The 72,089-nt window shown below is 36.3% G+C and overlaps 1 protein-coding gene and 1 long non-coding RNA gene across 3 annotated transcripts; one reads left to right on the top strand and one right to left on the bottom strand.

Moving 5' to 3' along the window:
- Positions 1-22,183: 22,183 nt before the first annotated feature.
- On the top strand, positions 22,184-53,220 carry LOC149197882 (UDP-glycosyltransferase 86A2-like). Of its 2 annotated transcripts, XM_089406013.1 has the most exons (3): positions 22,184-22,496; positions 22,653-23,209; positions 52,117-53,220. In XM_089406013.1, the coding sequence occupies exons 2-3, from the start codon at positions 22,681-22,683 to the stop codon at positions 53,073-53,075; spliced, it is 1,488 nt and encodes a 495-aa protein (XP_089262139.1). In that variant the 5' UTR covers positions 22,184-22,496; positions 22,653-22,680; the 3' UTR covers positions 53,076-53,220. The 2 variants fall into 2 exon arrangements, with proteins under 2 accessions (XP_089262139.1, XP_089262140.1); XM_089406014.1 differs by lacking the exons at positions 22,184-22,496; positions 22,653-23,209 and adding an exon at positions 26,353-26,809.
- On the bottom strand, positions 25,177-26,060 carry LOC149197883 (uncharacterized). The gene is made up of 3 exons (XR_016254792.1): positions 25,923-26,060; positions 25,740-25,819; positions 25,177-25,668 (listed from the first exon to the last, which is right to left on the bottom strand). It is a non-coding gene; the product is annotated as an uncharacterized LOC149197883 (long non-coding RNA).
- Positions 53,221-72,089: the final 18,869 nt, after the last annotated feature.

Below are 72,089 nucleotides of genomic sequence, written 5' to 3' on the forward strand. Positions count from 1 at the left end.
GAAACTCTGATTGAAAGCTCCTAGGAATAGAATTAGGAAGGAAGATATTGTGATACATGTAACCCTGATGAAAGAAATCAACATCCAAAAGACCAAGAAGACTTGGCTAGGAAATCTCCCAAAAAGATATGAAGACTCTGACGGAAAAAGATGAAGACCCTTGACAATGATATCTTTGGGAGATGTGTCAACATGTATGCATGATGATGATACCTACAAAAAGATGTCATGATGAAGATCCATCTCATAAGGTATGATTTGGTTTAAATATTATGTTTTGATTTCTTGAATAATATCTGGATAATTTCATGCAGAGCTACTTACAAATACAACTAGCATTCATGTGGTGGATAGAAGAAGGGTGATAAGGAAGAAGTAGCTATATGACGAAAGTTCCATGTATGAAGAAGGCCGCTTTCCATGAAGAAAGGAATGGCATGACGAACTAAGGAGGAATGTGATCGATGGTTGTTGCCCTACAAGGAATAAGCTCAACTGAATTTCATGACATCAAGGAGAGAAGTTGATCAAGTAACTGAAGGGCCCATGAAGAAGAAGTTGTTGATGTATATAAGAGTCCCTAGCTAAGAGGGAGCTTTAACAAGTTCCTGATTAAAAGGGAGCTCTAACAATTTCCTGATTAAAAGGGATCTTAGACAAGTTCCTGATCAAAGGAACTTGGGAATATCTTCCCCAGTTGAGAGGGAGAGATAGACACAACATTCTTGTCTTCACTTTGGAAGAAAGAATGGAGGATTGGGTAATCATCTGGCATCTGATGCTCTTTGAGGTCTTTTAGGATGTCTAGGGCATTCAAGACAAGAGTAGGCAAGAGGACCGATATTCTTTGAAGGATGGGAACCCAAGATAAGAATAGTCCTAGAAGGTCATACTCAATGAACACCTGGGTGGGTATGTACCTTAAGAGACAATGATGAAGGTGTCTATAATAATTGGTCTCGCCAACATTATACTTTGATCTAATGAAGAGATAGATTTGTCAGTCAAGGCCTTGTTATGGAAACAATGTTGGTTACTATGATGTTATACAGATGGGTTACCAATCTAATTATTCTTATGAGACATTCTTCAAATTGAGATCCTTCTCATAGAAGCCAGTCTTCCCCCTATAGAATATGACTACTTAAATAAGTACCTAATGTACAAACAGAAGACAACTAACATGAAAGACAATACAAATTCCTAAGGTTGGTTAATTCAACTCAAAGTCACCTATTTCTTATGGGGGAATGACATAAAGATGTTAATTATTGGATAAACCATTCGAGAATAGATGAGGGGATCACTTTACATCATATTGATCATACCATTAAAAATATTATCACATCTAAATTTAAGGATATATTGTGGTGTACTATAAAGATATAATTAACCCCAATATAGAAGCTCAAAAGTATTTGTCTTGTTATAGATATCTTAAAGAAGAAAATCAATATTGCTAAAATAAAAATTAGCTCTCGTGAACTCCATACTCAAATAGGGAAACAAAGAGTGTCCAAAGCAAAGACATGGGTCTTCAATTTAAACTCTCTTCTTTATCTTAGTTTCCAAAGAAGGGAAGTGACAACTACCCAGCCACTCATTGCTATTATGTTTGGTTTATAATTGTTATTAAGATAAGTAGATTCATTTATAGTTATAATAAAAAAACAATATTTTTTTTGTAAAATAAATTTGATGATATGCCAACACCAATTCTTTTGTGCAACAAAAATAATATTATGATATATGTGTGTGTTAAATTATCCATCTACACTTCAAAGTTGAAAAATAAAACAAAGTTTGATAAAACATTGTATCATCAAAATATGTTGTTTTGATTTCAAGTAATAATTGCTCCTAAAGGCTCTCCCCAGTATGGAAGAGATGTTGTAATGTCATGTCATGTCCTATTAAATATTTGTCTTGTTAAACATTTAACATTTTGACTATTGTAATGTCTTGTCTAAACATTTTGACTATTTTTTGTAATCATTGCTCCTAAAGGCTCTTCCCAGTATCGAAGAGATGTTGTAATGTCCTGACATGCCCTGTTAAATATTTGTCTTGTTAAATATTTAACATTTTGATTGTTGTTAAATATTTGTCTTGTTAAATATTTAACATTTTGATTGTTGTAATGTATTGTCTAAACATTTTGACTATTTTTTGAATTCACTTTTGTGATCCATAATGAATTAAGGAAAGTCTTTCGATAGAAATCACATAACAATTTTTTTTTTGGCCAACGCCTTTTGAACCAACCAATGTGGTTCATCATCAGGACCAAATGAAGAGACAGACTATAGAAATGACTTAAATAGAGAGCAATGTAGAGACCAAAATTTCAAATAATGGCCATTTTTGAAAGTCGCCTATATTAAACGGCTAGTTTTTGAAAAATAATATTTGAATTAATTTATTAAAATCAAATATTATTAAAAATTCTATTAATGGGAAATAATCGAAATATATAACTAACAAGAATCAAAAAGTCAAAGTCAATAATATTTAAGTTATGATAATAATTTATTAAAAACAAATATTATTAAGTAACGAATATTATAAACTGCTAGTTTTTGAAAAATAATATTCAAATTAATGTATTAACATCAAATATTATTAAAATTATTTATTAATGGGATGTAATCGAAAAATATAACAAGAATAAATAAATCAATCAATCAAAATCAATAAAATTTAAATTATGATATTATTATAGAGTTGAGACTTCTGTGATCCATAATATGTTTGAGAGAATAATTTCAGCGAAATCACATAAAAAATCAATTGTCAACGCGTTTCAAACCAACTAGTGTGGTTCATCGTCAAGATCAAACCTAAGCGATGCATTAAATAGGTAATGCAGGTTATTCCAACAACTATATTTGACCGGGCAACGGATAAAAAGACTTCTAACGGCTATATTTGACCAAGGCCCAGGGGGAGGGGTCAAGGTTGTTAAAAAATCTTTTAAATAAATTATTAAAATAAATTTATATTATTAATAATATTAATAATTTGAATAATATTAAAAAGTATCAATATTATGGAATAATCCTGTTAAGAATAATATACAGATATTATAATTCCTAATATCAGGGTAAATCCCATATTTTTTAAGTGACCATTGTTTTATATAGATGTTAATAAACATTATTGCTATTAATTACTTCAAGTTAATATTACTAGTCTAGGGTAAATAATCCAATATTACTAACTTATAATGTGAATAATTCCACTAATATTATTAATATTAACTATTTTATTTATTTATTTATTTATTTTATTATTATTATTATTATTCATAGTGATATAGTTATAATGCTTATTATAATGGTAAATTTATTTCTAAAAACAAAAGGGACCTAATGTTATATTAATAAGACAATACTAATATAATGGTCTAGGTTGAAATTTTTTTTTTTTTTTTTTTTCGATTTTAATGATATTTTATTAAAGATTAATTAAAAATAATAAAAACCTGATCAAGGGAAGATAACGAAGGCAAAAGGAAAGCTTAAGAAACCAAAAGGCCAAGGAAAGGAAAAACGATGGACGGGATGAAAGGCTAGGAAGAAAAGGCTGGGATCCAGCAACTACTAATCTTCCAGCCATCATCCCTATTGAGATTATTAGGCATTTTCTCGATTTCAAGGGCTTCCCTAAATTTTCGATGGTGAAACTGCACAACTTTGGCAATAACACTAGCTTCTTCGATACAAACATGATGTCTAGTCTTCTCGGCATGCTAATAGAATTTTCCCATTAATAGAATTTTTTAATAATATTTGATTTTAATAAATTAATTTAAACATTATTTTTCAAAAACTAATTGTTTAATATAGTCGTTACTTAATAATGTTTGTTTTAATAAATTAATATCATAATTTAAATTATTGACTTTGTTTTTATTTATTTATTTATTTATTCTTGTTATATTTTTTTGATTATTTCCCATTAATAAATATTTTTAATAATATTTGATGTTAATAAATTAATTTCAATATTATTTTTCAAAAACTAGTTGTTTAATATAGTTGTTACTTAATAATATTTATTTTTAATAAATTAATATCATAATTTAAATATTATTGACTTTGACTTTTTTATTCTTATTAGTTATATTTTTCGATTATTTCTGATTAATAGAATTTTTAGTAATATTTGATTTTAAAATTAATTTAAATATTATTTTTCAAAAACTAGCCATTTAATATAGTCGTTACTTAATATCCTGATCAGGGTGCGAGCCGACGGGTAAGCACTCAACCAAGGGAGTAATGGTTTGTACAGCAACGTACAATACCACCGCCCCCCACACGCTCGAGGCGATGGGTGCGGTGGCCCTTTGCATGATGGCATGCAGTGTATATGGGAAAGGTGGTAGAGGGAGTAAAGAGAGCATTGGTTTTAGTAACAGGGAAGGATGGAAGGTTGGTGTTGATCAAAAAGTTTGCGGGCATGGAGATTGGTGCAACAGGCAAGGTCTGTGGCGCCACCAACTACAACAAGCCTACCGACTATGCGCGAAGGGTAATGGGTATGTACTCAGATATATCTCTGCCCTCGTAATGTTGACCTTCTCTGGGTTTAGTATGGAGGAGAGGGGAGGAATTATCGGGAGACTTGCAAAATTGAGAAGCGTTGGGGGCATAGCATGGTGGCATATGCTTGGTTATGTGTCTGTCTCTCGCACCCATTTGGCATACTATCTATTTTGCTTTGCTTTGAAGTTCTTCTTTCCCGTATGGGAATTCTGTTGGCACTAGATAGAGGGCCTAGTTTTGCAGTTTGTAGGAGTCTTGCTGGTGAAGCTAGGGAGATGAGCCTTGGGGGTAGAGTTGGTTGGCCCATCTGCATGCTGGGTGGTAGCCTCTGCTATAGGTCCACACGTAGCCATAGAGAGGTAGGTTGCAACCCCAACATGAGGGATAAGGTTGAGAATTACGGGCGGGAAGTCTAGCAAGGGAATGACATTGGCTATGGTAGGCAGATTGGTGATGGCGACGTCATGGGGCTCAGGGATGGGTGGATGATTCGTTCGGGTCCTCCTCTCGCATCCTGCGTAGAGGGTAAAGTGTATGCTAGCCAAGGTTGGCGGAGAGCTAATAGGTGGCGGTGTTTAGCAACCTGGAACTGAGGGGAAGAAACACACCGAATTGAGGGTGAGAGGAAGTGTCTTAGGTGAAGTGTATATGCTAGTGCTGGTTGTGGGTTGGCCCTCTCCGGGGAAATGACCTGCGACCCCGAAAGTTCGGGCACTAAAACTGGCAGGGGAGCGTCTGAGGAAGGCAGGTTGGTGTGCGGTAATCCCACCACCTGTGTGAAAGCTCCCTGTCGTATTTTTTTTAATTGTAACTAGATTAGGGTTTGTTGTAATGAACAAGGTTGGGTCAGAAAAAACCATGGCTCTTCCTGCAAAAAACAATGGTCATGGAAGGACAGCCCAAGCGACCAGGAAGGACACGGAATCGAGCATGTCTGAGGGATGCAGAGGCAGAAAATCTATTGGAAGGCTTATAAGTGAAGCAAAAGTTGCCTACCGTGAAGGCACTAATGAGGAAATTCATAAACTGTTAGAGGACTGGGAAGAAGAAGTGAAATAGGAGAGTGAGACAGACACGAAAATGGAGGATTGGAGAACCCTTGTCCCAGACCCTGGAAACACGAGGGGTAGAATCACTCAATTCAAGAAAACCCTCTACCTATACTGGTTGATGAAAAGTCTGTTGGGTAAGGCTATGGAACAGATTTATGTGGGCATGCTTGTCACTGTCCAAGGCATGCCGAATTACAAACAGGAATTCCAGAAGGTGCAGTTCCAACTGCACAAACAGGATGTTAGACTTGGCCGAATTGAGAGGCACCTGCCTTATATCTTGGTCTATTCTGAGATGCTGAGGATAAATGCCATAGATCCATCGCCTATGGAATCTGCCTCTGTTCAGCACCATGAATAGTTAATCTACTTTTATGGTTTTGTTTATATATGTGAATAGACTTTACATTTCTTTATGCAAACATATATGTATGTAGATCTCTAGAGTCTGGACAAGAATTTGAGACTTATATAGCTTGAATAGAAAGACTGATTTTTTTTTTTTTTTTTTTTTGGATGGCATACAATGCGGATAGGTGGTCAACAGACTTGGTTTCCCACCGGGCAAGTTGAGGCCACCTATCCAATCTGTGTGGTGTAAATTTGCTTTATAATTAATGAAAAATGAGGATCTACCAAGCTTAACAAAAAAAATATAGTCGTTACTTAATAATATTTGGTAATGTAATAATTTAAATATTATTTTTCAAAAATAGTCGTTATTTGAAATTTTGGTCTCTACATTGCTCTCTATTTAAGTAGTTGCCATGGTCCGCCTCTTCATTTGGTCCTGATGATGAGCCACACTGGTTTGTTCGAAATGCGTCTGCGAAAAAAAAAATTGTTATGTGATTTCTACCAAAGACTTTTCGTAATTCATTTTGACTATGTCAAATTAAATAAAATTAAAATTAAAACCAAAATGAAAAAGAAATAAAACAATTTGACTATACGGTGATCAGATTCCTTGTTAAGGCATTCCTAGATGTTAAGTCACAAGTTCAATTCCTTGTCGTATAACTATGATGTAGCCTCACCAATGCCAAATTTAAAAATTACATACATAAAAAGAAATAAAAAATAATAATTATAATTATTAATAAAACATTTTTATTATCCAAGGGTTCAAATTACAAAAATAAAAAATAAAAAATAAATTAAACAAATTAAAAAATAAATTAAATTAAAAATTTAAATCAATATTTATATTTATAATTAATAATTAAATCACATAGATCCATCTTAGCTCCTTAAATTAATATTTGTAATTATAATCAAAATTTTAAATTAATAGATATATTTATAATTAATAATTAAACCAGCATAGATTCATGTTAACTCCAGATCTACTAAAAGCCTACAAGGATCAAATCTCTTGAGGTACAACCTCATTTAGAATAAAAAAGATTTGATCCCCTTTTGACACTTAGTAGATCTGAGTTAACATGAATCTAAGTTGGTTTATTCAATTTTTTAAACATCAAAACATGGTACTATAAAATAATATAACATAATTCATTACCTAAATTTAGTAAAACAATTAAATTTGAAAATAAACATCTATTATTATAATAATATAATTTATTATAAATTTAATAAGTAAAAAAATTTCAAAATAAACATCTATTATAATAAAATATAATTTACTTTTATTCAAAATAATTTATTATATGTTAATTATAGTGATTAAAGAGATGTTAGAATATTCTTTGGACATTAAATTAAAAATAACTTAATTTTCTATAAAATGAAAGTCTCACTGATAGCTAGCCTTCAAAATAAACATCTAATGATGATGATGATGATGATGGTTAACGTCCATTGAGACCAAACATTGGTCTATCGGACCTAAAGAAACAAATTATTTATTTTGATTTAAGATTTTATTCCTATGCTCAAAAAGCTTGTAGAGAAGTCTCCCGAGCTCACTATAATTTTGACAATATAAAAGGCTAGGAAGGTCAGTGTTGTAACAAAGATTGTGAAACTGAGATCTAATGTGGTTGTACACGGAGCACTCTAAAAGGAAGTGGTTTTCATCCTCGATGTTCCTATTCTCACATATATGGCAGATCCTTTCCATCCATGGCATTTTAGGAACTGCCCAACGACCTATTTCACTATGGAGCTCATGAGAATTCGTTCTAATCTTTGCTATATTAATTTTCTTCTTTGAGCTAGTTAAAATAGAGAAATACTTTTGATCTTCTAGGATGGGGTTGATGACCTTCTTATAATAACTTAGTTTTCTTTTAGCTGCTAAATCTTTCTCACACCACATTTTTTCTTTGAACTTAGAAGTAACAATATCTTTAATGTTATTTATGTTTTGCAATGCATCATTCTCGTTGATCTCCCAATAGTTTAACCAGGCCCTTGTGTCTTTATGCCACCCCCGATTGAGCCTTAGGTGGTTTTGGCTGGAATTTAAAGCTAGCTTAGGAAGTCTATGATCATCTATGTTATTGAGTTTGTGCTTGTACAGCAGAAACCTAATCATAGCTAGGCTCTCAATAGGGGAAAGACATGCTTCTATTATTATAATAATATAATTTATTTTAAATTAAAATAATTTATCGTATGCTAATTAAAGTGATTAAAAAAAGTTAGAATATTATTGAACATTAAATTAAATTAAAAATAATTTAATTTAATGTAAATGAAAACCTTACTAGCGCTAATCTTGAATCACACCATCATTATAATTTCAAAATAAATATTTATTATTATAATAATATAATTTAATTTTAATTTTCAAAATAAATATTTATTCTTATAATAATATAATTTATTTTTAATTAAAATAATTTATTGTTTGTTAATTAAATTGATTAAAAAAAGGTTAGAATATTATTGAATAATAAATTAAAATTAATTTAATTTAATATAAAATCTTAATCTTACCAAGAGCTAGTCTTGAATCACACTAGTATCATTATAATTTCAAAATAAACCTCTATTATTATAATAATAAATTTTATTTTAATTAAAATAATTTATCGTATGCTAATTAAATTGATTAAAGAGATGTTAGAATTTTTATTGGACATTAAACTAAAAATAATTTAATTTAATGTAAAATGAAATCCTAATCCTGAATCACATGATCATTATAATTTCAAAATAAATATTTATTATTATCATAATTTAATTTCTTTTTAATTAAAATAATTATTGTAAAATGAAGGATCACACGATCATTTTTATATTGTAATCATTTTTAGGTAAAAATATTTAATTTTCAATTAGTTTTGAAATTTTAAAACAGATTTTATAAGAAGAAATAAAGAAATTATTTTAACGTCCACGAGGCTAAAGATATCCTATGGGACAGATTGCTTCTTCATCTACTTGATGTATTTGACCCTTTTTCTGTGAAGCTTCACAATAAATGCTTCCAGCTTCTGCTTGATGTATTTGGCCATTTTTCTGTGAAGCTTCACAATAAATGCTTCCATCTTCTCAACAAACCCCTCGCTAAATAGATTATCCCAACAGCTAGCTTCCAACATATCTGCATAACTTTCCCTATTGTCTTTGAAGGCCTTACATTCTAAAATGAAATGTTTTTCAGTTTCCACTTTTCCAAAAGAACAAAAAAAGCATACCCTTTCCTCCCACGCTTCCTTTGGCCTTTTCCAGCACCCTCTTTCACAACGGAGTTGATGAGAATTAGTCATTAACTGAGCAATAAGAATTTTGGCTCTCCAAGAGATATTGGCCTCTATGTATGCTTTTGGCCTCTATAGTGGGATTAAACACTTCAATATAGTAATTTTTCTTTCTTCCTGGCTCCTTATCCCAAGTACGTTTGTGGAACTTTTACATAACAATAGCTTTTATCTCTTTGCTATTTATGGGACACGCGTTCAAGCAAATACCCCATTTACTAAACCATTTGTTATTTTGTTGCATCCAAGTTTTTTTGCTCTTGCACAATCTATCATTAAAGACAACCTTAGGCCATCTACCCTCTTCCATTTGCTCAATATTTTTTAAATACATTATGACTCGCACCATAACAATTGCTTCAATAGGAGCAGTCCCTGTTTCACTTAACAAGATATCATAAGGAACTGCATTTTTAATCTTAAATTTGTTTGTAATCAAACGCTTCTGAATTTTCTCAATTTGTCTCCACTGCATGTCGAAGGTACTGCGAGCCCACAGCTCACAACCATAGAGAATCATTGGAATCACTAGAAGCCCAAAAAGAGTTTGAGTGGTCTTCCAGTCCCATAACTCTGCCTCTTTGCGCCTATTTTGAAAAGCATAAAATGCTTTCCAACCCCCCAAAGTTCTTTACTCTCTACAAACATTCCAGCTTAGATTTTTGTTGAAGTCAATTCTGAGGTACTTGTAATCCGCAACTTCTTCCAGAATGTCGCCTTCAAAGTAGAACTTATGCTGGTTATGTTTTCTTTTCTTAGAGAAGACCACTACTTTTTTTTTGTTGATATTGACTTGCATCCCCACACTTCTACAAAAATGCTCAAGGGATAGTAAGTGCTCTTGCAAACCAAGAGCCGATTTAGCAATCAGAATAAGGTCATCTGCATACAAAAGAAGCCTTATAACAAACTCGCACAAATAGATACCATCACCCCCTTGCGAATTTAACCACTCCTCAAGCTTGTCAATATATAAACCAAAAAGGGTAGGAGACAGTGGGAAACCTTGCTTGACCCCGATATCGCTTCTAAAACTTTCAGAAATGCTTGCTGAAGTTTTAATTTTGACTTTCACCTCTTAATACAACCTATGCACAGCAGTTCTCAAATGCTTAGGAACCCCAAGTTACTCCATTCTCGCCAAAGTTTATCCCTAGGAACCGAGTCAAACGCTTTTCTGAAATCAACAAAGCAACAAAAGACTTATTTAAATAGAATTTGTGAAAATAAAATTTCTTTAAATAATAATAATAATAATATTTTGCAAATTAAAAATAAATTTTGAATTTTTTTAAATTTAAATTTCTATTTTTTCATTAGTTTATATAGACAAAAAGACTAATTTTATGGGGTTATAAATAGAATTTTTGAAAAATAAAATTTATGTAAAAAAAAAAAACTATATCCACTAAGTGTCATAACATTGCACACATCATATCTCAATATTTATGAAAATTCAGTACACACATCAAGATATTTAATTAATATCTCCATAATTAAATATACACATAAGAATGACATGTCGGGATAGAATTGGTTGTTGTTTTTATTTTTATAGAATTCAATGGTTTTCAATAAGAGGTTGATGATTGTTAGAGTGTTCCACCAAGGCAAGAGTTATTTAATGCCCAAAAGTTTGTATATGCCTATGGTTGGATAATCTACTTGCTTAAATTCAACAATAGACATATACAACCCCTACCCATTAACTACCCCAACAATAGGCTAGATATTTTCTATTGTTCCATCATTATCAACTTTATTAGCAAATTGGAAGTTCAACAATAAACATATACAACCCCTATGCATTAACTACACAACAATATGCTAGATATTTTTAATAGTTTCACCAATATCAACTTTATTGACAAATTAAACATGTTACGCAAGTTATATATCAAATAAACTTCTAGTTTTGATTGTTAAGTATTTAACATTTTGATTGTTGTAATGTACTGTCTAAGCATTTTGACTATTTTTTGAATTCGCTTTTCTGATCCATAATGAATTAGGGAAAGTCTTTCGGTAGAAATCACATAACAATTTTTTTTTTTGGCCGATGCCTTTCGAACCAACTAGTGTGGGTCATCATCAGGACCAAATGAAGAGACAGACCATGGAAATGACTTAAATAGAGAGAAATGTAGAGACCAAAATTTCAAATAACGGCTATTTTTGAAAATAATATTTAAATTATGATATTAAAAAATATTATTAAGTGTTGCCTATATTAAACAGCGAGTTTTTAAAAAATAATACGTAAATTAATTTAAAATCAAATATTATTAAAAATTCTATTAATGGGAAATAATCGAAATATATAACTAACAAGAATCAAAAAGTGAAAGCCAATAATATTTAAATTATGATATTAATTTATTAAAAACAAATATTATTAAGTAACGACTATATTAAACAACTAGTTTTTGAAAAATAATGTCTAAATTAATATATTAAAATCAAATATTATAACTTGCCCTGCGTACAACCACATTAGATCTCAGTTTCACAATCTTTGTTACAATACTGACCTTCCTAGCCTTTTACAATGTCAGAATTATAGTGAGCTCGGGAGGCTTCTCTCCAAGCTTTTTGAGCATAGGAATAAAATCTTAAATCAAAATAAATAATTTGTTTATTTAGGTCCGATAAATCATTGTTTGGTCTCAGCGGACGTTAACCATCATCATCATTAAATATTATTGAATTTGTCTTTATTTATTTATTTATTTATGCTTGTTATATTTTTCAATTATTTCCCATTAATAAATAATTTTAATAATATTTGATGTTAATAAATTAATTTCAATATTATTTTTCAAAAACTAGTGGTTTAATATAGTCGTTACTTAATAATATTTATTTTTAATAAATTAATATCATATTTTAAATATTATTGACTTTGACTTTTTTATTCTTGTTAGTTATATTTTTCGATTATTTCTGATTAATAGAATTTTTAGTAATATTTGATTTTAATAAATTAATTTAAGTATTATTTCTCAAAAACTAGTCGTTTAATATAGTCGTTACTTAATACCCTAATCAGGGTGCGAGCCGACAGTTAAGCACTCAACCAAGGGAGTAATGGTTTGTACAGCAACGTACAGTACCACCGCCTCCCACACGCTCGAGGTGATGGGTGTGGTGGCCCTTTGCATGATGACATGTAGTTTATATGGGAAAGGTGGGAGAGGGAGTAAAGAGAGCATGGGTTTAGTAACAGGGAAGGAGGGAAGGTTGGCGTTGATCAAAAAGTTTGTGGGCGTGGAGATTGGTGCAACAGGCGGGGTCTGTGGTGCCACCAACTACAACAAGCCTACCGACTGTACGTGAAGGGTAATGGGTATGTACTAAGATATATCTCTACCCTCGTAATGTTGACCTTCTCTAGTTTTAGTATGGAGGAGAGGGAAGGAATTATGGGAAGACTCGCAAAATTGAGAAGCGTTGGGAGTGTAGCATGGTGGCATATGCTTGGTTATGTGTCTATCTCTCGCACCCGTTTGGCATACTATCTATTTTGCTTTGCTTTGAAGTTCTTCTTTCCCGTATGGGAGTTCTGTTGGCACTGGATAGAGGACCTAGTTTTGCAATTTGTAGGAGTCTTGCTGGTAAAGCTAGGGAGATGAGCCTTAAGGGTGGAGTTGGTCGGCCCATCTGCATGCTGGGTGGTAGCCTCTGCTATAGGTCCATGTGTAGCCATAGAGAGGTAAGTTGCAACCCCGACATGAGGGAGAAGGTTGAGAATTATGGGCAGGAAGTCTGGCAAGGGAATGAAATTGGCTATGGTAGGCAGATTGGTGACGGCGACGTCATGGGGCTCAGGGATGGGTGGATGATTCGGTCGGGTCCTCCTCTCACGTCCTGGGTAGAGGGTAAAGTGTATGCTAGCCAAGGTTGGTGGAGAGCTGATAGGTGGCGATGTTTAGCAACCTGGAACTGAGGGGAAGAAACACACCGAATTGAGGGTGAGAGGAGGTGTCTTAGGTGAAGTGTATATGCTAGTGCTGGTTGTGGGTTGGCCCCCTCCGAGGAACTAACCTGCGACCCCGAAAGGTTGGGCACTAAAACTGGTAGGGGAGGGTCTGAGGAAGGCAGGTGCGCAGTGATCCTACCACCTGTGAGAAAGCTCCCTGTCATATTTTTTTGAATTGTAACTAAATTAGGGTTTGTTGCAATGAACAAGGTTGGGTCAGAAAAAACCATGGCTCGTCCTGCAAAAACCCGTGGTCGTGGAAGGAGAGCCCAAGCGACCAGGAAGGACACAGAATCGAGCACGTCTGAGGGACGCAGAGGTAGAAAATTTGTTGAAAGGCTTATAAGTGAAGCGAAAGTTGCCTACCGTGAAGGCACTAATGAGGAAATTCGTAAACTGTTAGAGGATTGGGAAGAAGAAGTGAAATAGGAGAGTGAGACAGACACGGAAATGGAGGATTGGAGAACCCTTGTCCCGGACCCTGGAAACACGAGGGGTAGAATCACTCAATTCAAGCAAACCCTCTACCTATACTGGTTGATGAAAAGTCTGTTGGGTAAGGCTATGGAACAGATTTTGGTGGGCATGGTTGTCACTGTCCAAGGCATGCCGAATTACAAATAGGAATTCTAGAAGGTGCAGTTCCAACTGCACAAACAGGATGTTAGACTTGGCCGAATTGAGAGGCACCTGCCTTGTATCTTGGTCTATTTGAGATGCCGAGGATGAATGCCAAAGATCCATTGCCTATGAAATCTGCTTCTGTTGAGCAGCATGAATAGCTAATCTACTTTTATGGTTTTGTTTATATATGCGAATAGCCTTTACATTTCCTTATGCAAATATATATGTATGTAGATCTCTAGAGTCTAGACAAGAATCTGAGACTTATATAGCTTGGATAGAAAGACTGATTTTTTTTTTGTTTCTGGATGGCATACAATGCGGATAGGTGGCCAACAGACTTGGTTTCCCACCAGGCAAGTTGAGGCCATCTATCCAATCTATGTGATGTAAATTTGCTTTATAATTAATGAAAAATGAGGATCTACCAAGCTTAACAAAAAAAATATAGTCGTTACTTAATCATATTTGTTAATATAATAATTTAAATATTATTTTTCAAAAATAGTCATTATTTGAAATTTTGGTCTCTACATTGCTCTCTATTTAAGCAGCTACCATGGTCCGCCTCTTCATTTGGTCCTGATGATGAGCCACACTGGTTGGTTCGAAATGTATCTGCCAAAAAATAATTGTTATGTGATTTCTACCAAAGACTTTTCGTAATTCATTTTGACTATATCAAATTAAATAAAATTAAAATTAAAACCAAAATGAAAAAGAAATAAAACAATTTGACTATACGGTGATCAGATTCCTTGTTAAGGCATTCCTAAATGTTAAGTCACAAGTTCAATTCTTTGTTGTATAACTATGATGTAGCCTCACCAATGCCAAATTTACAAATTACATACATAAAAAGAAATAAAAATTAATTATAATTATAATAAAACATTTTTATTATCCAAAGGGTTCAAATTACAAAAAAAAAAAAAAAATTAAACAAATTAAAAATTTAAATCAATATTTATATTTATAATTAATAATTAAATCACTTAGATCCATCTTAGCTCCTCAAATTAATATTTGTAATTATAATTAAAATTTTAAACTAATAAATATATTTATAATTAATAATTAAACTAACATAAATTCATCTTAACTTTGGATCTACTAAAAGCCTAGAAGGATCAAATCTCTTCAGGTACAACCTCTTTAGAATAAAAAGAGATTTGATCCCCTTTTGACACTTAATAGATATGAGTTAACATGAATCTAAGTTGGTTTATTCAATTTTTTAAACATTAAAACATGGTACTATAAAATAATATAACATAATTCATTACATAAATTTAGTAAAAAAATTAAATTTGAAAATAAACATCTATTATTATAATAATATAATTTATTTTAAATTTAATAAGTAAAGAAATTTCAAAATAAACCTCTATTATAATAAAATATAATTTATTTTTAATCAAAATAATTTATTGTATGTTAATTAAAGTGATTAAAGAGATGTTAGAATATTATTGGACATTAAATTAGAAATAACTTGATTCACTGTAAAGTGAAAGTCTTACTGGGAGCTAGCCTTCAAAATAAACATCTATTATTTTATTTTTATTTTTTCTGAGTAAAACTAATTCTATTAATAAAGAGGAAAAATATTTACAATGTGACCGAAGTCGTTACACTGTTGTGATAAGCAGAGTTTCCAGGACAAAACAGATTAACAAAACCAGAGCATAACCCACGCAGGGGATCTTCATAGTGGACAAAAACTTCACAGAAAACATAAGAAATCCACAGTAGCGTTAACATGGTAAACTTGCCCAATGATAGCTATGGATTAACCCACAAAACTATCGCCAGCAAGAGCATACTAATCATCCTGTGGTTCTTCCACCACCCGACACCATCTGAATTCTGGCTCACCCATAGTTGGAGCAACTACCTGATCAGAGGGACCAGGATCAACAGGCAGCATCTCTACATCCTGAGTGCTGCAACCCGGATCGTTCTGAACATGCAGCGGCGCCATACCAATAACAAGCTGAATCGAAGGAGTAGGACCAGAGACTGCCACAGAGCCCCCCGGATGAGAGTCTAAGTCCTCCATCTGAGTGGTCTCATAGAAAACCACGTTATGCGAGCCGTTATCCGAGGCCAATGCAGGGAACTGTTGAAGGAGAAGATTGTAGAGCCGGTCGAGGATGGAGGTCCACGGTAGCGACTGGAAGCACAACGTCACCCTCTCCCGCTTCGAGTGCCTGGGTAACGACCAGTGAACAATTCGCTAGAGGGGGCGGGCAAATCCGAAGACGAGCCTGTTGGAGCACATCGGGGTTGACCTCTACGGCATCCCATACGCTGACGAAGTCGAGCCATCTTTGAGGGATCAGTATAACAGATGTGGACAGGCTGAGCAATTGGCCTGGGACAAAGACAGTGGCGTGCGGAGCTATAAAGACACAGAGACCCGGGAGAGATCCTACGAAGTCCTATTGCCAGCGAGAGCCAATTGAGCATAGGGTGGAAAATTCCAGAGAGAGAATGAGCAATCGATGAATTGTTAGGACCAATCTTCCACCCCCCTGTAACAGAGACCAGGCTTAAGACCAGACGCTCAAACAAAGGGACATAGGCTGAGAGGAAACTACGCAGAGACCACCCGTGAAAACCAAAGGTAAGAACAGAGACCCGGAGATGATAAGCATACACGAAAACCGCCCGACTATGATCCAGGACCCTCTAGAGGAGAGGGAGGAATAGCAAGAGCTGCCTATGGGGCCAAGAAACTTCAGAGAGAGCCGAAAATTGAGCCGAAGCGAGGGGATGAGCCCAAAGAGACAACTCGCAAGACATCACCGCAAACTCAAAGCCGCGCCTCTCCTTATACTTGCCTGAACTATCTCGAAAAGCCGCTTCCATGACTATTGCATTGATGATCACCGTCATCTCTTGCAGGTTGTAGCGTGCGAGGGGAGGAGCCGTTGCAGAGGACAGGGTGAATGAGCCCGGGCCACCTGAAGGGGGGCTGCTATAATCTGCCTTGCGCGCATGCCGATCTCTTACCCGATTGCCAATATTTAACGCGGCGTACTGGGTGGGCAGGTGTCGAGCTGCCTCGCTCCACTCCAGTCTTTTCATATTGATTGCCGCCTCAGTCACCCGCATCCGGGGAAACATCTATTATTATAATAACATAATTTATAGTTGAATTGAGGCTTCTGTGATCCATAATAGTTGAAAGAATAACTTAGGTGTAAATCACATGTAGACAGACATTTGTCAAATAATTTATTATTTGTTAATTAAATTAATTAAATAAATGTTAAAATATTATTGCATAATAAATTAAAAAATAATTTAATTTAATGTAAAATCTTAATCTTACCCAGAGCTAGTCTTGAATCACACTAGTATCATTATAATTTCAAAATAAACCTCTATTATTATAATAATAAATTTTAATTTAATTAAAATAATTTATTATTAAATTGATTAAAGAGATGTTAGAATTTTATTGCACATTAAATTAAAAATAATTTAATTTAATGTAAAATGAAAGTCTTATTAAGAGCTATTCCTAGTCCTGAATCACATGATCATTATAATTTCAAAATAAATATTTATTATTATAATAATTTAACTTTTTTTAATTAAAATAATTATTGTAAAATGAAGGAGCTAGTGTTGAATCACATGATCATTATTATATTGTAATCATTTTTAGGTAAAAATATTTAATTTTCAATTAGTTTTGAAATTTTAAAACAGATTTTATAAGAAGAAGAAAGAAATTATTATGTCCACAAGGCTAAAGATAGCCTATGGGACATATTGCTTCTTCATTTGCTTGATGTATTTGGCCCTTTTTCTGTGAAGCTTCACAATAAATGCTTCTAGCTTCTCGACAAACCCCTCGCTAAATAGATTATCCTAAGAGCTAGCTGCTAGCATATCTGCATAACTTTCCTTGTTGTCTTTGAAGGCCTCACATTCCAAAATGAAATGTTTTTCTGTTTCCACTTTTTTGGAAGAACAAAAAATGCATACCCTTTCCTCCCACACTTCCTTTGGCCTTTTCCAGTGCCCTCTTTCACAACGAAGTTGATGAGAATTAGTCCTTAACTGAGCAAGAATTTTGGCTCTCCAAGAAATATTGGCCTCTATGTATGCTTTTGGTTGATGATTATGAGTGGGATTAAACACTTCAATATTGTAATTTTTCTTTCTTCCTAGCTCCTTATCCCAAGTACGTTTGTGGAACTTTTCCATAATAAAAGCTTTTATCTCTTTGTTGTTTATGGGACACGTGTTCAAGCAAATACCCCATTTACTAAACCATTTGTTATTTTGCTATATCCAAGTTTTTTTGCTCATGCACAATCTATCATTAAAGACAACCTTAGGTCATTTACCCTCTTCCATTTGCTCAATTTTTTTTAAATACCTTATGACTCGCACCATAGCAATTGCTTCAATAGGAGCAATCCCTGTTTCACTTAACAAGATATCATAAGGAACTGCACTTTTAATCTTAAATTTGTTTGTAATCAAACGCTTCTGAATTTTCTCAATTTGTCTCCACTACATGTCGGAGGTACTGCTAACCCACAGTTCACAACCATAGAGAATTAACGGAATCACTAGATGCCTAAAAAGAGTTTGAGTGGTCTTCCAGTCCCATAAATTTGCCTCTCTGCACCTATTTTGAAAAGCATAAAATGCTTTCCAACCCCCCAAAGTTCTTTTCTTTCTACAACCATTCCAGCTTAGATTTTTGTTGAAGTCAATTCTGAGGTATTTGTAATCCGCAACTTCTTCCAGAATGTTGTCTTCAAAGTAGAACTTATGCTGGTTATGTTTTCTTTTCTTAGAGAAGACCACTACTTTTGTTTTGTTGATATTGACTTGCATCCCCACGCTTCTACAAAAATGCTCAAGGGATAGTAAGTGCTCTTGCAAACCAAGAGCCGATTTAGCAATCAGAATAAGGTCATCTGCATACAAAAGAAGCCTTATAACAAACTTGCACAAATAGATACCATCACCCCCTTGAAAATTTAATCACTCCTCAAGCTTGTCGATATATAAACCAAAAGGGTAGGAGACAGTGGGCAACCTTGCTTGACCCCGATATCACTTCTAAAACTTTCAGAAATGCCTGCTGAAGTTCTAATTTTAACTTTCACCTCTTCATACAGCATATGCACAGTGGTTCTCAAATGCTTAGGAACCCCAAGTTCCTCCATTCCCTGCCAAAGTTTATCCCTAGGAACCGAGTCAAACGCTTTTCTGAAATCAACAAAGCAACAAAAGACTTCTTTAAATAAAATTTATGAAAAATAAAATTTCTTTAAATAATAATAATAATGATAATAATATTTTGCAAATTAAAAATAAATTTTGAAATTTTTTAAATTTAAATTTTTATTTTTTCATTAGTTCATATAGACAAAAAGACTAATTTTGTGGGGTTATAAATAGAATTTGTGAAAAATAAAATTTATGTAAAAAAAAAAAACCCTATATCCACTAAGTGTTAGACTAATTTTATTGGGTTATAAATAGAATTTGTGAAAAATAAAATTTATGTTAAAAAAAAAAAAACTATATCCACTAAGTGTCATAACATTGCAGGCATCATATCTCAATATTTATGAAAATTCAGTACGCACATCAAGATATTTAATTAATACCTTCATAATTAAATATACACACAAGAATGACATGTGGGGATAGAATTGGTTGTTGTTTTTATTTTTATAGAATTCAATGGTTTTCAATAAGAGGTTGATGATTGTTAGAGTGTTCCACCAAGGCAAGAGTTATTTAATGCCCAAAAGTTTGTATATGCCTATGGTTGGATAATCTACTTGCTTAAATTCAACAATAGACATATACAACCCCTACCTATTAACTACCCAACAATAAGCTAGATATTTTCTATTGTTCCATCATTATCAACTTTATTAACAAATTGAAAATTCAACAATAAACATATACAACCCCTACACAACAATATGCTAAATATTTTTAATAATTTCCCTAATATCAACTTTATTGACGAAATTAAACATGTTACGCAAGTTATATATCAAATAAACTTCTAGTTTTCATTCTTATAAAAGCACATCGTATCAGAAAGTGTAAATAGAGAAACAGACTAGAATTATAATTAAACAATGAACCTAAAAATTTCTCCATTCATGATTCGCTATTAGAATTTTAAAAAATCTAAAAAAAGGATAACCTTACAACAATGCAAAGGCTCATAAAATTGGTCTCGCTTTTATTATGTAATATCAAGTTTCTAAGTCACCATTCATCAGTGGCTATTAAACTTTAAAAAATTTCTAAAGAAACGAAACGCTGACAACAATGCAACGTTAAAGGTTTGTAAATCCTTTCGAGTCGTAGAAATTACATTTTGGTATTGTTTTCAATTTATTTAACAGTTAAATATAATAATATAGTAGGTTTTTTTAGATTTTACATATTAAATTGTAAAAATAAAGAGTAAAAATTAATTTTATATAAATTAGAAGAAAACTTAATAATATTATTATATTTTTGATAAATTTTTTACACCATAATATTTGAAAAGTTTAACCAGATCTATTTTAAAGAGATTTATCTAATTTCTTCATTTGCAAATTTTAGTCACTACAGTTATTTTATATGGATGTGAGGTTTGGGGTTGTAGTGTTTTTAGAGAATTCTGGAGAAAGATTGAGCAAATCCAGAAGCGTTTTATAACATATAACCTCAAAATTAAAAGCAGCACGCCCTATCCTATTCTTCTTATAGAAGTGGGTCTTTCCCCTATCGAGAGCTTGAGCAAATCCAGAAGCGTTTTATAACATATAACCTCAAAATTAAAAGGAGCACGCCCTATCCTATTCTTCTTATAGAAGTGGGTCTTTCCCCTATGGAGAGCCTAGCCATAGCTAGGCTTCTGTTGTACAAACACAAACTGCATAACATACGAGAAAACAGAAAATTAATATAGCCAAGATTAGAACGAACTCTCATGAGCTCCATAGTGAAACGGGTCCTTGGGCAGTTCCTAAAACACCATGGATGGAAAGGTTTTGCCATCTCTGTGAGAATACGAACATTGAGGATGAAAATCACTTCCTCTTAGAGTGACCCGCCTACAACCACATTAGATCTCAGTTTCAAATCTTTGTTGCAATACACCTTCCTAGTCTTTTACGTTGTTGCAATACACCTTCCTAACTTTTTACGTTGTCAAAATTACAGTGAGCTCGGGAGGCTTCTCTCCAAGCTTTTTGAGCATTGGAATAAAATCTTAAATCAAACTAAATAATTCGTTTCTTTAGGTCGGCTAGACCAAAGTTTGGTCTCAATGGACATTAACCATCATCATCATCATCATCATTTAAATATTTTGTATAGTTAATTATTTTTTTATTTTTACATTTTTTTAAATTTATATTTGGACACACATGAGCAAAATTTCAATTTTGATGATGGACGAAGAAAGTTACACATCACCACGAGCTATAGAATAAGCCTCTAGGTTCAATAATCTAAATAGATGTTCCCTCCCTCAAAAAAGTCTCTTGAACAGGACAAAATCAAATTTAATTTTAGTAGAAATGGGAAAGTCATGATAGATAAGTGTCCATTTCCATTGAATTATTTCTCATTTTGCTCTCATTGTTACCTAATCTAAGTATAAACTCACCTAATAATTAATAAATAATGATAATATTTAATAATTTGTTTATTTTTTAATTTATCAAAACAAAAAAATATAATTTGAAAAAATTATATCAAAATATTTAATTTTTTTATCATTTATATTGTAATTAATTATATACACATTAATTACTAATTGCTAGGTGACAATCTCCCTATTACAAAATTTCATAGTTTTAATATTCACTTGTATTAAATAAGTTATAAATTTTAGAATAGAGACTTATGTGATTCATGATTAAAACAAAATTCTTCAGAATAAATCACATTAATTGCTACTAATTTTTATCATTTAGTTGTTATGGTTAAACAAACTATAAATTTTACTTAATTATGTTTGTGTATATACAACTCATTATTATTTTATTTTAATTTAGGTATCAATTATTTTTTTATAAAAATAAATTACTATTACACTGGTTTATAACAGTATACCAACCTTAAAAATATATTGGATAATAGTCTTATCCATATATATAATAATACAAAATAAAAGCAAAATTAAGAAGAAAAAATTGCACTAACCACTGCAAGCTAAAGACAGATTTTATTATATAAAATGGCAATTGCAGATTACTCTTTTAAAAAAATTGGGTAAAGACAGATTTTATTATATAAAATGGCAATTGCAGATTACTCTTTAAAAAAAATTAATTCCGCGTTGTCGCAAGCGAAGAAGAAATGCAATATCAATGCACGCGGAGAAGAAAATTGGCAAAAATCCAGACTATGCAGTCAAGCGTACATAGCTTTCAGTCTGGCCATCCCCAGGCTATGTCCACTCAAATCTAATCTTCAGAATTATTCCGCCTGTCATTGCAGGAGGAGAAGCAAAAGGGAATAGTATTGCAGAGCAAAATCCAAATAGAAGTCAGGCGTCCATAGCTTTCAGTTTTGTATCTGTAAGGCCATTCTTTGTAGACCATTCAAAAAGTACGCCCAGGTAAGGGCGTCATAGATGTTTTGGAGTATTTTTGGGTTAGATTTCGGCCAAAAATATACTTGGTTAGATTTTGAAATTTTTTTATTCAAATTGGGTTTGTATTTTATATATAAATTTTGTATTTAAAAAACTCTGAAATATTTGAACAAAATACAGAGTTCACAACTCAAGTAACAGAGATTAGATGGCGGCTCCCAATCCCCCACCCTTCCACGCACTAGTGATTCCATACCCAACACAGGGTCACATAACTCCCATGATGCAGTTCGCCAAGAAGCTTGCTTCCAGAGGCCTTACGGTCACCTTCGTCACAACGCATTACAGGCACCATCAGATCATGAAAGCTCGTTCTGAGACGGATCAAGTCGATCCTATTCAACAGGATGCCCAAAATCTGGGTCTGGATATTCGTTCTGCTCAAATCTCAGATGGGTTGCCTCTCGACTGCGATCGGTCCGCCATGTTCTACGATTTTATGCGCTCTGTGGATAATATGGGAGCAGAGTTGGAACAGCTTATTCACCATTTAAACGGAACAGGGGCTCCAGTATCGTGTGTCATAGCTGATACCATACTTTTCTGGTCACTAGAAGTAACTAAGAGATTCGGGATTCCCTGGATTTCGTTCTGGACGCAACCCACAGTTGTTTATTCAATCTATTATCACGCACATCTGCTGGAGGCTGACCCTCACTCTTTTTACACAGGAGCAGGTAACCTTTCTTTGCTTGAAGCATATTTATTTATTTATTTTAATATAAATATAAATATAAGATTGTAAGGTGCAACTGGATAGTTTTAGTTCTGTTTCTGAGTTTCTATTTAAGCTGTTATTTATATGGGGTATTTTTTTCCAATTGAAGATCTGAGTTGCTATTTAAGCTATTTATATGGGTATTTTTTTCAATTGAAGAAAGCTGTTATTTATATTTATATGGGGTATTTTTTTCAATTGAAAAAATCATGTCTGGATAGTTTTTAGGTATATATAGTCTTATCTAAGATTGGATACGAGACACCAGACGTGTGGAGACCAAACTCCCCTAATTGTTAGAACACAATAACGAACCTTTATAATATAGAGATTACTGATGTCGATATCTAAAATTTGCTATTAATATAATATAAAATGCCCATACTCGACATCCTTATATTATGTTGATGGCAGATTTTAGACCTGTAATGGGCATGAGAGTGGATGTTTAAATCTGCAATGGATATAATATTTGTTTATAATTACATGTAATAGTAAAATTAAAATTACAATGTGGTGACCATTAATATTTATCTATTTTAAATTTATTTTGTTTTATTTTTATAATGTATTCATATTTTTAAATTGAACTCGTTGATTTCAAAATGTCTCTCTCTTTTTTTATCAAAATATTTTGGACAATCTATGAAAATAGTTAGTTTTTTATATAAAAAATTATTTACAGTTTTTTATGATTAATAAATTGAAATGATTGGTGATTATAGATATTATTAAGGTAGATCAATCTTGTAACACCCCTGGCTTTTTGGAGGATTTAATGTGGTTATTTAATTCAGTTTTATGATTTACTTATGTTATTATTAAGGCTGAAATTTCAGATAACAAACTGTTACCTAATTGTGAGTGATTAGGAGTTGACACATGATTAATTAAAACAAACTGTATACTACAATTACAAGATACAAGAAACAGTGAACAAGAAACAATTCTACCCCTGCTTTGGGAAGAGGAAATATAGGGGGAAAAGATGAAGGAAGGGGACTATCTTAGAGCTGGGAAAAAGTGACCAGTGGTAAGTTGCTCATTAACAGTCAAATTAAATGCATGACTTGAGGTTGGAAAGTAAAGTCCTGAAGCCCAAGGCACTAACTGTAATTGGAAATTATTCCAGTAGAGAAAGTTCTCCGGAGAAGCCTGGACTTAATCGCCAGACTGGTGACTGAGAGGAGAGACTTTCCAAATATTTCTTGAAGTTCCACTGATAATTTAAAGAAGATAAGCAATGTAGCCTCTTTTGTTTAAGAATAAATGATAATAGAATAACGGAATAAATGTTTACCTACAACATCATGATAGTTCATTATATAGCTTGAACAATATGCTTAACTCGTATTAGAATGTGCACAAGTAGAGAATACATTATTAATTATGTAAATAATTCAATACTCAGAACAGGAATTCGAAAGGAGTTCTTAGTGTAGAAAAAAATATAAATATTCCATGAAACTATAAAGCTAGTAATCTAAAGAGGCCAAAAAGGATCAATCGGTTCCTACAGTCTTGTTTTATATTGTATAAATGAAAGCAAACAGAGTCGCAAATCATTCCTGAAACTGTCGATGGGATGCGGCAACAGAGTAATTCTATCTCTGTCCTACAGGGTCGTTTAAACCCTCGGCATGTAAGAAAACTAGATTTCCACCGCTTAAGGGTATTACAAATAGCAACAGATGTATTATACATAATCACGCAGATATGAACATATTTGCAAATCGGTAATTATAGAACCGTATCACCAAAAAAATATCAGTAACTGTATTAATGATTCGAAACGGTAAAAACATTTCGGAAATCAACAAAATTATATAGGAAAAGACAGTATCATAATCGAGTCTTTATACTGAAACACTTTACTATAACAGAGCGCAGGACCTATGGAAATCATTAGGTAAAGACCGAAACCAGAACAAAAGAATAAACCCTCGATTGCTTATGAAACCCTCATGTGCATATAAACCCTTGTTTGCATAACAAAACCCTCGACTGCTGTAAGCAATAGCGGTCCCATGCCATTTTTACCATAATTTACTAAAACTAAAGACGGAACAATCCTTCGAACTAATGAAAAACAACCGACTTGATAGTCAACAAATACACAGTCCTTCCAGACAAATTTAAACGCCAGACTCTGGCCCTAAACCCCAACCTTAACAAGCAGATTGAACAAGCTACAGTTAACGAATCCAACCTAAGCAAAGCAGTGCATAATGTTAGTTCTCAGGATCTGAAGGGGCGCCAAACCAATCCCGCATGAACCCAGGTAGGAGCAGCAAGTTACCGACGTAAAACCCTGATATCAGAGCTACATATCACTAAGTATGAAAGACATTGCGAAACAGAGTAATCACTGGCACAATATTCCCTGACCTCTGAAGGTTCCCGTCGGGTGTAGTCCGCCTGTTTAACAGAAGATGAATGATATTATCGATTTGATAACTGGAAGATGCCCGGTGGAGTAAAAATCTCACCTCCCGGAGCTCGCCCTCATTTATCCTCCACCGTTGATGAACTTAGAAGTATGGCGATGCCCCTAGATGGGGAGGTTTGCCTGTCAGACCACCACCAAACCAGAGGGAGTAAAATTCGCAGAGGAAACCGGGTTTTAGACTCCGAAAAAAAAAAACTGTATAGAAACGACTGTGTACCATTACCTCGCCGAGAAGGACTTCCAGCAAAACCCATGTCCCTTGAGCAGCAACTTGCAAAACGGAGAAAGGATCGGGCAACTAAACCTGCTACAGAGCGACCGCACCAACACATCCCATCGAACGCAAATGCCTCCCCATCCAGTCGCCTCCCCATCCAGTCGAAGGCGGGAGAAGTATAGTTGGACCCAACCCAAATCCGCACCACTACTGGATTACTCCCTGGTAGTTCAACGGAGGTGAGAAGATACAGATGTCAAGCTGAGGTCTAAGCGCGGAACGAGGAGGTGACAGCAGATAGCCACATATTTGAATAAAATACAGAGTTCATAACTCAAACTTGTAATAACAAGTAACAGAGATTACATGGCTCCCAATCCCCCCACCCTTCCACGCACTAGTGATTCCATACCCAACACAGGGTCACATAACTCCCATGATGCAGTTCGCCAAGAAGCTTGCTTCCAGAGGCCTTACGGTCACCTTCGTCACAACGCATTACAGGCACCATCAGATCATGAAAGCTCGTTCTGAGACGGATCAAGTCGATCCTATTCAACAGGATGCCCAAAATCTGGGTCTGGATATTCGTTCTGCTCAAATCTCCGATGGGTTGCCTCTCAACTGCGATCGGTCCGCCATGTTCTACGATTTTATGCGCTCTGTGGATAATATGGGAGCAGAGTTGGAACAGCATATTCACTATTTAAACGAAACAGGGGCTCGCGTATCGTGTGTCATAGCTGATACCATACTTTTCTGGTCACTAGAAGTAACTAAGAGATTCGGGATTCCCTGGATTTCGTTCTGGACACAAACCACAGTTGTTTATTCAATCTCTTATCACGTACATCTGCTGGAGGCTGACCCTCACTCATTTAACACAGGAGCAGGTAACCTTTCTTTGCTCGAAGCATATTTATTTATTTATTTTAATATAAATATAAATATAAGATTGTAAGGTGTAACTAGATAGTTTTAGTTCTGCTGCTGAGTTACTATTCAAGTAAATACGGGAATAAATCATGGCTGGATAGATTTTAGGTATATATAGTCTTGTTCAGGATTAGAAACCAAACTTTCATGTCTGGATAGTTTTTAGGTATATATAATTTTGTCTAAAGTTGGATATGAGACTTGTAGAAACCAAACCTCCCTCTTAACTGTTAGAACACAACAAAGAAACTCTATACTAGAAATAACTGATCTCCATATCTAAAATCTGTGATTAATATAATATAATGATGCTCATACTCGACATCCTTATATTATGTTGATGGCAAATTTTAGACATGTAATGGGCATGAGAGTGAATGTTTAAATCTGCAATGGATATAATATTTGTTTATAATTTACATGGAATAGTAAAATTAAAATTAAAATGTGGTGACAATTAATTTTATCTATTTCAAATTTATAGGTATTTTTGTTTTATTTTTATAATGTATTCATATTTTTAAATTTAACTGGTTGATTTCAAAATGTGTTTGTTTTTTTAATCAAAATATTCTGCACAATCTATGAGAATAGTTAATTTTTTATATAAAAATTTATTTACAATTTTTTATGATTAAAAAAAAATGAAATGATTGGTGATTATAGATATTACTAAGGTAGATCCATCTTGTAACACCCCTCGCTCTTTGAAGGATTTAGTGTGGTTATTTAATTCAGTTTTATGATTTACTGCATTTATTTTCTGTTATGTTATTACTTTCTGCTATGTTATTACTAAGGCTAGAAAGCCAGATAACAAATTGTTACCTAATTGTGAGTGATTAGGAGTTGACACATGATTAATTAAAACAAATTGTTTACTACAATTACAAGAAACAGTAATACCCCTGCCCTAGGAAGGGGAAATATAGGGGGAAAAGATGAAGGAAGGGGACTATCCTAGAGCTGGGAAAAAGTGACCAGTGGGAAGTTGCTCATTAACAGTCAAATTAAGTGCAGGACTTGAGGCTGGACAGTAAAGTCCTGAGGCCCAAGGCACTGACTGTAATTGGAAATTATTCCAGTAGAGAAAGTGCTCGGGGGAGAGCCTGGACGTAATCGCCAGGCTCGTGGCTGGGAGGAGAGACTTTCCAGATATTTGTTGAAGTTCCACTGATAATTTAAAGCAGATAAGTAATGTAGCCTCTTTTGTTTAAGCATGGATGATAATAGAATAACAGAATAAATGTTTACCTACAACATCATGATAGTTCATTATATAGCATGAATAATATGCTTAACTCGTAATAGAATGTGCACAAGCAGAGAATACATTTATTAATCATGTAAATCAATTCAATACTCAAAACAGGAAATTGAAAGGAGTTCTCAGTGCAGAAATAAGTATAAATATTCCATGAAACTGTAAAGCTAGTAATCGATAGAGGCCAAAAGGGATCAATCAGTTCCTACAATCATGTTCTATATTGTATAAACGAAAGCAAACAAAGTCGCAAATCATTCTTGAAACCAGCAATGGGATGTGGCAACAGAGTAATTCTATCTTTGTCCTAGAGGGTCATTTAAACCCTCGGCATGTAAGAAAACTAGATTTCCACCGCTTAAGGGTATTACAAATAGCAACAGATGTATTATACATAATCACGCATATATCAACATATTTGCAAATCAATAATTATAGAACCGTATCATCAAAAAAGATTAGTAATTGTATTAATGATTCGAAACGGTAAAAACCTTTCAGAAATCAACAAAATTATATATGAATATACAGTATCATAATCGAGTCTTTATACTGAAACACTTTACTATAACAAAGCGCAGGACCTATGGCAATCATCTAGTAAAGACCGAAACTAGAACAAAAGAATAAACCCTCGATTGCTTATGAAACCCTCATGTGCATATAAACCCTCGTTTGCATAACAAAACCCTCGACTCTTGTAAGCAATAGTGGTCCCATGGCTTTTTTACCATAATTTACTAACACTAAAGACGGAACAGTCCTTCGAACTGATGAAAAACAACTGACTTGATAGTCAACAAATACATAGTCCTTCCAGAAAAATTTAAAGGCCAGACTCCGGCCCTAAACCCCTGCCATACGATTTATCGTAGGCATCAACCTTAACAAGCAAGTTGAACAAGCTACAGTGAACGAATCCAACCTGTGCAAAGCAGTGCATAGTGTTAGTTCTCAGGATTTGAGGGGGCGCCAAACCAATCCCGCATGAACCCAGGTAGGAGCAGCAAGTTACCTGCGTAAAACCCAAAACCCTGATATCAGAGATACATATCGCTAAGTATAAAAGACATTGCGAAACAGAGTAATCACTGGCATAATATTACCTGAGCTCTGAAGGTTCTTGTCGGGTGTAGTCTGCTTGTTTAACAGGAGACGAATGATGTTATCGATATTGTTATCACCCCAAGAAACTCTCCTAGGTTGTATCTCGGAGATGCTCGGGAACATTACAATCTCAACAAAAATGTTGGAAATAAGTGGATGAATGGAAGGAATGATGCATATTTAAGCCAGATAACCACTTATACTATGCTTAACCCCAGAAATGGGTGAACACCCCCAGACTATAAGGCTTTAGACCACCAATTACTCACAGTTTGAGGATTAAGTGAACATGGAGAACACTTACCACACCAGCAGATGCACAAGACCATGTGATGGCCGGCTGCAACCAGTAAAGAGGTCTGCAAATCTATTTCCTAATGCACAGACAGGATGACAGGTCTCTGGCACTAAGTAAACAGAAACCTGCATAGCACATTCAATGATACATACTAGATTCTAACACAAAGTTGGGATGACAGCCCCTCTAATGCTAAACATCAAGAGCACATGAAAAATACATAACAGGCACAGCCTAGAACATAGTAGAAATGGAAAGTGAGCAATTAACAGCAAAAGAAGCTTGTATTAGCTGAAAATGAAGACCAGACGTTGCAGGTATCACAGTAGTTACAGTCTCCAAAAGTTGAACCTTACATCAAAACTACAACCATCCACCCTCATTACATCTAGTTTCTAGGTATATATAGAGGTTGAATACAAAAATATTTTGTTGTTCCAGGCGTGGAGGGGTCATAATGGACCACCAACCACCTTAACTCTCTGATAGAGTCTCTGCTACAATCTGCTTGTTTTAATAAATGGATTTTATCTTTCTGCTGCTCGGTCGTCCTTCCTGAACAAGTGGAGTGTAATATGAAACAAGCTCCATAACTGATAAATGCTTGTAACTGCTCGAGACTGTTCCTTCCTTCTTCGGCCATACTGTTCCTTGAATGCAGTGGTTGAAGAGTGATTGTGCCAGGTACAGGTAGCTGGCCACCTTCGTCCTTTGGATCCACGGGACAGGCTGTGGGCGTGGACAGAATGGCGGAGGGACAGAGTGAACGGAGGAACAAGGCGGACCGTCGAATCGCACAAATCAACGTTGGAGACAGCACGACAGGGGCTATCGGGACGGTGAGGCGAAGGACGATCGCGGGCCGTTGGATCTCGGGCGAGGAGATCCAACGGTCGTCGAGTGGCTAACATGCGCAGGCGATAACGCGCGGGGGAAGGTACGATGGGCGGTAAGCGGTATTCCCCACACCGCTTACGGGGGAGGGCGGAATTCGTACAACGGGCGCGCAATACCATTGAACACGCAACACGTGGTAGATGCGACAGGCGGGAAACCGCTTTCCCCGCGCATTAACGCGCAGGCAGTTCGCGGGGCAAGGAGGAGCGACTGCCGTTGGATTGCGGCGACAAACGATCGAACGACGGGGAAATAAACTGGGTTTAACAAGCGGGGAAAGCAGCGGAGACCGTCGGATCATGATGCGATGATCGAATGGTGCGGGTTTAATCGCACAGGTTTCCGGTTGTTATGACAGGGAAATGGTGAATTTGAGGATTAGGCGAAGGCGCGCGGTTACATGGGTTTGAAGCTTAGCGCCTAGGGGCTAAAAGATCTTGGATTTTCACAGAGTTATAGAGTAAGAATGGAGGAAAAGACATGCAGCGGGGGGCTAAGAGAGTATGAAGAAGCTGAAGGAGAGGAAGGTAAATGACTGCTGCGAGCTCCCTTTTCTGCATAAACACATGGCCGAGCTGATATTTGGTCCTCCAAATGCTGAAGTATGTAGCAGAGCTAACACTGGCTCCTTCTAGGGATGAGATCCTCCCCATGAGGTCTCAAGAACTACAGACCAATGCCTTCATACAAAACAAGCCTAAAAACATTGCCTAGTATCCATTGGGCATGGAGTCAAATTAAGTCTACACTAAAACCTGTAAAGAAAATGCTTACAATCATTAAGGCCTGAGAACTTTAAACAACATAAACCTTCAAAAACTGGCCATCTGTTGGGCCATCAAAACTGTTTCTCCCCTTCTCAGCCATTTCATCATAGATCAGCAAAACTGGATTTATTTGATCATCTACCTCGAAAAGTTTAGGGCATTTGGGCTCATCCGATAGATATGGATCAAATTTCATCCCCTTTCTGTATATTCTCCTCCTTGACTGTTCTTCATGGGAGCCTTTGTTCACCTGATGAATAACAATGGTAGCTGTGTACTTGTCTGTGTCATCTGTGGCCTGCATACCTAATATGAGTGGTGAGCCAATGTATTCTTGTGTGGAGGACACACAGACATCATTTGCTCATGCATCTTGCTTAGAATAGTCCACATCCGAGTAGGAGTCCCAAAACTGTGCACCCTCTTCCTCTGTGATCTGGCAAGCTGCCCTTTCAAGCTATGTGGAGGCCACATGGGCAGGCATCAGAAAATCAAGACTGAGGTGATCAGAATCAGCCTTGGGCATTGAGTTATGGTTTGCCTCAGTGCCTAGTGGGCAACTGTGAGGGATTGTCAATTGAGCAGACAGAGGGACAAAAGATGATGGGGAGATTTCTTCTCCCGTATTTATCTCTGGGCAAGGGACAAAAGCAGGTTGAATAATTTGTAGATCTGCATAGTCATTGGAAGTTGGGCTGGCTTCGGGCTCAGACTCTTTGAGGATGAAGAGATCTGCTGCTGGCTGCTTCTGCTAATCAGCTTGTTCTTCTGCAGGTACAACAAACTGGTGAGAAGTGCCTTTGGATAACGCTTCTTCATATGCAGCTCTTGTTAAGAAAGGGTCATTTCCTTTATCTTCCAAACCATGGACCTCCTCCTCTTCTTCAGGCTGCTCTTCCTCCATGACTATGCTCTGAAAAAGGGTTTTCACCCTTTGATCTTCGTTTGCATCTTGATTTCTCTTATCCCCTGATCCGGACTTAAACAGGAACGCAACAAATTACATAGATAACCATAAACACAGATATGCAGTGGAAATAATACTTCATTTCATTAATGTAAAATATTGACATATGCTTACAAACAGTAACGGAAATAAACCAGCTAGGGCGATGGTAGCTTATCTCTGAGAAGAGATGTGGTGGCTACATGCCTCTGAACTATGTTACAATGAGGCTTGAAGGCCTATTTATTGTTGAGAAACAATGGAAAACCCTTAACATTCCAAAACCTAACCCTAGAAGATGAAACGCCAAACTGTGGGCCCCGTTTGGGTAAATTGGTACATCAACTTCCCGGGGTCGTAACTTTGGCATATGATCTCCGTTTGATGTGTACAATAGCTCGTTAGAAAGATCTATCCGAGCACTACCACTTTGGGAAGGGCAACATATTGAACCCAGATTTCCCAAAAAAAAGTCGTTTAGGGCCTCAAAACGGCTCCGGAAGTTCAGGACCCGAAAAACTGCTAAAAATAGTAAGCTGTGCTACAATTAAAGAAACTAAAAAGGCTGAGAGAAACAATGGTGGGGGTCCAGGTGGACTTGGCAGGTGGCCACCAATATCCACCTGGATCATTCCTCCGCCCTTAGGAAGCAATGGTCCCCATTGCATTGAGTTCCTCCATGAGATGAGGAAACTTTTGTTGAACTTGGTCCCTGGTGAGCCACTTGCCCTGGTGAAGGAGTTGGCCTGCTTTGACAACTTGATATAGTTGGATATTCTGTTGGTGAGTGTTCTTGATCTGTGTGTCCATGATCCAATCAGTTGCAGCTTGTTCCATGCAATCTGGATTTAATTATGTGGGTGTGAGCTATTCTGCAATGTCGGATGTGTCTAGCAATGGTGGAAAGTATGGTCGAAGGCGGTCCACATTGAACACTGGGTGCAGGCCAAGGAATGGGGGAATGCTGAGCTCAAATGCATTGTCTCCCACAGCCTTAGTAATGGTGTAAGGACCATATCGGAGTGGTCTCAGTTTCTAATAGGCTCCAGTAAGGCGTTCCTTTTGCAAATGCAACCAGACTTAGTCGCCCACCTGAAACTTGTGTGGCACCCGATGTTGATCATGTTGCTGCTTGTACTTGGCATTTGATTTCTCTAGAATGTCATGGACCTGTTGGCGAATATGTTGTATGTGCTCAATGAAGTTGGTTGCCTTATCTGTTTCGGACTGGACATGAACCGAATCTATGTGAGTAGCTGCAAGTGGCATGGCCACGTCAACGGGGCATAGTGGCTGGAATCCAAAGCCCACCTGAAAAGGGCTATGGCCAGTCGAGCTATGAAGAGCTCGGTTGTAGCTGTGCTGAACATAAGGGAGGCTCTCGTCCCATGTGCGTGGATGCTTTGAGTTGTACATGCGCAGAATGTGCACAATCATCCTATTGACAACCTCTGTCTAGCCATCAGTTTGCAGATGGAAGGCTGTGGACTTAGTGAGTTTGCTGTCTAGCATTGACCAGAGACTGGACCAAAATGCACTGAGGAACCGACTGTCCCGATCTAAGATGATAAACTGTGGGATCCCAAAGTGCACCCACACTCGTTCAAAGAAGAGTTTAGCAGTGGCTTCTGCTGTGATATTCTTCTTGCAGGCCGCCATAATAGCCATCTTTGAGAACCTGTCGACGACCACAAAAACACAGTTATTTCCATGCTTAGTGGAAGGAAGGCCTGACATGTAATCCATGGAGATGGATTCCCAAGGTCGACTAGGGGTAGGCAGTGGGGCATAGAGGCCTTGCTTCTTGATGGTCGGTTTGGCAATGGCACAGGCAGTACATGATCTGATGTACTTCCCAACATCCTGTCGAAAATTCGGCCAATAGAAATACTTTTGTAGTACTGACACCGTTTTCTCGACCCCGAAATGCCCAGCAGCCTGACTGTAGTGTGCTTCCCAAATCATCTTGGCACGCTCGCTTGAAGGAACACAAAGGTGACCCACGTGGCATAACAGGGCATCCTGGAGGTGAAAATATGGAACATGCCGACCCTCCAAGAGTGTCTGGTATGTGTGGCCGAATTCTGGGTCGCTTTTGTAGAGAAGTGGCCAATCAGAAGTCTCGTGCCCACAAGAGTTGAGCACGGTGGTTAACACCATGATCGGTGGTCGATTGAGGCAATCTACAACATTAATGGTGCTGCCCTTTTTATACTTGATATTCAAATGGAACTGTTGTAGGTATGTAGACCACTTCTGATGGTGATCATTCTGCAATTTCCCTTGGGTCTGTATGAACTGCAGGGGTCGGTGGTCTTTGTGGATGACCGTTTCCTTCCCCAAAATGTAATGCTTCCATTGTCGGTAGGCCTACACAATGGAATACATCTCTTTATCATAAGTGGGATACTTACGGACTGTGTCTGAAAGTGTTTCACTGTGATATGCCACTGGATGCCCGGGTTGAGTAAGGACTGCCCCAATAGCATAGTCAGAGGCATCTATCTCGACCTCAAATGGTTTTTGTAAATCTGGTAACGCGAGCACTGGTGTTGTGCAGAGGCGATCTTTCAACTCTATGAATGCCTTCTGCTGAGATTCAGACCAAAAGAATTTTGCTTTCGCTCCTCCCTTGGTGACTTGACTCAAGGGCCAAGTGATATGAGAAAACCCCAACACGAACTTGTGGTAGAAGTTGGCAAGACCTAGAAAGCTGCGGAGCTCTGTCAGAGTGGTTGGAGATGGCCAATCTCGAATGACTTAGATCTTGGCTGGATCCACATGCACCCCCTGTTCATCAATAATGTATCCCAGATATTGAACCTAGGTCATGCCAAAAGTGCATTTCTCCAAATTGGCACATAGCTTGTGTTGCCGCAATGTTTGGAGAACCTATCGGATATGGTGGAGGTGCTCTTCCCAACTCTAGCTGAAGATCACAATGTCATCCAAGTATACAACTACAAATGAGTTGGTGAATGGCCGCAAGATGTCATCCATTAGCCTCATGAAGGTTGCAGGAGCATTCGTCAATCCGAAAGGCATAACCAACCATTCGAAAAGGCCCTCCTTGGCTTTGAAGGCAGTTTTCCACACATCAGAGGGTTCGATTGGTACCTGGTGATATCCTGACTTCAAATCGATCTTGCTAAAATATTTCGCCCCCTTTAGTTGGTCCAGGAGGTCATCAATCTGCGAGATTGGGTACCTATTACGGACAGTGATCTTGTTCAGCGCCCGATAGTCAATATAGAGTCTCCAAGTCCCATCCTTCTTCTGTACCAACACAATCGGGCTCCCACAAGGTGATGAACTCGGACGGATGTGACCTTTCTGCAAGAGCTCCTAAATCTGCCTCTTAATTTCATCGTTCTCCAGAACGGAGCGCCGATAAATTGGTCCATTGGGTAGCAGCGCACCTGGGGTCAGATCGATGGAGTGCTTGACCTGACAGTGCAGAGGAACCCTTGCGGGGGAGGTGAAGATGCCCTCGTACTCCTCCACGACCTTATCCATCTGTAGTTGTCGTGCGGAGGGGCCCTGTCTGGAGGCCGCGGCCACCGTCTTCTTCTTTCCTTGAGGGCGTATCATCAGGAAAACAAATTTCCCGGTTTTGGAAATGAGCTTACTGCATTGTTTTGCAGTAATCAAAGAGATGGCGGTAGGTGGTGCTACCTCTGGTATCCTGTACAACTTATTTCCCAATGTAATAATAACAGCATGGGGCTTTGATTCATACACAGCATGTCGCTTCCACAAGTATGGTTGTCCTAATAATACATCAGAAACTTCAAGGGGAGTAATGTCACACAATACCTCATCCGTGAAGGGCTTGATGTTATATGGAAGGCGACATTGTTGGCTCACGTGAAGATCTCATCCTTGGTGAAGCCACCCGATGGTGTACGGTTGTGGATGTGCTATGGTCGGTAGGCCCAACCGCTTCACGACCTCTGCCTAAATGAGGTTCTTTTGGCTCCTGCTATCGACAATGAACTGTAGCAGGGGGCCCTTTACCCACATCTGGGAGTGGAAGAGACGCTCCTCCTCCTCTGGATCTTCGAGTTCATTTTTCTGGATCTTGGTGGTAGCAATAGTGGCGTTGGGATCCGCATCAATGATCTGCTTCCCTTTGTCATTCCCCTTGTTAGGTTCTGACTCAGAGTCAGAACATGCATCTGATTCTGAAACCTTTAGCTCAGCCACCAGTGACTGCTTGGCCCGACACTCACTTGTGTTGTGAGTGGAGCTCTTATGGAACTCACACCATTTTCTCGTGTCCTTTTTCGGCTTCGCGGCGTTGTTCTTTGCTTGCAGCTTCAGCGGGTTGTCTTGGGCTGCCCCGCCTTGGCTTTGTCCTTTGTTCTGTGGTTTAGGAGCACCTTTCCGTTGCTTTGGATTCGCAGATCCAAAGTCTCGCTTATTTTGTTTAAACTTTTGCTCGACCTTGATGGCATATCGGTATGCTGTGCAGAGCAAGGAGATGTTCATGAATTGTATTTCTTCTTGGATGTACTTGTGCAAGCAGTCGCGGTATTTGAGTATCAAATGCTGCTCCGAATCCTTGATACCCAACTTTGTGCGAAGGGTATGGAAAATATTGGTGAACTCCGGCACGTCTTGGTCCCTTCCCTGCCGCAGCGTGGTCCACTTTATGTATTCATCCTCATAGCTTCAGACAGGGTAATATTGCTCCTTGATGGCATCCCGGAATGAATTCCAAGATGGGTGTGGCTGAAAATAATGAGCCGGTACTTTCATCCTTCTGCTCGTAGTAGGTTTCTCACCAGTCCTTGATGTGGGGGGCTGCTTTGAGAAGAGAAAAAAAATATTTTCCCAACTCGAAAATTCATGAACAGAAAAATAACCCTCTAGCAGATTTAACCATTTATCTACGGCATCTGCGTCTATCTAAACCTCGAATATGGGGATTTCAAAATTAACTTGTACCTTAAAGGGCGTGGCGTTTCCAGAGTAGCTGTTGGAAGCCGATGCGTCGCTTCTGGGTAGCCGCTGAAGGATCTGGGCAAAGCTATCCATCATCGCGTTCCATTGTCGCTCGAGGGCTTCTTCAAACAAGATTTTGATAGGATCTCCTACCCCCTCGTCTTTCTTCTCATCCGCCATGGGAGGCCGTCGGGATTTGCGAGGCTGGTCTTGCAAAGGTTCGACCAGTTCAAGCCCTAACTCCTTATATCTCGACCTCGTTGGGGACATGCCAAGAAAAACAGAGAAAAAAGCAGACCACTCTGATACCACTGATCCGGACTTAAACAGGAACGCAACAAATTACAGAGATAACCATAAACACAGATATGCAGTGGAAATAATACTTCATTTCATTAATGTAAAATACTAAAATATGCTTACAAACAGTAATGGAAATAAACCAGCTAGGGTGATGGTAGCTTATCTCTGAGAAGAGATGTGGTGGCTACATGCCTCTGAACTGTGTTACAATGAGGCTTGAAGGCCTATTTATTGTTGAGAAACAATGGAAAACCCTTAACATTCCAAAACCTAACCCTAGAAGATGAAATGCCAAACTGTGGGCCCTGTTTGGGTAAATTGGTACATCAACTTCCCGGGGTCGTAACTTTGACATACGATCTTCGTTTGATGTGTACAATAGCTTGTCAGAAAGATCTATCCGAGCACTACCACTTTGGGAAGGGAAACATCGGTCCATGGACCCATGTTGCCCCCAGATTTCCCAAAAAACATCGTTTAGGGCCTCAAAACGGCTCCGGAAGTTCAGGACCCAAAAAACTGCTAAAAATAGTAAGTTGTGCTACAATTAAGGAAACTGAAAATGCTGAGAGAAACAATGGTGGGGGTCCAGGTGGACTTGGCAGGTGGCCACCAATATCCACCTGGATCATCCCCCCAATGCTTTAGGAACACATCATCTAAAGCCTCAATGTCCGTAATAGACCTAGGGGGTAATTCTCTGAACCATTTTCTAGCTTACCCATCTAGGCTTTGGACAAAAACCCTCATCCACACATCCTCTTCATAGATATCCAGGTTATCAGCATAATAATAAAAAGACTCTAGATGCTCTTCAGCTGTTACTCCTTCTGTACTAGTAAACTTAGGCATATATTCTTGATAATCTCCTGCAGGCATGGCATTCAAAGGGACAGGAAAGACCAAGGGTCCATACCTAGCAGCAACGATTCTTTCTTTGTGAGGGCTTGTTGACCTGCCATGACTGGGGTATATGAAAGGATACTGGTAGACTGAGTGGTATGGATCAATGAAAAGGATGACAGAGACAGAGGAATATGATGGACAGCACGGATGCTTTTTTGGACTGAGATCCGAAAGAGAAATGAATGAACAAGGAGCTATATGAATCTCTGAAGGTGACTTTCACTAGCAGAGATACATGGGATTTCTAAGGCTTACCTGGTCCTGATTGCTCCTTTCTACGAATATTCCTCTGCTTAACGATCTTCTCAGGGTCAGGCACTGGTTCAGCGGGTGATTTCTGAGGGTTTCTTCGAGCATGCCTCACAAACTAAGCCAGAACTACAATGTGGAGTTGCCAAAGGTTGGTCTTCCTCCAGTGGAGTCGCCAGATAGATGATTACAACCAGAAATGTGCCCAGACCTTGTCTATCATCAAAATCTGGAACTGTGTCGTTTTCCCAGGGAAGTTGAGCTTCAATCTCCTCTCCCCGGCAACGGCGCCAATTAATGTTATCACCCCAAGAAACTCTCCTAGGTTGTATCTCAGAGATGCTCGGGAACATTACAAACTCAACAAAAATGTTGGAAATAGGTGGATGAATGGAAGGAATGATGCATATTCAAGCCAGATAACCACTTCTACTATGCTTAACCCCAGACATAGGTGAACATCCCCAAACTACAAGGCTTTAGACCACCAATTACTCACAGTTTGAGGATTAAGTGAACATGGAGAATACTGACCACACCAGCAGATGCACAAGACCATGTGATGGCCGGCTGCAACCAGTAAAGAGGTCTGCAAATCTATTTCCTAATGCACAGACAGGATGACAGCTCTCTGGCACTAATTAAATAGAAACCTGAATAGCACATTCAATGATACATACTAGATTCTAACACAGAGGTGGGATGACAGCCCCTCTAATGCTAAACATCAAGAGCACATGAAAAATACATAACAGGCACAGCCTAGAATAGAGTAGAAATGGAAAGTGAGCAATTAACAACAAAAGAAGCTTGTATTAGCTGAAAATGAAGACGAGACGCTGCAGGTATCACAGTAGTTACAGTCTCCAGAAGTTGAACCTTACATCAAAATTACAACCATCCACCCTCATTACATCTAGTTTTTGGGTATATATAGAGGTTGATTACAAAAAATTTCTGTTGTTCCAGGCGTGGAGGGGTCATAATGGACCACCAACCACCTTAACTCTCTGATAGAGTCTCTGCTATAATCTGCCTATTTTAATAAATGGATTTGATCTTTTTGATGCTCGGCCGTCCTTCCTGAACAAGTGGAGTGTAATATGAAACAAGCTCCATAACTGATAAATGCTTGTAACTGCTCGAGGTTGTCCTTTCCTTCTTCGGCCATACTGTTCCTTGAATGTGGTGGTTGAAGAGTGACTGTGCCAGGTACAGGTAGCTGGCCACCTTTGTCCTTTGGATGCACGAGACAGGCTGTGGGCGTGGACAGAATGGTGGAGGGACATAGTGAATGGAGGAACGAGGCGGACTGTCGAATCGCACAAATCAACATTGGAGACAGCGCGACAGGGGCTATCGGGACGGTGAGGCGAAGGACGATCGCGGGCCGTTGGATCTCGGGCGGGGAGATCCAACGGTCGTCGGGCGGCTAACATGCGCGGGCGATAACGCGCGGGGGAAGGTACGATGGGCGGTAAGTGGTATTCCCCGCACCGCTTACGGGGGAGGGCGGAATTCGTACAACGGGCGCGCGATACCATTGAACGCGCGACACGTGGCAGATGCGACAGCCGGGAAACCGCTTTCCCTGTGCAGTAACGCGTGGGTGGTTCACGGGGCAAGGAGGAGTGACTGTCGTTGGATTGCGGCAACAAACGATCGGACGGCAGGGAAATAAACTGGGTTTAACAAGCGGGGAAAGCAGTGGAGACCGTCAGATCGTGATGGGATGATCGAACGGTGTGGGTTTAATCGCACGGGTTTCCGGTTATTATGACAGGGAAACGGTGAATTTGAGGATTAGGCGAAGGCGCGTGGTTACATGGGTTTGAAGCTTAACGCCTAGGGGCTAAAAGATCTTGGATTTTCACAAAGTTATAGAGTAAGAGTGGAGGAAAAGACATGCAACGGGGGGCTAAGAGAGTATGAAGAAGCTGAAGGAGAGGAAGGTAAATGACTGCTGCAAGCTCCCTTTTCTGCATAAACACATGGCCGAGTTGATATTTGGTCCTCCAAATGCTGAAGTATGTAGCGGAGCTCACAGATAGGTATAAATCATGAAAACAAATTTGATAACTGGAAGATGCCCGGTGGAGTAAAAATCTCACCTCCCGGAGCTCACCCTCATTTATCCTCCACTGTTGATGAACTGAGCAGTATGGCGATGCCCCCGGACGGGGAGGTTTCCCTGTCAGACCACCACCAAACAGAGGGAGTAAAATTCGCAGAGGAAACCGGGTTTTAGACTCTGAAAAAAACTGTATAGAAATGACTGTGTACCATTACCTCGCCAAGAAGGACTTCCAGCAAAACCCATGTTGCTTGAGCAGCAACTTGCAGAACAGAGAATGGATCGGGCAACTAAACCTACTACAGAGCGATCGCACCAGCACATCCCATCAAACGCAAATGCCTCCCCATCCAGTTGAAGGCGGGAGAAGTATAGTTGGACCCAACCCAAATCCGCACCACCATTGGATTACTCCCTGGCAGATCAACGGAGGTGAGCAGATACAGATGTCAAGCTGAGGTCTAGGCACAGAACGAGGAGGTGATAGCAGATAGCCACATATGGCACCGCGTGGAGGAGCATACCCTGCACATTTACACCATGGCCGTATGACAGGTCCCCAAACGCGAGTGAGGCCATGTGCCTCTTTAATGTGGCACCAAGGCCTTAATATAAATTGTACATATGTGTTTAATATGACATAAACTCAATCAAATCCATTGAATGTGTGACATCGTAAATATTATATGGTTTAATATAACAAATGGTAAGTGGGACTGTGTAACAAATAAAAAAAATTACCATGTATTTTCTAAGGTTTAAGTCATTACAAGTGGTATCAGAGCTCAGGTTCATACACTGAGACTCTTTGGGATAGATAAATATATGTATATGTGTGTAATGACTTAATTTCTTAAAATCTAACTAAATAAAACTGATATGTGAACACAAAGACAGTCTCTATACAAAGGGAAGAATGCAGAGAAGTTCAAGACCACCCAATACTCTAGAACCATCTTATATGAATGTTAACCCTGACATTTGGATATAGATGGGCGAGGAGACTTGTCAGGATAATGCAGTTTTACTCGAAATTGTTCAACAATTACGCGCTGACATGACAAATTGAAGAATGGACAATGAACGATTACACCTGGAAGAGAAAAGGATTCTCAGAAGTTTGTCTAATCAACAGAATCAAAGACCCTAGTGCTGAGGATAGAGAAAAGACCCCAACAGCCCAGCATGGTGAGGAAAATGTTGAGTCAGCCGAGAGACATAGGGAGGACAAAGAAGGACGCTCAAATAATGTATCTGACCAACGCAAAACAAAAATACAAAAGTCGAAACTACAAGGAGAATTCAAAAAGATTAAACCATCACTTTTCGAAGGGGAATCTGAAGAAGTAGCGGAAGCTTGGTTAATTGATATGGGTAAGTATTTTCATATTTACGAATACATAGAAAGGTTGAAGGCGTGGTTGGCAGTCTATCAGTTAAGAGGGAAGGCAATCCTATGGTGGAAAGAAATCAAAACAGTAAGAAAATTTGACGAGGAACAGGTGACATGGAACGAATTCCAAAAACACTTTAAAGATAAGTATCTAACTGAGCGTTATTATGATGAAAAAGCAAAGGAATTTCATGAATTAAGACTGGGGGCCTTGACTATGGATGAGTATGTAGCTCAATCCACCTCCCTTCTACGCTATGTGCCTTATATGCAAGAAGAGAAAGCCAAAATTCAACGTTTCATTAGTAGCTTACCCAATTTCATGAAGGAGAAACTTGAGTTTGACTACCCCAAAACAATGGATGACACAGTACGGAAAGCCCGCATATGTTACCAGCAAATGAAACAAAAAATGAAGGATCTAAAGGAGGGACGATTAAGAAGGGAAGGAATCTGATTTCAAGTAAACATCCAAAATTTTCTAATAACAGAAATTTACAGCAAAATTCTCTCCATAAATTTCCAGTAAGGAACCAACCCAAGGTTGTCTATTCTAAAAATCGATGGTCATAAGGGGTTAATAAATTCAATAATGATCAACAGTCAAAACCATCGCTGCAATGTTGGGGATGCGGAGAACCCCATTACTACAAAAATTGTCTACACAAGGCAAGGACGGAACAACTTGCAAACATGCAGGAAGCATCCACTTTTGGAGAAGTGGCGAGGAATATACCTAGAATTAACGCTGCCTTGGATGATCATCAAGCAGAGTATCAGCCCACCATGATTGAATGTGAAGGTATGATTGCTAAGCAACCTGTTTCGGTTTTATTTGATCCTAGTGCTAGTTTAAGTTATGTTAGTCCTAAAGTGGTAGAAAAGTGTCAACTATAGACTAGTAAATTTCCAAAATCTTGGCTAGTTCAACTAGCCACTGGGGCAAAAAGAAAGGTAGTCACCAAAATGGACCAGTGTCCCATAATCATTTCCGGATAGCCCATTCACGTGAACCTCAACATTCTTCCTTTGGGTTCATATGACGTTTTAATCGGAATGGATTGGTTGGAAAAATGCTGGTCCTTGGTTGATTGCAAGTAGAAAACCATCAGTTTTATTTCTGAATCAAGACAAAGGAGGGAACTGCAAGGAATCAAGTCTAACACCAAGTTGCGCCCCATTATTTCCAGTCAGCTAGGAAAGTGTATTAGGAAGGACTGTCAAATATATGTTGTTCAAGTGGGATTTACCAACTCCAAGAATAAAATGACCTCCTTGGAAAATATTCCTGTCATTCAGGAATTTGTTGATGTATTTCCTGAATCTATCCCCGGTTTACCACCCAAGTGGAATATTGACTTCACTATTGAACTTATCCCGAGTGCAGCTCCAGTGTCCAAGGCTCCTTACCGCATGAGCATACCTGAGTTGATAGAACTCAAAATGCAACTTCAGGAGCTTCTGGATAAAAAGTACATCCGCCCCAATGTGTCCCCTTGGGGAGCTCTCGTCCTATTTGTACGAAAGAAAGATGGAACATTGAGATTGTGCATCGATTATCGTTAGTTAAACAAGTTGACCATCAAGAATAAGTACCCCTTGCCACGTATTGATGATCTATTCAATCAAGTGCAGGGAGCCAAGGTTTTCTCAAAAATCGATTTAAGATCTGGCTACCACCAAATAAGGATAAAGGAGGAGGACATCTATATTTGTGTTAATTTTTATTGACAACAATTTGATATACTCTAAAAAATCAAGAGGAACACGAAGAACATTTGAGTATTGTGCTGCAAACTTTACGAGAGAACCAGTTATATGCTAAATTTAGCAAATGTGATTTTTTCAAAGAATAAGTACCCCTTGCCACGTATTGATGATCTATTCAATCAAGTGCAGGGAGCCAAGGTTTTCTCAAAAATCGATTTAAGATCTGGCTACCACCAAATAAGGATAAAGGAGGAGGACATCTATATTTGTGTTAATTTTTATTGACAACAATTTGATATACTCTAAAAAATCAAGAGGAACACGAAGAACATTTGAGAATTGTGCTGCAAACTTTACGAGAGAACCAGTTATATGCTAAATTTAGCAAATGTGATTTTTTCAAAGATCAGATCCAATACTTGGGACACATTATATCAGCAGAAGGGATAGCAATAGACCCGGAGAAGATCAAAACCATTATGGAATGGACCACTCCAAAGAATGTCATTGATATTAGATCCTTCCTGGGTTTAGCCGGGTACTACCGTCGATTCATTGAAGGGTTTTCAAAAATTGCCTTTCCAATGACTTCTTTACAAAAGAAGGGACGCACCTTTCAATGGACAATCGAATGCCAACAAAGCTTTGAAAAATTAAAACACCTACTTACCACTGCACCCATGCTAAAAGTGGCAGATCCGGAAAATTCCTTTGTGGTATGCACGGATGCAAGGAAGGTGTTGGCGGAGTGCTGACACAAGAAGGTAAAGTTATAGCTTACGAATCACGGAAATTGAAGGAATATGAGCAATGATACTCCACTTATGACCTTGAATTAACAGTAGTAGTGCATGCACTCAAAATGTGGCGACATTACCTGCTGGGGAAGAAATTTCTGCTACTAACAGATCATAGCAGCCTTACCAATTTCTTCAACCAGTCTGGCCTTAATGCCCGACAGGCCAGATGGATGACATTTTTAAGTGAGTTCGACTTTGACATGAAGCATCTAAAAGGGAAGGAAAATCGGGTGGCTAATGCACTAAGTAGGAAGGTACATTGCATCTATGAGGTTCAGATCAGTCAAGCATGCTCAAACATTCCAGAAATTATAAAGGAGGCATCGGTCAAGGATCCAGAATATACTTTTCTTTGGCATCAAACAAAAGAAGATTTGTTAAGAGGAGAAAAATCAGATTTCGACATAAGTCTGGATGACATCCTTACTTTCAAAAATAGAATTTATGTTCCTAACCAAAGTGCTGCTAAACAATTAATAATGGATGAATTTCATCAAAAACCTTGTGCGGGCCACCCAGGTTACCAGAAATTATTAGTAGTTATCAAGAAAGGGTATTTTTGGCTTGGATTAAGGAAGGATGTCATGGAATATTTATCCAAATGTTTGGAGTGTCAGTTGGTTAAGGCAGAGCATCAACATCCCGCTGGTTTGTTACAACCACTGCCCATTCCAGAATGGAAATGGGAGACCATATCATTGGACTTCATCATAAGTTTACCCCGCACCAGGAAACAACATGACTCAATTATGGTTGTAGTAGACAAATTGAGCAAAACCACACATTTTATACCTGTGAAATCCACATACAAAACTGTGGAAATTGCGGACATATTTATGAAGGAAATCTTTCGACTGCACGGTATACCCAAGGTGGTAATTTCAGACAGGGATGTGAAATTCACATCCACATTTTGGAAAGCCCTCTTTTCAGGATTGGGTACCCAGATTCAATTTAGCACAGCTTACCATCCCCAAATAGACAGACAAACTGAACGAGTGAATCAAGTACTGGAAGACATGCTACACATGTTTGTAATGCAACAGACACATAAGTGGGAGGATTACCTTCACCTCGTGGAATTTGCATACAATAATGGACATCACGAATCACTGGGCATGAGCCCCTTTGAGTTATTATATGGAAAAAAGTGCAAGGTACCTATGGACTGGAATAACCATGTTAATAAGCTAGCATTGGGTTCCGACATGTTAGCAAAAATGGAGGAATCCATTAAGAAAGTTCGACAAAATCTAAGGGCTACCCAGGATAGATAGAAAATGTATGCATATAAAAAAAGGACTTACAGAGAATTTCAGCCAGGAGATCATGTTTATCTAAGAGTAAAGCCCCGAAAAGTTCCTTACAGTGGATGGGTTGTGCTAAATTAGCACCTTGATACTGTGGACCCTTTCAGGTCTTGGAATGAATTGGATCAGTAGCCTATAAACTTGCATTGCCAAGCCACATTCGGGTCCACAACGTTTTTCATGTTTCATTGTTAAAGAAATATGTGTACAAACCACAACATATAATAAACTGGGAAAATATTCAAGTAACAAGTTAAAGGATTATATATATTTTGTCAGTTGTTTTAAGGGAATATGACTATGAATATTGCATGTGCAGGTCGAACCGGAAGGAGAGTTTCTGGCAGAAACTCTTCGTATTCTCGATCGGAGAGAAACCACGTTGCGAAGGCGAGTCATCACCTAGGCTAAAGTGTAATGGAAGAACTTTGGCCTGGATGAGGCAACCTGAGAAGAGGAAGAATTTATGCGAGAAGCTTATCCGGTGTTATTTGCTTAAACTAGAAAGAAGACCAAGGACAGTGTTCTTCACATGGGGGGGTATGTAACACCCCTGGCTCCTTGGAGGATTTACTATGGTTATTTAATTTTGTTTTATGATTTACTGCATTTATTTTATGTTATGTTATTACTAAGGCTGGAAAGCCAGATAACAAATTGTTACCTAATTGTGAGTGATTAGGAGTTGACACATGATTAATTAAAACAAACTATTTACTACAATTACAAGAAACAGTTAACAAGAAACAATTATACCCCTGCCCTGGGAAGGGGAAATATAGGGGGAAAAGATTAAGGAGGGGAACTATCCTAGAGCTGGGAAAAAGTGACCAGTGGGAAGTTGCTCATTAATAGTCAAATTAAGAGTAGGACTTGAGGCTGGACAGTAAAGTCCTGAGGCCCAAGTATAGTTGGACCCAACCCAAATCCACACCACCGTGGGATTACTCCCTGGAAGATCAACGAAGGCGAGTAGATACAGATGTCAAGTTGAGGTCTAAGTGCGGAACGAGGAGGTGACAGCAGATAGCCACATATGGCACCGCATGGAGGAGCATACCTTGCGCATTTACACCATAGCTGTATGACAGGTCCCCAAACGCGAGTGAGGCCATGTGCCTCTTTAATGTGGCACCAAGGCTTTAATATAAAGTATACACATGTGTTTAATATGACATAAATCAATCAAATCCATTAAATGTGTGGCATCTTAAATATTATATGGTTTAATATAACAAATGGTAAGTGGGACTGTGTAACAAATAAAAAAAATTTACCATGTATTTTCCAAGGTTTAAGTCGTTACACATCTTAACTCTGGATCTATCAAGAGCCGTGAGAGATCAAGATAGATCTACGCTGGTTTTTATTTATTTTTTTTAAATTGAGAAATTATAATGAATTTTTTTTCTAAATTTTCGCTTTTTTTTTTTTTAACTTTGCCTATAAAAAACTCTATAGTACAATAATAATCATGCAAAAGTTAAGCTTAATTTTTCAAACATAAAGACTATAGAGACATAAATCGAAATCATTGAAATAGGATTCCTTAATTTTTTTTTTGAAACTTTGCATATAAGACAATTTCATATTAAAAAAACACACACAAAAAAAAAAACCTAATTTACAACTCAAGGTCATAATGCCTCAATCACTTTGTGAATTTTTTGTGTCTATATATAGCTTTCACACAAAATGATTCAAATTTTACACAACAAACGTGTTGGAAATACTGAGAGGGGGGTGAATCAATATTTCTTTTTCCAACTATTGTTTTACCAGTTAAACAATTTATATTCAGAACACAAGATGAACAACAATAATAAATGCTTTTATTAATATAATCTTTGCAGTAAAATAGATACAATATATAAGTGGTTGCAATCAGTTGCCAAGCTCCAACTCGGACTTTGGTGAGGCTCCAACCTCTAGAGCACCAACTCTATTTTGCCAAGACACCAATCTAGGACTTAGGAGCACCAACTCCCAAGGACTTAAATCCTTCCATTTCCTGAGACACCAGTCCCAAGGACTCATATCCTTCCTTCTTCTGAGGCATCAACCCCAAGGACTTCAATCCTTCTTACTTCTGAGGCATCAGCCCCAAGGACTCCAATCCTTCTCACTTCTGAGGCACCAACCCCAAGGGTTCCAACCCAATCTTGTCAAGGCATGTTTGATAATAATCTTCTGCTCTCAGAACTCTTCTCTGCTGAGTTCTGTCTATTTATAGCTTCATTATAGTCCCCAAGCTATAGTATTAATGACAACTAGTCTTCTTATGAAGAAGTCTTTACAACTCTGCACACTGCCCACACATAGTCTCCAATAGCCTTCATGCTCTCTGATAATGTCTTCACATGGCTTTAGTCAGTCTACTGTTAGCTGCACTAAGCTCTGCATAAATAACACCTTCCTGTTCAAGCTTATGTTCTCTGTTGGCTACTTCTCCCTTTCGACTGTCTGTTGTCCTGTTGGCCCTTCGACCCTCTTTCTATTCTATTGGATCCTCTCGCTGCCTCTGTCTCCTCCGACTTATTTTCCACAGTGTGCAACAACCTTCAACAACATTCAACAGCTCATTGTTCTCTGCTTTTTCTCATGTTCTCCGTTCCACATGCCTCTGTCTATTAGTTTCCTTTTTTCGCTGGCTTTTTGGCTTCCCCAATGCTCACTTGCTTCTTCAGCTTCCCAGCTTTCAGTTTCCTTTGTCTATTCGTGCTCACAGGACACATTAAGTCATGAGAGAGTGCCAAATAATCCACGGAGAACACATCTTCCCGGTTAAAATTGTAACAGCGCTCCTTTCGACAATGATAGCAGGCATACACATAGCTTTACGATGTAACGGACATGCCACGTCCTATCGCAATCGCAACTGGTGTAGTTCAGCCTCCTGAACTATCGGGACCGTTCCTTAATGTATTTTTTCCTCACAAGCCCAACGCAATACATTTTTGAGTTACACAGGAAATATATGAAAAACAAGTGAAAAACGCTAAAGGCGGACTTCAAATTTATTTTACCCGCATCTATTCCTGTATCGAGTCCGCTGCTTAAATTGCAATCGGCGATTCACGACTTCTAGAGGTCCTTTATATGTCGGGCCCATGACACCATTGATGGCCGATGGCCGATCCACTTGCGGATGCGATATTGCATTGAACCATGTTGCAATCGGACCATTGGGTCCGTGACTTACATCGCAATCGGCGCTCGGGAGAGTGAAATTCCTTTGTGTATTGTTGCGATGGGCGGATGTGATATAGCATTCAACCATAACACAATGCCGCAGCGGGTCCGCACATATCATAGTTATATGATATCCATATAAATATCACAGTCGGGAGTTTGGGGTTGACAACCCTTTATACATCGCGATTACCGCGGATGCGATATAACAATAGGGTGCGATATAATAGGACCATCGGGTCCGCATACATTATCACAATCAGAGGTTTCAGGGGTGACACTTAGATAGAACCCGCCGATATAATATACTGCTCCGCCTCCGATAGTGTATTTGGAATATATATATATATATATATATATATATGCTTTGGCCTCCGATAGTGTTAAACGCATATAAGCATGGTTTTTGCTGCCGATGGTGTATTTGCATATATAACCAAGTCTTCCGCCTCCGTTTGCGTTAAATGCATATTTATATGGTTTTTGGCCACCGATAATGTTAAAGCACACATATATGGGTTTTTGGCCGCCGATAGCTCCCGATAGTGCATTTTTTGACATTCTTGCTCTGATAGCTCCCGATAGCTATTAAATGCATCCATTGCTCCTCCGATGGCTCCCGATAGTGCAGTTTGTTTCCTCTGTAGCTCTGATAGCTCTGTTTGCTGCCTCTTGGCTCCTCTGATGGCTCTGTTTGCTCCTCTTGGCTCCTCTGATGGCTTTGTGTGCTCCTCTTCTTTGGCACATATATATATGACATATACATATATGGCTCCTCTTGCTCTGATATGTCTGTTTCCGCATATATATATGGCTCCTCCTGCAGCTCCTCTTAATCCAATGTGGCTCCTCTAGCTTGGCAGTGTCTTTCAAAGACCTCCTTGCATATATGAATGCATCTCTTGCTCTGATATCCTGTAATATGCTTTGATATGCCTCCTTGGTAACTCCTCTTGCTTATGGCTTGGCTATCCTGATGGCCTTGCTCCTGTCTCTTCATGGATCGCTTGGCTTCCCCTTGGTTTCATGTCATCCTCTAGTATCTAGAATATTGTCATATTGACATCAATGACAACCTATGTCAAGAAAACAGACCATTGGTTATTTTTTTATGTGGAAAATACATTAGAATTTTATGTCTTTAAATAGGTTACATTAGAGAAGAATACCATAGGAAAAAATCATAGATAGTAAAAACTGTGAGCCAAAATGTTTACATCATGGTAAATTGACTATTTTATTTTAATTACATCATTATATTTTTTATTTTATAGGCTACATTACAGAAGAATAACAGAAAAAAAATACCATGAGAAAAAATCGTGGATTGTGAAAATCATGAATGCAATTGTTTCGTATGAGTAAATTGACTATTTTATTTTATAATTAAATAATTCTAAGTTTTTATTATGTTTTATTTTTATATTATTATTTCTTGTTTTATTATTTTATGTTCACGTAATTATATCAACTCAATATGTTTTATTAATAATTATAATTATAATTATTTTAACTATTAAATTTTGTTTTTGTTTTGTTTTTATGTAATTTCACTGAGTTAAAATGTTAAATGTTACAATATCTCTCATATTAGGATAGCGGGTCTTTAAATTTTATATTATTTTTATTTTCATGTAATTTGACAAAATCAAAATGTTTAATAAAACAAGAGAGAACAAAACAAAACATTACAACATTTCTTTTATATAGACTCAATAATAATATATATATAAATAATAAATTTTAAATATTAATTTTAAATAAATAATATTTGATTTTAAATGAAGTCATTCTAAAATCATTTTTCATATTAAAAACTTGTCACAGTATATAGTAAAAGATGATTAAAAAATAATAATTAATTGGAGATTATGAATGCTATTGAGAGTGTATATCTATGCTTTTGTGATGTAATGGAGAAGGAAGAAAGTAAATAATTTAAGTTTAAATGTTAATTTTAGGTAAACAATGTGTTAAGTTAAAATGTATTGTGATTTAGATGATTGTTGAAATTTTATATATTTTTGTAGTTGTTGGTGGAAGAGTAGAGTTTATCATAGTTGTTGGTCAGATTGTGAATAGATAAAAATTATATATACAAAAGTTTTGTTATTAGTTATTATTATTGAATTGAATTTTTTTACTAATTATTTTAAGCTGAAAGAATAGAGCTTTTTTATGTAAACAAATTATTAGTAAATTTTACAGATAAAAAAATTTATTAAAAAAATCATAATAAATTATAAGTAATGTGGTTAATCTATTTTTAAATTTAATTTTAATAACGAAATGTAAAAAATAGTATTTTTTTTTAATGTCTCACTTTTAATTGGTTATAAGTTATTGATATATATTTTTTAAATTAAAATAATGAAAAATACTTTTAAATTATAATGGTAGTTAATTATTTATTTCATTTTAATAAAAATATAATTTTATTTTATTTTTTATTTTTTTTAATTATCAATTTTACTCATATTCAATTAATTTTTAAAAACTATAATTTCAAATTATTAAATCTATATAATCTAAATATTTGATTATTATATTTAAAAATATCATTTAACCCAGATAAATAAATAAATAACATTTTTAAACTTTTCCCTTTATCAAATTACTCGTTTCCAATTATTTGCAACTAACAAAAATATCACAATCGGTTGAATATATTTGCAAGCATCTTATGTTGATGGTAAATTCTGAGAATATCTTCAAATTTGAATCTTGATCTTCAGATTCCAAGATGTTTCTAGAATTTGCAATCTTCACAAGTTCAACATATATTTACTTTTGTCTGATAGACAGTTTAACATTTCTATCATATTTGCAAGCATCTGATATCCATTGCAAATTAGGAGAATATCCCCAAATTTAATCATCTAAAATCTTGACTCTCAGATTCCAAGATATTCCCAAAATTTATGGATAAATAATTAAACTTCTGTCTAAAGAACTGAATAGAATAGTGTTCCATGGAATTTACCTGCAGCTTATCAGAGCAACATTTTGCCAGATTATATTCTGGCGTCCCAATTTTATGATGGATTGAATAGTTAAACCCTTTCATCATTTTACTTATGTTCAGTGGAATTTACCTGCAGCTGATCAGGGCAACATTTCAATAGATTATATTCCCGGCGTCCCAACTTTAGAACACAGAGATCTTCCGTCCTTCTTCCAGGATCCGGACACCGAATCACAGTACGTTCTGAACTTGCTTCTCAAGTCCTTTCAGTCAACCCGCGGGGCAGATTGGGTTTTATGTAATTCTTTCGACGATCTCGAAAGCGCGGCAGGGGACGCTTCAATGTATTTACAACCCCCTGTTCTGCATGTTGGCCCCCTGCTTCCATCGGGTTATTTGAACAATGAAAATTCTGAGGACATAAAAGTTGGAACGAGCTTTTGGACAGAGTATGACTGTTCAGCGTGGCTGGATTCAAAGCCCAACAATTCAGTAATATACGTTTCGTTTGGCAGCTTGATTCATGTCTCTAGGGCTCAGCTGGAGGAGATAGCGATGGGTTTGAAGAACAGCGGGCAACCCTTTATCTGGATCCTTCGTCCCGACATAGTAGCTTCAACTGTCTCAGATTTCTTGCCGGATGGTTTTCTGGAACAGGTTGGAAACCAGGGGCTTGTCGTCCCGTGGTGCAATCAGCTGCGAGTGTTATCCCATCGCTCTGTTGCTGGATTCATGACACACTGCGGATGGAATTCCATACTGGAAGGCATAGCTATTGGGGTTCCCATGTTGGGATTTCCCTTTTGGTCGGATCAATTGACCAACTGCAAGCTCATGGCCGATGAATGGAAGCTTGGATTCAGATTGAGCCCAAATCACACCAGTGAGAAGCTGATAGTGAGGGAAGATATCTGTTGCTCGATCAGAAAATTGTTCAATGAGGAAGGGAAGGAGAGGAAAAGAAATGTCCAAGCCTTCAAAGATAGTGCAAGGACTGCAGTCCGAGGAGGAGGATCATCGGATAAAAGCATTGACAGTCTTGTAGAATGTTTGAAGGCAAGGAAAGCAGAGCTACTGGAAAAACATTGCCCATGAAAGTGCAAGACAGTTAGCAATTCTGCTTCACGGTTTTGGTGTTGTTTTTTGAAATTAGAGGTTCATTTTACATGCCAATGATTTGTAACTTTGTCTTTTTGTAGTTGAAATTTTACTCATGGCTTAAATATGAAGTTTAAATTTTTTTTGTAACTATATAAAATATATAAATAATGTTTGTTGATAAAAAAGTTGGACGAAAAGAAATTAGATCCTTTTGAATTTATACTGGTATTTTCATTTTTTTTGCATTTATCTATTTTTTTTCAAATATGTTCTAATTAGAAAAAATATGTTGAATTTCTCTATTTATTTTTTTCCAGAAAAGAAAAATCAAACATGTTCTTATTAGAAAAAACATGTTTACATAAGTTGTGATATTCCTATGAGCATATTCTTTCTATAAACCCCAGAATATAAGCACCGATAAATCCAAGCCAGCATCGCAAAAACAAGACAACTTCTCTAGATTGTTGTTTCAGAATATTTTGAAATTAAATTGAGTGATGCCAATTTTTTACTTTTCTCTATTTGTAGGATTCAAAAATGTTTCCCAGATTTGCTATCGAGATAAATATGGCTTGCATTTAACCTCTGAATCTTTATATGTTTTGGAGTTAGACCCTACATGGGTTAGGACAAGTTGTGCACAAATCTTGTATGGGGTCATGACATGCTGGGGCTTGGTTGTATATGATATGGTTCCTCTAAAACTTGGTTGTTTACTATAGAGTTCATTAAAAATATTTTAAAGTTTAATTCAATAAAAATATTTGACAAAATAATATATAGTTTTGTGGTTTTGCTTGTGGGTTTGTCAATAATGAATACCCTTTATTTAATGGATTTGAGTTAGACTTTAGTAATCAAAACTTTATGGTCTTTTTGTCCCACAAACAAGGGAGTCTCATACACCAATTTAGTGTCTAGCTTAGTAGTGACCTTAAAATTAGATTATTATTATTATTATTATTATTGAGTAACCATATGCACCAAGTGGTTAATGGGCTTTTTCAAAATAGACATCCCCATACATTAGTTGACTAACTCTTAAGTACCAAAAGTAGGGAAATTAGGGAAGGGCCTTAATAATTCCTATGGTGTAGAGAAAATTAACCAATCCCATGGGATACAAGAAATGACCTCCCTTCTTATCCTAGCATATGAACCAACCCTAACCTTTTTCTGTCCCTCATGAGCTAAGAAAGATGGGCTCCTATTAAAGCCTATGCTTTGATTAAATATCTCCAACATATAGATCTTCCAACAGCATTATTAATTAAACTATATTTCCATCCCTGAATGGTTAAGGGCTAAATGTAGTTTTCCTTCATCATATATGCTGAAAATGCAACAAGAAAATCCAGTTTGACTTTGCCTTGGTCAAACTAGATTAAAATTCGAATTTCTATTTCAACAGAAACATTGGAGGTAGTTAACTGAGGTGACATGGCTCTTGTCACTCAGTTAACTCAGTAAATTTGAGTTGGAGACATTTGAGTTCAATTCTATATGATTGATTGCTCATTTGTAGCAATCTCTTTCAGTTAATTTGAGTTATTTTCAGTTTAACTAGTTCTAACTGTCAAAAGAACTAGTAAAGGTCAAGTTGTGGATATGTAACTTCAACCACACTCGGTGATCAACCAGTTAACTGATCAATCAACCCAAAATAATTATTGCATGCAGAGAATATGAGTTACCCAGTTGAGATGGAGATTCCAAGGCAGTGTACTATAAGTTGTAGCATATTCCCATGTGTACATGTGGTGCATGCATTCAGATATTGACCTAAGGCTATTGTGCAATTCCTTAGTGTGAAATTCCTAAAAAATAGGGGCAATTTCACAAGGGAACAACACATGGAAATAGGAGCTTGGAAAGGCTTGAAATTGGCTAAGTGTTGGGTCAGGTTCAGTGAGTCAGGCAAAGGGATAGACTATACAATTGTCGAGTGTGCTCAGGCTTGAGAAAGATTTGTATTTTTTCTCTATTCTCTATTAATGAAATATAGATAATAAGGGGTTTTGAGCATTTACTTCCCCCTAGATAAATCTTTGTGTATGTGTGATATTTCCTTTTTGCATGTCAATGATTCTTGTTTTAGATGGTGAATTAAATTCCGCAGATCAATAGAGTAGCTTCAAGTCTTATGATTTAGTAAATTTCATGAGCAGTATTGAATCTACACATTTATATCTACTATATATTGCCAACGTCCATATGATACAATAACCCTCTAATGAGCCTCATATCACAACAAGAATGTTGGGACTCCCAAGACTACCAACTTTATTTGTCAACCCGAGGATCATACAAACTTAAGAGATGACAATGTTATATGCACAGTGGGTCAAGTTCTACTCATGCCACCTTCAAGCAATGGACCAAATCAAAGCATAAAGAGACCACTCTTTCAGCTAGATCAAGGAAGGATATTGCATGAAAAGAGAGAGATATATTCTAATTGTAGGAATGGAAACATTATTCTACTTGCAGAAATGAAAATATTGTTCATCCAAATGTAGAGAATAACCCTAATTGCAGGAATGTAAAGAATTTTTTATTTGTAGAAATTAAATTATTAATCTACTTGCAGAATGAAAACTCAATGCTATTTGCAAGAATGTGAACATTAGTCTAGTTGCAGAATGTGAAAAGTTGCTTTGAATAGGAAATTAACTTATGAAATAACAGTGCTTCTAACTGAAACCCTAAGAGAGCATAAATTCAAGAAAAAATAGGCCCAATCTACTTTTCATTGATAAATCACCCTCTTAATCATTGTTTTGAAAGAAAATTAGCTTTAGTGACAGATTCCATGTGCATTTCATAAGAAAGTCATCATTACTATTCAAATTTGGAAATATGTCCTCTAACCCTAATTGCATAATTGTATTGCAATGAAGAAAAGGAAGGTCTAAAGTGGTATTTGGTCCTCTTAAATCATAGGTTCAAAGCCTAAGAGTCATTATTCAAGCCTAAAAGAAAAAGAACCAAGATTTTAGAGCAAATCTCGTCAAGTTTACATGGTGCTATAGGACTACTACACGATTGTTATAGGATTGTCTTGTTTTGCTACAAGATTGGATCCGTGAGCATCCTGACGGTGAAAAATGTGTTCCAAAGGTGGGAGAGGGTAGATGAAGATATATGAAGGTTGTATTGGAATTTTTCCAAACCTAGCACCTATTATAGGCCCATCTTGCAGAAAATAAAATGCACACGGTGCCCTTCAATGGCCCAAAAATAGTTTTGGTGGAAGATTTTTTAGGGAAATGGGAGATGAAGAGGAAGAGGTTGATGATGATAGGAGAAATGTAGGATGAGTGTGCCAAACCTACAAGCCATTGGTAGTACCTTCAGACCAAACAAACAATCCTTTTTTGCACTTGAAAAGAATACCAAACCAATGATCAAATTGCAACAAAATGAACTAAACAAGAAAGGATGAGTTGAATTTTATGAAACCAAATAACAAGAAATGATGAGTTGAATTTTATTACATCAAAAGAAAATCTAAATTGCAGCATGCATCTGACCTACATCTATGAAAGCTTAAAGAAGAATGTGATTTAACTCCTAAATATGAAAAAATAGAGTATGTAAAAGAGTATTGATCTAAGGTCTAAAAATCTGCAAAGGAAAATAACCACATATTTTTGGCTTGCTACTGCATACTCTTCAACCACACTTCCCACAAGAGAGGTGGTAACCAAACCTGCAACAACAATTTTTGTGAGCAAACTTCTATTAAGAAAGAAAGAGATGTTGCTACTAAAAGTAATACATAGATAAGATACAAAAAGAGAGATTGGAGCCTCTGGGTTGGGCCCTAACCCAAGGGGACTCAGCCCTTTGAAAAAAACTCAAATGTGAGACAATAGTAGACTTTTCATTGACATAGGACAAAGTTCATGTACATCATGCAAATAAAAATGAAAATGACAGCCTCAAGCTCCTAGCTCTTAGTATCTCTTCTCTCCTCAGAAACTTGAATCCTATTGAGCCCTTACGCTTGTTTATTTATTCAAGGATGACTGAGGGGCGGCCTCCTTGGAAGGAGGATTGCTTCCCTCCAAAATAAAAAAGGTGGATCTAGCTCCCTTAGATCCTTGCAATTACTTGAGTGTGTTGGCTGCTAGTAGGCTTTGAGCTGTAGATGAGTGATTTTACGGTTCAAGTTGAGTTGAAGGAGTAGGGGACAAGCCTCCTACATCTCCTCTAGTTGCCTCCAACGTGCCTTTGCATAGTAAATGCACTCAAAAATGCTCTTTTTCCTGCACATTAACCACATTAGGCCACGAAGTATGAAAAGTCCTTTAGTCTTCCTATTAAGCATATTATAGCAAAAAATATGCTAATTAATGTGAGAAAGGAAGAAATTATAGGCTGGAGGATAGAAAATGGGCCTTATAATATATCTATTTATGGGGTCCATCACCTTCCACACTCTTTTAGTAGTGAGAGCCTTTGAGTAGTGGGTTAAATTATTTAGACCCTAGCACCTTGATTTCTTTGGTTTTGCAAGCCTCTTCCACTTCACCATGGGGGTATTGTACTTTTCCTTTAGACCTTCTCATGGGTTCTTGTAGTGCTTTACGCTAATGTTATATAAAACAATATTAAAGATGAATTCCAATACACACTTTTCTTCCTTTATGAAAAGGTATAAGATCCCAAGTTTTGTTTTTCATTAAGTAATGATATTCTTCATTTACTATTATATCCCAACTTTCTGGATGGTCAAAATATTTTGTAGTTGTTTATAAATCAGGAGTCTCTGAAACTTAAGTGAAAAGAGAGGTCATAAGGATCATTAACAAGATCAAATGCTTTTCATGTTGTATGGACCTGTTGAGGTCTCGAAAATCACTACATCAACAAGGGGGAAAACCACCCGGCACGGATCTTAAGACAACTCATTTTTCGTTTAGGTAGTAGCTCCGACTGGATATGATTGGAACCAATTTCCCAATGAAAGGTGATTTAATGAATGTGTAATGCTTATAGTGGAGTGAAATGGATGTATTTGCAGCAATGAATCAAATGGAAAACATATGCATTAATCTACTCTATAACCCGAGATTGTTTAACATTTATCTAGATGCAATCTATAATGATTTTCCTTAGTAAATGACAATATAGATTGCTCAAACACCAATGGAAATGAAAATATTTCAAGATAATTAATTTGATTAAATAGTTAATCAAAATAATGTGTATAACTCATATTGCATTTAGAATATCAAAGTAAATTGCTTAACATGTATTTAAAAATATCAATGGCAGCATGATCAGAAATGAATACATGTAACATTGTTCTTTAAAGACCATGTAACAAGCAATCTGAAAAGATAAATTCACTATTTATTTATGAACAAAGTAGAGGTATAGAGATAGAAATACTAGATGCACGTTGCTCAACTCATAAAAGAAATAGCAGCAGTTTAGTCCTTCTCACAAAGATGATTTCGGGAGTACAAAAATGCAACTTCTCAAAATTCTCTATGAAAATTCTTAAAACAGTGTTCTAGTCATTCCATTGAGAAAAGTATGAAAGTACCATAGTGCAATCTTTCATAAGCATTTCTTCATAAAATTCTGGACCCTAATTTCATACAAAAAGTAAGCTTAAAGAGCAGAAAAGCAACTGAATGTATTGTGCAGATCGTTGAAGGAATTTAAACAGATCCCTTCAATAATGCTTAAAGAAAAACAATTTTTTGGTAGAAATTTCTAAATGTGATTTGTTGTTTTCATAGGCTTTGTTTGTTCCATCAAATTATCTAGATGTTTGTCTGTCTATTTGAACTAAATTGTCGCTTATCAACACAGTTGTCCTCTTCTATCATGAACCTGAACATGGAAAACAAGGATCGATAAGTAAAAATTAAATGAGACTGATAAGCGAATTTCATTTGAAACAAATCATGTTTTGTAGGAAATCAGGAAAAACGTTGAGTGTAATAAATCCCGAACACAACCATCATGGAGAAGAATGTGGAGTGAAGTATGTGATAAGAGAGGCAGACTTTACGGTCTTATCGTAAATCGCAAAACAGACGTTGATGAAAATGGGAGGCTTAGCATTTTTTCGAAGGGGGTTCAAAGTGGTAAGTAGTTTGTGAAGAGGGGAATTTGAAAGAACAAAGAAGTGACACATAGATATAGGGTTGGAAGAAAAAACCACTTTTCGGACCCCCCCTTTTGAGAAACTTAAAATTGAGCGCAGGGGGTCTGAAATCTTCTTTGTCATTGATCTGGGTAGATTAGATATGAGTCGTTTTGATTAAATTGCAAGAAAGACCAAGGGTAGAACTTAGAATAATCGCAATCGCTTTTTTTAGGTCGGGGGTACTCGAAACAAAATCCAAATGGGGGCCTTCTCAAATCATATCGCAATCGGCATTCGGAGCACAGGAAGAATGGCTTATGTTCCATGGCTTTTGCAATTGCGTGGACGCGGGGGATGTATGATATGGCATTTATAATTCTATCGGGTCCAAGCTAATCGCATATCGCAATCGGTATGAGTAAGGAGTATGAACTTAAGCTTTTTTTGGAACTTTTGTGATAGTCACAGACGTGGGGAATTTATGGATTGGCATATCTAATCCCATCGGGTCCAGGCTTTATCGCATATTGCAATCCGGTGACACGAGCATCAAGTCTATGGAACTTACGATTGCGCGGACACAGGGTTTTATCAACTGGGGTGTACGACTCTGTTGGATCCGGGCTATCACAATCACATAAGAGATAGGTAACGGGACTTGGGCAATGGTTCTTGCGATTGCATGAACGCGATATTTTAATGAAGTGAAGTTTACGATCCCGTCGGGTCCAATATCATATCGCAATCGCAAATGGAATTAGCAGAAGGGCCTTGCCTTAGTGTATTGTTTCTTTGTGATGCAGGGGAGCGGTAACGAATAAAACTTCGACTATTTGAATTTTTTTTGTTTAAATAACCCATGTTTTAATACTTAGGGCTTTAAAATATTAAGTGTGATCTCGGTCTTGGGGCTATTTAAAATTTGGTTTTTTATAATCAAGGTTTAATATTTGAGTTTTAATTAAAAAACCTAAGTATTAAACTTTGGTTATGGGATTTTATTAACATTTTTTATGTTGATTTTATATTTTTTAATCTTTTTTGTTTTTTAAAGAAATAAAATCAAAGTTTTTTTTTTAAACTAAAGGGTCCCTATTTTAATATAATAAATTTCATAGGAAATTTATAATATATAAAAATGGAGGTTGTTGAACAATACAACAATTGGCGATTCACTGTAAGAAACAATTATCTCTGATAAATAACGAATTTCTTCAAAGATTCAGTAAAATTATTTAAGAAGTGGAAACTACTTTTCGAAACAGTTAGATAAATAAAATTACTCTGAATATAAAACTCATTAAATTGCAATTTCTTTTAAAAACCTTTCGTAAATGAAAAACACCTATTTACTTGTATCAGTCATTAATCAGTTTATAAAAATAAAGTAAGGGTCTTTTTATGACTTAGTTTGTAATGTACTCAATTGCCACAGGTAGAGCCACTACTACCAGCAAGCGTTCATAGCCTCAACAAAGTTACCTTTTAACCAACAACAATATAGCATCCCATCCATTTAATAGTGCAATAATTAGAGGTAAATTTTATTTTATTTTTCTTTTCTTTTTTCGATGCTAAAAAAAAATGTTTTGATTTGATGACCAAATAATGACAATGCCATCACTAGTAGTAATTAAAACTGAACAAGTTGGCTCGTGATGAGACCCCTTGTCTTACAATTAAAAATCATAAGCCATTATCCTGATTTGGTGTTCAGTGTGGTATTGTCAGTTTAATTGGTTCCCTATGAACATGGTAAGCAGGCTTGTGATGAGACCTCTTATTTTTTTAGATTTATTATATTTTAGAATTACACTCCAAAAAATTCCCTTTTTAATGGATGGGGAGGATTATTGACTCCTTAAGAGTTTTAGATGACAAATCTGAGTTGAAGGTGCTTTAGTCGTAAGACAGTCTTTACTTTTTATGGATAACCTTTTTGACTGAAACTAGAGTAAAAGGATATAATTTTTAAAATTTCAGAGTTATATAATTTTTATATAGTTTTTTCAATTTTAGTAAGCACTTCTTAAAAAATTCCTACCTTCAAATTGAAAAAATTTAAAAAAATCTTCGAGAGATGTTTGAAAAGTCAATAGAGTACTATTTAACTTTTTTATTAACAAAATCTGTAAAGAAAAATAAATTGTAGTGGGATGTACAATGGAAGTTATTTTTTTACAGATTTTTTAATTATTTATTTATTTATTATTATCATTATTATTATTATTATTATTACTTTTAAGAAAAGAATTTCTACAAGATGAACCCATTTACAGGAAAAGAAACTCTCTTTCATGATAAATCTTGAAGTATAAATGTAGATGGACTTATCTGTTCAATAATCTGAAATGGACCAAGCCATAATTTCTTAAATTTGGTATGTTTCCATTTTTCTTCGTGTGCTTTGTCCCGCTTGAGAACTAGATCTCCAACTTGGAAGAATCTTTGTGTCACTGAACTTGCATCAAAAGAAGCTTTCACCATCTGTTGATGTTTTGTGTGTGTGAGTTTGGCCTTTTCCCTTTCTTCTTCTAGTTTTAAGATTTGTGAATTTCTTAATTGCAAGGAAGAAGAAGGTGTTTCTTCAATAAATTGAACTAGGGCTAATGAAGGGAGAGCTAAATGTGATGGAATGATGGCTTCCTTCCCATATGTTAAGTTGAATGGAGAAGTGCCTATAGAGGCCTTCTGAGTTATCCTATAATCCCATAGAACAAATATTAAAGCTTTGTGCTAGTTTCTTTGATTTTGATCAACAGTTCTTTTGATTATTCTAAAGATATTTTTATTAGTGGATTATGCCAAACTGTTTCCCTAGGGATAGTAATTAGCACAATATTTGAGTTTAAAACCTCTCCTAATTGCAAATTCGATCATACTAGTACCCGAAAAATAAGATGCATTATCAAATATAAGTGCAGAAGACAAACCAAATCTTATAATGATAAATTGATCAATAAATTCAGTAACAGATTCAGAATTGACTACCTTTAGTGGAATTTCTTCCACCCACTTATTGAAGTAATCTGTAGCAGTCAGAATATGTCTATGTTGTTTAGAAGAATGAGGAATGATCTCATCTATGATATCTAGTCCCCATTGTTCGAAAGGTTGTTTGATGTTGATTGGCTGCAGAGGAAAGGCTAGTTTCCGTTGTCTTCCAGAAGCAGTTTGGCATGTTTTGTGTTTCCTTACGTATGCGTGGGTATCTTTGAAGAGAGTGGGCCAATTGTATCCAGCATGTAAGATTTTGTGTGTAATAGTATCTCCTCCAAATTGTCCACCTACTGGTCCATCGTGAAGTTCCTACAAAACTGTTTGTGCTTCAAACTTTTCAAGGCATCTTATCAATATAGAATCATAGTTTTTCCTAAATAACATGTTATCAACAATCTCATAATGACTTGCTTTTAATCGTAAAGCTCTTTTTCTTTATGATTGAGTTCAGGAGGAGCATATCCATTTTTCAAATAAAAAATAAAATTAGCATATTGGGACTCACTAGCAATGACACTCACCTCATAAATGTGTTCATCGTTACATGTGTCCCCTTCGGTTGGTATGTTGGATTCTCCTGTAAGCAACTTACAGAAACCTTGCCCTCTGAAAATTTTGGCTGGTTTAATTTCAATATCATACTCCTACAAAGTTGTTGCCCAATTTGCTCTCTTTTCTCCTAAGTCTTTATGCATTAGTAATTACCTCACTGCTGGGGACAATATGAGAATATATGAGAAAAAGTAGAGGAACAAGAATTTTAGTAGCCTTTACATCTAAAAATAGTTCAGGAATAACAAAAGCTGAAATTGGAAATATATTGGATAATATCAAAACTGATATACTGAATTTATTGTCTTTGAAGTTATATTTTTTATAAACAAGGAAAAAACAAGAAGACAATGATAAATATTTAGCGATATTTTTTCCAAGGTGTATCAAGAAACATCTTAAGAATGAGTGTCCATTAGATGTAGTAAAAGTCTACAACCTTTGTTCAAAAAATCATGATGTTAAAGATTTTCCACATCTACCAAGATTGAAAGCAACATGTCAAGCAACTAATCAAAATGTTGAGCAAGTTAATTTTATTAATCAATGGAAGTTTGGACAATTTTAGACACCATTTCTTGTAGTAAATCAATATCCTAAATCTTTCAATCATCCATTGTCTAATTATCCTTGGTACAATTCTCAATTCAAATCAAGGCAAAAATTGCCTTGTTCTCAATTTTCCATCAATCAACAACCTTGGAAACCATCTATCTTAAATCCTTGGAATTGTACACTTCCTTACAACCAACAATCATACTCAAATCCAAAATCCTTTGAAATGTAAGGCACTCAATGGCCTTCCAATGGCATATGCAGCAAATGAACTAACCATATCAAAATTGGTTACAACAATAACAATTACTACCTCCACCTCAATTAGAAAATCATAATCAAACACCTAGGCCATCTCAATTGCTTGCTCAACCAAATCCAAATCCAAATCCAAATCCAAATATTAGGATGGGTTAGACAAATCAGCAATTACAATCAAATCAAGCAGCCCAATCAAGTCAACTAGTTTACACTAATAAATCTAGTGAACCTTCAACTTTAACTGTTGTTGTAGTTAATTTTCAAACCATGTACTTAAGATAAGGAAAAAATTTAGAAAACCACCCAAAATTAAGGATGTAAGTGAAGAAAAACAACAATATGAGAAAGAAGAAGAACCTTTGTTACCAATCTCTCAATATTCAAGCCAACCGAAAAAACAAACAATCTATTCAACTTCAATCACCACCATTTCCTAAGAGAACAAAGGCTAAAATACCTTTATGGTCAACCTTTGATATCCTACCGGAACTAAAGAATCTCTATGTTAAAATCCCTACAATCCAAGCTATCGAGGATATACTAATCTACAACAAAGTTATAAGGGGTTTATGTATCAAGAAACCAAATAACAATAAACACGATCCTTTAAATATTCAAGTAATTGGTCAATTTTCTAAGATTATGCTCATGATACCTTTGAATCCAAAGTATAGAGATCCCAACATACCGTTTTCTATGTGTGAATAGAAAATAAAGACATTCCAAATACTCTTATAGATGTTGGAGCAACCATTAATTTGATGACTAATGAAATTATAAAGAATTTAAATCTTCAGAATCTCATGAGACAAACCCAAACTTTATTACAAATGGTTGATAGGTCCACATTTAAACCTAAATATTATGGAAGATATTATTATAATTGTGGATTCATGGGAATATCCTATTGATTTTCTCATTTTACAGACCAAAACTAGTACATCAGGCTATCCATTAATCTTAGGGTGGCCATGGTTAGTAACCACAAATGTTTACATTGAAAGTCGCTCAAGAAATATGACAATATATTAAGGAGAATCAATAGAAAAATTAAAGTTATATACTCTAGCAAAATCCTTTGAAGAAATTGAAGAGTAATTATGATTCATGTAGATGATGGGAATGATTATTTTGATCAATATTGCGCACCAATCCTTATGGTACACTGAGCATTAACATTTAAAGAACCAACAAATGATTGACTAATTTCTAATTCTTTGCAGAATATTTATTCTTCCATAGTTATAATCAAATAATTTTACAACGAAGAAGGATAAACTTAAGTAAATACTAATCATAAATCAAGTTCATCTCAAAATTCATTTATTGATCATCCTAAATTTTTTGCTGAAGGAGGATTTGAACACCAATATTTGGAAGAATACTTTACTAAAGAATATACAAATTTCAAAATAAATAAAATTGGGTTTTTCAAGAAATACACTAAATATTAACAGTTAGCTATATCCATTTCAACATCAACAATTGTAGGAACTGTTGTAGAAAAAATCAACATCATTTACATTGGATTACAAATACATGATACTAATAGATTCATCAATTTGTATGCACCATATTTATATTCTGGATGTATTTCTTCCTTTCAGACAACCCCATTACTGTTGAATCCAATTCTTGAGAACATTGTGAAATACAAATTGAAAAAAATTCTAACAACAAGATTCACTTACCCTGTCTTTGATAGTGAGTGGGTTTCACCACTTGTCATAGTTCCAAAAAAAAGGGTAAATGGAGAGTCTGGGTGGAATATAGAAAACTCAATAAATCTACCAGAAAGAATCATTTCCCATTTCCATTTATTGACCAAGTGTTGGACCCTTTGGCCGGGAAAAGGTAGTTCTCCTTTCTAGATTGTTTTAGCAGGTATAATCAAACCCATATTGCTCTTAAGGATCAAGATAAAATTATGTTTACTTGTCCCTAGGGAACCTTTGCTTATATATTTTTACCACTCGAATTGTGGAATGCACCCACAACTTTCCAATGGGCTATTTTGAGCATATTTTCTGACATTATCCTGGAAACTGTTGAAATTTTCATGGAAGATTTTACTACTTTTGGGAATGAATTTGAGGAATCCTTAGCCAAAATAGGAAAAATGCTACAAACATATGTAGAAACCATCTCTTGCTAAGCAACAAAAAGTGTTTTTTGATGATGAATGAAAGAATTGTTTTGGGACATCATGTTTCAGCACAGGAAATTAAGGTGGAACGAACAAATATAGTTGTTATTAAAAATCTTCATATTCCTATAAAGAAAAGAGATGTGAGGAGTCTTTTAGGAAATTATGGATATTGTTGAAGGTATGTAGAAAATTTCAGCAAAATATCTTCATGATTGTTTGTATTACTTACTAAAGATGCTTAATTTACGTGGAAAACAACTTGTTAGCAAGCCTTGGAAACTCTAAAAGAAAAGTTAACCATTGCTCTTGTTTTGCAGGGACCGGATTGGGATTTACCATTTCATATTTATTTTTATACATTTGATATTTGGGTTTTTTGTTAGGACAGAAAGAAGATGAATCAATGCATGCAATTTATTATATCTACAAAAATCTTACACATGCAGAGTTGAATTATATGGTCACTGAGAAGGAATTCTTAGCAATATTGTATTTCATTAACAAATTTAGACACTACATTATTGGATATCCTAATTTTGTACAGATAAATCATTCAATCATTATTTAATGAACAAATTAGTTATTAATGGTAGGATAATTCATTAGCTCTTATTTCTTCAAGAATTTAATATTATTATACTTGATAAATCTGGTCGTTGAAATGTGGTTGCAAATTTCTTATCAAGGATTACTAATGACACATAAGTTGAACCATTAGATGATTATTTTCTAGATGAACATATATTTGTAGTTTCAGTGATGACACCATGGTTTGCAGATACTACAAACTATTTGGTGGCCCACACGTTTCCCCAACATTTTTCATCTAAAGAAAATAATGCTTTGATAAGGAAAAGTGCACAATATACATGGATAAAAGGATATTTATTCAATATGGTACCAAATCAAATTCTTAGAATATGTATCAGAGAGGATGAAGGGTGATATTCTAAAGACTTGTTATGATGAGCCATGTGGTGGACATTCTGCAACCACTAGAACTACTAAGAAAGTAATCTCCATAGGATATTATTGGCCAACATTGCATAAGGATGCAAAGGAATATGTGAGGCATTGTGATGCATGCCAAAGAATGGGCCAACCCACTAAATAAGAGAAAATTCATATGCAACCATTAATTTCTTTGGAGCCATTTGAAAAATGGGAGATTGAATTTGTTGGACCAATTAATCCACGTTCTAATAAATCCAAATACATACTAGCATGTATTGATTATCTCACCAAGTGAGTGGAAGTGCAGCCATTGAAGAATATCCAAGAAAAGAGATTATTTGAATCCCTTTTTGAGAATATATTCATAAGGTATGGAGAACACAAAGAATCTTTGTCAAACAAAGGAGCATCATTTACATCAAAGTTAGTGGATGGCCTCATGAATTTGTACAAAATAAAGCACTAAAAGACTACACTATACCATCCCCAAGCTAATGAGCAGGTGGAATTAAATAACAAAGAATCAGAATATATATTTACAAAATTGTTCAGTCCATTGGAAAGATTGGGTAAATAGATCACTAGAAGTAGTATGGGCTTACAAAACTACATGGAGAACTTCAACCAGATTCATACCTTATGAACTATTGTTCAATAAATTATACTACTGCCCATTGAGATTGAAATTAAAACTCCAAGGATAGCAATGGAATTGGGGATTAGTCTTTCAACAACACATAAAGAAAGATTAGCTCAGCTTGGTTAATTGGATGAGTTTAGACACGAAGATTTGCAACACATAGAAACAACTCAACAACAAAGGGCTTGTTAGCATTACCAATACATAAAGAATAAATCATTTTAGCCAAGTGATTAGGCATTATTACATGACTGGAGGTTCCAATATTTCAAAGGAAAATTGACCACAATATGGTTTGGATATTATGAAGTTGAGAATTTTTATGAAAATGGAGCTATAAAGTTAAGAACAATTGATGAGGAAAAACTACCACTTCTAGTTAATGGACGTCGGTTGAAGTTCTACAAGAAAGTTGAATCCATGGAGGAGTTTACAAAGAAACTATGCCAACACCAAGATCTTAATTTAATTGAAGGCCCAAATGGGTGCATTTCTTAATTTTTGTATAAAGATGTTTGTGAACCAAAAAAAACTTACAATGAAAACCAATATTGGCGTCGTAGGCTATAGTAGCTTTTAAAAACAAAAAATGGCACTTACCACTGCAAGAAATTTTTGAAAAAAAATTCTCATAGCAAAAATAAAAAATGGCGTTGTGAGTCCAAAATGGTAGGTCCTACTGTAGAAATTAAAAAACAACAACAACAACAACAAACACAACAGAGCCCTACTGCAAAAAAAATCAGCAACAACTACTGCCAGCTTTGGTGAAGTTATTTCGAAAAAAATACAAGTTGAAAATTTCAAAAGTTATCAATGCACTTGTTTATGCAACATTGTAATCTCTTGTTTGAAACTCAATCAAGTGCAGTTGCAGGAGTTTACTAATTTTGCATGCCAAAAATTCAATATTGCATTCTATCTATAAAATTCTCTTACTATAAATCAGCAATATTTCAATGATGTAGATACTACATAAAGACCCAGTGGCCACAACTATGAGAATCTAATGACAACCACTCCAACCTTTTTCTGTGACAAAACCTATACATCGAAATTGCAAGATGGACGTGAGCTGTGAAGATTCTCTACAACAACAAAACATTCTCTAACTTTTCGACCACCATGTGTCAGTTAATTTCATGATATATTATTTAAATTATTTGTTTTTTACATGAGTCCATTTATTACTAGGGCACCTTTCCCAACATATTGACACGACCATAATCGAATATTCATTTGTACCATGGTTCATTTTAAAATATCTGAAACACAATGGACCATAATCCCCATAGTAATTTATTAATTGACCACTCATGCCAACTTAGGCAGACTCAATTAAACTGCTTGCCACCTGTCACAATCAACTTACCCAATTGATGTATAATTAGGATGCAATGTGACTAAAAGCCACAAACAATTTAACCACGATCATCGAAGTGGGTCAAGACAATATTAAAACATGAGATTCTAGCTCTACTGCTAGTAAAAACCAAATTTCGGTGGAAAAAATATGCCCTCATAGTCTTGGATTAGTAAAATGGGCTCCAAACTGTTGTGAGACAGTGAAAATGCCTATAGAGACATATCATGGCTTAGAATGGAAACCCCTTTTACCAAATTTTCAGTAGATTAACAAAAACAACTCAACGGATAAGTGGATCTTTGTAAATGAGAAGAAATATTTGGGGATATTAAAACACAAACAAGCTAGGAAAAGGAAATAGTTGCAGGAAAAAAGACTCATCATGATCTTACCAAAAGTAACAAAAAACAACTATGTGGCAGCAACTACAAGGGGCCATTCAATAGTGAAATAGATTGACCAGGGATGTAACAAAGGAAAAAAGAAATAGGCACTTTCTTTCCAGGAAACATATAAGACAAAACAAATCAAAATTGAAACCTATGCATTAAACAAAGGGAAGAGTAAGGATGGACATCAAAGAAACAAAGACTTATACAATCCCACAACCTCACCTTTAGTATGGTCTCCAAAACTATATGTAAATGAGCTCATGATTGTGAAAAAGAAGATTGAAATTTTAGAGGCAAAGGTACAACAAGAAGACAACCAAATAAAGGAAATCACAAAAGCTAGAGGGAGCATTGAAAGAAAGAACAAGTTGTTAAAAGAATAGGAAAGAAACCTACACAACAAAATGGAGAAAGGGAAGAAAGAGCTAATCAACTTAAAGGAAGAAATGGAACAAACAAAAGCAACAAAAAAAATAAATAAATAAATTCGTTTAGAACCAACAGGAACAGCTAGCACAATTCAGATGGAAAAGTTCTAGTCAGTAATGGTAGACATGGAAATAAGAGAAAACAAGTTAATGGAGCAAATAAAAGAGGCTAAATCCTGGGCCCAGGTGGTAAAATAAATGACAAGTGAACAAAAGGAAATTATAGAAAAACAAATCAAGAGACAAATGAGAGAGGAAAGGGACAAAGAAGAAAAAGCGACAAATATCGTCATCAAAGGTGTGAAAGACTACGGGGAAAAAGAGAGAACAAATATTCTAGCAAGGAATTTTCTCAAGGATGAGTTGGATTGGACAAGCAAGATTCAACAATCAAACATGATAGGAAATATTATGGGAGTAGGAAGGGATAGATATGTGAGAGTTACTTTAAGGAGTAGGGAGGACAAGGCTAGGATCTTAAAGAATAGAGGGCTGCTTAAAGGCACTTGTATCTACTTAAATGAAGACTTAACACTCCCAAACAAGAAGAAAGGAGAAAAGAATGGGAGAAATTAAAGTCAGTGAGAGAGGCAGGAAAGTGGCCATGGTTGAAAAATGGGAAAGCCCAAGTCACTAATAGATCAACGCACAAGAAATAAGGATTTAAGGCCCCATGGGAGTACCTAAACATGGTAAGCTGGAATTGCAGAGGTTATCCATGGAGAAGGGGGCTGGATTTGGGGCCCATAGTTGAGGGTAAAGACATTACTTGCCTTACGGAAACACACAAACACATTGTTTGTAGAATTCAAGGCTTCAAAGGATACACTAAAATCTTTGTTTGAAACGAAGAAACTAAATCATGTAAAGGGCATGGAGGAATAACAGTGCTAATAAAAGAAATATGGACCAGGATTATTGAAAATTGGAGAAAGAAGACCCAAATAAACAATTGATATGGTTGAAAATAATAGATATGGATGCAACAATATGGTTTGTTTCTTGTTATTTTGCTCCAAAAAGCTCAAAATTATACAAAAAAAGGAACCTAGATAGTGAAGACTCGTATGCAACATTAAAAAACAATATTTCAAACTTTGGCACTGAGGGAGAAGTATTCCTGATTGGAAATTTTAAAGCTAGAACAACAAACAATCAATCTATCTAGTTATGTATGTTGGCTTGAGGGGGCTTGGACCCAAGTTCAAAGTTAGTTGTGCTAACCAACAAAACCCTACACTACCGGCCCTTTCGGTAACAACCCACTTAGCACTGGCTGCAGTCTCATCTGAGGCATTATTAGGGGATGCTAGAACCAGGTTTCTGCATCCAGAAGGCTGTGTGATGTGGGGTTAAGGTGTTTCTTCAGTTGCATACCTGATCTGACCTTCGCGAACACTTATCCCCGAAATCCCCAAAATTAAAGCAATTTTCAGTTAAACAGAGTTATGAACTTTGTGTAAGCGTCTAGTTATGCATAAACTAACGTATAGAAGTAGATCCAGATCTTCAGGGAGAAATTAAGACAATAATACAGATAAATGGTATTCAAATGAGCATAAGTACAGAAAATGCATAAGTATATAAATTGGACACATAATTGCTTCAAATACTCTTTACTACTTTAGATATTCAATATACAAACTTTCCAGATCCTACGCACACAGCTGTAGGGGCCCGCGCACTCAGATGCAGACTTACGAAGGTCTCCATGCACACAGCAGCAGGATCATTCCCCTTCGCCCAAAATACAGAAATATCATACCCTTACAGACTCAAAACATATCAAATCTCATTGCATTGATTGTCTTAGACTTGCTAAGACACCCATTTATATACTTTTTCCTATTACAATACCATGGTATGCAAACCATGGGCGGAGCTCAAAACAATACCAAAACTAAGGGGCTCTAACCTTCCTAAAAACCCTTGACTCCTATTGACCTGCATGTTGTGCGCTTTGCTCCTCAAAATGCAAAGACTTTACAATATATTAGTCAAAATTGGACCCAGGGGACCCATCCCAATAGACCCCCAACACAAATATGTGACTCGTCCTCGAGTCACTCCACTGGTATGCTTTGGATCATTGCTTTTAGGCTGCTAAATGAAGACTTCACTGGGTGAAGCATCTCCATGCATTGAACTGCTGCCTGTCGAACTTCTTTGACCAACTTTTCCGTAGTCAGTCCTTCTGCTACTAAATCGATTGCCCACTGCATTTTTTGCATAGTCTTGAGTGTGCCTTCCACAGTCTGTGAGATTTTCCTACCTCTTCTTCCCACGGTTACATCCGTGCAGTGATAATCTCCATCTTTTTCCATAGCTTCTCAATCTGTGTTTGCAGGGATAGTCTAAAAGGCATGACTGTATATTGGAATGACCCCCATTCTATAATGAAGGTAGTCTTGCTTCTATCCTCTAGCGTAATCTTAATTTGGTGGTATCCCGAAAATTCATATGTAAATGAATAAGTTTCCTGTCCGCCAACATTTTCGAGAAGTTCATATGTAAACGGCGTTCGGAATGGATCATGTATGCATGCATCGTTTAACTTATGCAGATCTTGATATCACCCTTCATTTTCTTCTCCTCGACC

This window comes from Pinus tabuliformis, chromosome 2_2 (assembly GCF_031772625.1).
Source record: "Pinus tabuliformis cultivar Carrire ecotype Pingquan chromosome 2_2, CPIR1, whole genome shotgun sequence".
NCBI lineage: Eukaryota > Viridiplantae > Streptophyta > Pinopsida > Pinales > Pinaceae > Pinus > Pinus tabuliformis.

What these genes read in the sequence shown, in the direction of transcription:
- LOC149197882 (XM_089406013.1), top strand. Translation starts at nt 22,681, where the DNA reads ATGGCGGCTCCCAATCCCCCACCCTTCCACGCACTAGTGATTCCATAC. An exon ending in CTCTTTTTACACAGGAGCAG is followed by an intron (nt 23,210 to 52,116) that starts GTAACCTTTCTT and finishes ATTTACCTGCAG; the next exon opens with CTGATCAGGGCAACATTTCA.